The 66,837-nt window shown below is 33.6% G+C and overlaps 1 protein-coding gene and 3 pseudogenes across 1 annotated transcript; 2 read left to right on the forward strand and 2 right to left on the reverse strand.

Moving 5' to 3' along the window:
• Positions 1-7,764: 7,764 nt before the first annotated feature.
• On the forward strand, positions 7,765-12,272 carry LOC142620403 (glutamine synthetase cytosolic isozyme 2). Its single transcript, XM_075793778.1, has 12 exons — positions 7,765-7,991; positions 9,231-9,270; positions 9,373-9,476; positions 9,605-9,653; positions 9,768-9,874; positions 9,973-10,060; positions 10,691-10,819; positions 10,909-10,983; positions 11,085-11,138; positions 11,267-11,304; positions 11,418-11,577; positions 11,847-12,272. Exons 1-12 carry the CDS (start codon positions 7,918-7,920, stop codon positions 11,997-11,999), a joined length of 1,071 nt encoding a protein of 356 aa, XP_075649893.1. The 5' UTR covers positions 7,765-7,917; the 3' UTR covers positions 12,000-12,272.
• A 10,599-nt stretch (positions 12,273-22,871) lies between these two features.
• LOC142621853 (protein BOBBER 1-like) lies at positions 22,872-24,018 on the reverse strand (annotated as a pseudogene).
• Positions 24,019-26,274: 2,256 nt separating this feature from the next.
• Positions 26,275-27,649, forward strand: LOC142629608 (uncharacterized; annotated as a pseudogene).
• An 8,032-nt stretch (positions 27,650-35,681) lies between these two features.
• LOC142634614 (F-box/kelch-repeat protein At3g06240-like) lies at positions 35,682-41,380 on the reverse strand (annotated as a pseudogene).
• Between the last annotated feature and the right edge of the window lie 25,457 nt (positions 41,381-66,837).

Raw genomic sequence — 66,837 nt, forward strand, 5'->3', positions numbered from 1 at the left:
TTTCCGCCACGTGTGCATCTAATTTTTTTTTTTTTAATTGTGATAAGTGAATTATTGGATGCAAAAACCGAATAGTCTAAATCCAATTAAATTATAAATCATATATATAATGAGAAACTATTACATATTTTAGAAATGTATGGTTTACAAAAGTGTAAGCTAATGCTATGTATAACTAGTGTATAACTCATGCATATGCATGGTACAATTAAAAAAAATTACAATTACGCACATATATGGATTCAAATTATACTCTCTCTCTCTCTCTCTCTTTTATTTTATTATTTTAATTTTTTTTGGATATACATTTGAGTTTACTCTTTCTTTTTATTATTTTCTATAGTATTATTTAAGAGGTTTCTTCTGTTTGAATTCCTAATTTTTTAGTTCAAAAATGCTCCTACATCCCTATGTTTAAATAGAGACAAAATTAAAGGACAATTCGGTAAAAAATACAACTCTAACTCTCACTAAAACATTGCCTAAAAAATATGACTACTCTCATATTAATTTTCAAATTAATTTATTCACTTATAAATTAGATTTTCAAAATAAAAATTATATACATATATATAAAATAAAAATATATAGTTTTTTTTTTCTACAAAATAAGACCACTTAAAAAAAAAAAAAGCCTCATCACATGCGCGAAGCGCGTGTGATGAGGCTAGTTTTTTGATGATTTATTTATATTAATTTTTTCGTCTTTTGCACCTCATTAACTCACCTAGAATAAAAAATTTTAAAAAAACTTAAAAAAAAACAAGTGGTGCAAACTTAGACAACAATTAGAATTCAATTTAGAACATAATTGAATTTTCTCTTAGTTTTATCTATTAATTTATATATATATATATATATATATATATGTATTTGAACATCTTCTTAAAAAAATGTATAATTTGAACGGTATAACTGTGATTGTTTTTAATTGCTACACACTAGTTGAGTATGAAAATCAAAGAGTCCAAATCCAGTTAAATTCTAATTTGGATTTCAACTGGAGTCCAATTCTAGGTTACGTGTTCATCTAATTTTTAAATTTTTGTGACAAGTGAATTATTGAATGCAAAAATTGAAAAATCTAAATTCAATTATATAACCATTACATATTTTAGAAATGAATAGTTTAAAAAAAGGTGTGAATTAATACTACGTATAATTTGAACTTCTTCTAAAAAAGAGTGTATAATTTAAACGGTATAATTGTAATTATTTTTAATTATACCTCTCTCTCTCTCTCTCTCTCTCTCTCTCTCTCTCTCTCTATATATATATATATATATATATATATATATATGCAGAGATTATATACTAATAATATTTAAGTTTGACACGTATTTATTGGTACTCTCTCCGGCCATGTCCATCCTTTAAAATGTTTGTCTTTTTCTTTCCCCGTTGAGCTTTGAATGATCGTACTTACTTCTTTATAATACACCTTATTGGTAGTTTATGGGTCTACACAATGATAATGATGTGGCTATTCAATGCCAAATTGCGAACTAAACTAAAAAATGGAGTCATTTTAATACCATAAAACTATATAGTTTTGGACCAATTGAGTCCACGTCAAGAAAAAAATGGTTGCTTAAGATAAATAAATAATTTCCCTACCCCCTTTTCTCCGATGGCTCTTAATCGAAATACTATCATCAATACTGGAAGCTTGTTGCCACCAATCCCCTCTCAATCCACAACCACAGCCACCTTCGTCAATCACGTCTCCAAACTAAAGCCATTACCTCAAACCCATTCTCACTTTTATCAAATTAATCATCACCCCAAACCTTCTTATTACCCAATAATAAAACAAATGGTAATTAAAGTTTTACTTTGTACTAGTAATGCAGATTTTAAATTATTGTACATTAATTTTTTATAAATGTAAACAATATACACACATTTATTTAATTTATAATGTAAATTTTACATTGGTAATACAATGTAGACTAATAATTTTTCTAAAACAAAAGAGATAAAGTACTTGTTGCATATACATTATTTTACACAGTTTTATACACTAGAAAAAATAACTAAAATCGGATTATCCCAGAAAATTTTATATTGATATATTTAACTTTTTACTAAATTTTTTAAACGACTATCCTAGAAAATTTTCCAAAGAGCTGACACTATCACCGCCCCAAGCCATTATTGCAACCATGCCACCGACACGGGCTATTATGACCACTGAAAGCTGCCAAGACTTTGTGTCGATCTAAAAAGTAGGGGATGATTTTTCTCTTTTATAATCTTTTGTTCAAAGATTTTTAATTATAATTTTAAAATGATACGACACATTTTGATTGGATCAGCCGTAGAGAGTACATACAGTTTGAATACACGAATATTCAGAAAAAAAAAAATTAAAAACATTTTAAGGTGAAAATCAAAATAAACCCAAAATTTAAAAGGTGAAATTTACACTTTAATCTAGCAGTTTTAATTCAAATTGTTTTTGAATAATCCTCCAGTCCTCACACTAATCGGAACCGGAATCTCTTACCCACTTATCAATGTAGTTTTTTTTTTTTTTTTTTTTTAGAATCGAACTTCTCAATGTAGTTGATAATATATATTTGGCTACATTGTCAATGTAGTTCATTAAAATTACAGTGATTTTTAATATTTTTATACTCTCCTAATGTGAAAACAGAGGGCTCATGAATATAAAAAATAGGGAAAAATATATAATTATCCAAAAGGATTGGTACAGTTGAGGCAGAGAAGAGATTGAGAAAATTGGGAGATTCAAGGCAGCAAGTGGACCCAAAAACAAACACACCTCTGTGTCATAGTTGGACTAATAATGTTTCCAGACACGTGGCGGTGAATCCAATCCTGCTCTGTGCTCTCTATCTCTCGTCCTTCGCCGTACTACGAAGTCTACAACCCACGTGACTGACTCTTTAACCTGTTCGCCTTGGGCTTCGTACCACTTCGACGTTATTTTACCGGCCAAACAGGTTTCATCCACCAAACTCCAAAGCCATTATAAAAAGAATGGAATCCTTTATTTATTTTTTTTTTAAAGAAAGACAAAAAAAAATTGGAATCTTAGTGGCCATCTTCAAATCTTTAATTTAAAAATAAGGGTTTATAACTTTTGTTTTCTTTTGAGTAACGGATTATATAATAACTTATATTACTTTTATGGAATAACTTACGATTTTTTTAATAGAAATTTACAATATTTTCATAATAATCTGGTAATAAATTTTAAGTAGTAAATTATTATTAGCTATTACTAATAAAAAATTATATATTAATTATAAATTAAAATTAGTAACAACTTATCATTTAAAATTTATTGTAAAATTATAGTAAATATATTGTGATGTAAAATTTTTATTTTATTTTTAATTTTAAGTGAGAATATAAATTAAGACTATCAACAAACAAGTCAGCTGATCATATATATTCAGCTTAATATTTTTTTTTAAAATTTATTTCTTCAACATTACTTTTGTTGTTGATTTTATTTTGATAATCTTATTTTAGTTGTTTTTTTTTTAATTCAAGATATAAATTTTATTCTAGTCTAAATTAAGTTTATATTTGTGTAAAACTCAAAACTCCCCCTGGAAACTTAAATCTTAGCCTTTGTTCCCACACCCTACAAGTATTTATACTTGTATAGTGACTACTGCATCAAATATGCGTAATGGTTATTTTAATTTTTTTTAATACAAGATAAAAATTTTACTCTAATATAATCTAAATGTATATGTGTGTGAAACTCACTCCTAGAGACTTGAACCCCAGCCCTTGCCCCTTATATCTCACAAATATTTATATTTGTGGAGTGACTATCAAACTAAAGGTGTAAGGTGATTTAGTTGTTGATATTATAGAGAAATTAATACAATTATTTTATTGCTACATCTTCCATTCTTTTTTTATTTTTATTTTTAAATACCAACGTTGAAAAGCTGTTAGTTCAACCAACGTGTATCCAACTACCCCCGTTCCTTCTATTGTCATCATCACGGTTGTCTGTCAGTGCCATTTATTGAGATAATCACCCTTTAATCAAACGGGAAATTTGTGATTTACTTCAATAATATTTGACAATCTATTTTTTAAAATTTTTCTTATAAAAAATTCAAAATAAAAAAGAAAGACAATAAGCTTCACTTTGACAATCTATTATTTCAATTTTTTCCCTAAAAAAGAAAGACTCCTTTGATAATTCAATATTGTTTCAATTTTTTTCCCTTATTATTATTATTATTATTTTTGATTTAATAATTGAGGAAGGTGAATGTCAGACACATATCTCAATTAGAAACATAAAAATGTGCCAATTTAACTATAAAGTTCTTACTATCGCTCTGTTTGTTTCAACAATAATGTTTTCTAGAAAATGAGTTATTTTCTAAAAAGTATTTTCTATAAAACTATCTCATTTTTCAATGTTTGGTAGCAACTTTAAATGAGTTGAAAAATAACCTCCTAACTTCCCTTATTTAGCTTAATGTGAGATAGAGTTGTTTTCCAAAAAAAATTAATGGAAAACAATCTCTAAAAATAAGCCATACTTTTTATGTTGACCAAAGATAGTTTTCCTTTGACTCATCTTTTTTTAAGCTACCAAACACTGGAAAATAAGGAAAACTATCTTTACACAAAGTTTTCCATTGAAACAAACGGGGCGTATATATACTTCAAACCTTACCGACCTCTATTATCACTTTTGTTTGATGCTTTATAAATGTGAAATTAAGATTCCTTTCATTTTTATTGATTAGTAACACATTAAATAAATCTTTTGGGACTTTGATTTAATGTCCAAAGAAGAATGAACGCATACATGTCATATATTAACTATAGTAAGTTGTAACTACTCCATAAAAACTTAAAACCAACTAGCTATCATAGCTATTCTCAATAGCATCAACTATTCTCATCAAATGATTTCTTAAAATTTTATAATTATCCTTTTATTTTTCTTCAAAATAATTCAAACAAAAAAGAAAATAAGCTTCACTTTGTCTCCATTAATGGCTTGTTTGGTGGAAGGATTTTTGTTTTTGTTTTCAAAATAAAAAAACAATTTTCAAAAAATTGAAATTGAAACTAGTTTTCAGATAACAATTTTTATATTATAGTGTTTGCCTCCCACTTTTGAGAATAATTTTCAAAATACTAAAAAAAAAATTGTTTGGAAACCATTTATATTTTTGAGATTTTAAATAAAAAAATTACAAAAAGTAAAGTGTAAAATATGTAGATTACTTTTTGTGTGTGGATAATGTTAAGGGAGTAGAGTTTATGTACTTTTTTTTTTTGTGTTAATAATAGTGATAAGTTTTAAATTTGAAGTGCGAGAATTATTTTAAGATAAAAATAAGAAGAGTTTGATCAAATATGTGCGGTCCATCGTTTTCAATTTATTTACAACCATGCCATTAAAAACATTTTATGTATCTTGGAAACATCCTCTCTGCCATTTTCAAAATTTTGTTTTGAACAAGGAAAATATGATACAATTTTTCAAAAAACTGTATTTAGAAAATATCATTTAAACAATAGATTCAAGTGTGGGATCACCATTTTATGGATTGTAAAACAAAAAACTATATTTAAATATTATTACCAAACAGATTAATGTTTCAATTTTTTTTAATGATTTGATAATTGAGGGAGTCGAAGAGGTGTAGTTTAGCTATAAAGTTCTTCCTATTTATACTTCAAAGCTTTGCCAACCTCCTATTATCAATATTGTTTAATGCTCCATTAATGTAAAATTAAGATTCCTTTCATTTTTATTGATTATCATAACACATTAAATGAATCTTTTCAGACTTTGATTTAACTTCCAAGAAGAATGCATGCATATATGTCATATATTAACTATAGTATGTTACCACCGCGCACCCTTGGTGTGGTAGTCACTCCATAAGTATAAATGCTTATGGGATGTGGGGGGCAAGGGTCGGGGTTCAAGTCTCTATGAGGGAGCTTCACACATATATACACTTAAAGTAAGCTAAATTAGAAATTCTATCTTTTATATATATATATATAAACTATAGTATGTTGTAACTACTCCATTAAAACCAACCAACTATCATAGTTATTTTCATTAGCATAACTTATTCTTATCATATGATTATATATGTGTGTAAATATATATATATATATATATATATATATAATTTTATAATTTGATAATTACAATGAGGATGGTAGATTTGAATATTGAATGTATTTGTTAAAAATATAAAAAAGTATCAATTAGTTAAGTTATAAGACTTTTAGTACTTCAATAATAAAAAAGTCATCTTCAAAGATAAAAATATTGTATTTTTTTAATTGTACAATTCAATATGTAGGGAGGAGGAATTTGAACCTAAGATGTGTGTTTAGTATTAGCTTATATAGTTTTTTGTAGAAAATGTACTAAAATATGTTTGTACTTTGAAAAAGTAAGATTTAAAAAAAACGTACATAAGAGCTAAAGACCAACTAAATAAGTTAAACACAAATACACACTCGTGTTCTCGTTAAAAATACAAGGAAGTGATAGTTGAGTTACAATACTCTTAATGATAAAAGTATTATTCCATTTTTGTACATTAATAAAATTAATGAGTTTAAGATTTTTTTTTGAAAAAATTTACTTAAAAAATCTAATAATATAATATTTATTTTTATTTTATAATTTGATAATTATAAAGGAATAAATGAAATTTAAAAATGTTTTTTTTTTTTGGAAATAAAGGGAAATTCCAAAGCTTTTTTATGATTTTATCATCTCTTATGAATCTATAATTAAAGGTAAACAGCAATGATTCCGTAGCCTTCTAGAATCAAATATTCCTTTTTCATATGGAAGATTTTTAACTTAATACCTTTCTTAGCTTACCTAGTTTGCTTAAACCTGCAGATTCTTTTGGATTCAAAAATGGTATAGAGATTTGTGAATCTTTTCAGTATTACTTTCAGGCGTAATAATGAATAATAATGCTGGATTAAGGTTTTGTTGGTTTTAAATTTTTTACTTTTTTTTTGAATAAAAAATTAGAAAAGAGAAATGAAATGAACAGGGAGAACCAGTAGCCGGTAACGTGGAGCCCACTGAGAAGATTCTTTACACAGTTAATTATAATCTAAGTCCCATTTAAGATAAAAAAGACTTTTATTTTTTATTTTACAGACTTTTTATATATATATATATATATATATATACACACACTGGAAAAAGGACTTTTCATTTTCCAGTAGTGGTAAAAAAACAGGAACTTTCTAGATTCTAGTAGATTACAAATTTACAACTAGTATTTTTCAAATTATTAGTTGCAGTAATATCTTTATTACTTGATATTTAAAAAATAAAAAAGGACTTTATATTATAGAAAATTGTTTTATATTTCCCAAATGTTAAGGGCACAATATTTTTAATTTGTTATTTTTTATATAAAAATAGATACAATTTTTTTGAAAAGAAAAATAGATACAATTTCAATGATGTACATATCAATTAAAAAAAAAAATATAAAGCCACAACAACAAGTTACGAAAATTTCGTAAAAATTAAAATTTTAAATTATTATCTACAGTAATATGAATATCTTAGTATTATAATATAATTTAATTAATATTTTTTTAAACAAGAAAAGGAAATTTTTTTTTTGATAAGGGATAAAATTTTTTACTAGTAAAATTTTTCAAAAAAAAAAAAAAATTTTTTTTACTGGTAAAATTTTTCAAAGGCAATATATTATTATTAAAAAAAGTCGTTTATAATACTTATATATCCAACGGAGACTCCACTCTCAATAGTACTACACCACTATAAAAAGTCACCAACCCCCATCTTCTCTGTTCACGACTCTGTTTTGATTCAATCTTAAGAGAAGAAACCAAACCAAAACACTCTCTCTTCTCTGTTCGTGTTTTCTCTTTGCAATGGCTTTGCTCTCAGATCTCATCAACCTTAACCTCTCAGACTGCACTAAGAAAATCATCGCTGAGTACATATGGTGAGACCCTCTTTTGACTTTTTTTTTTCTTCGTTTACTCTGTTCATACCCCTCCTTCTCTTCTTCTCTACACGTATTTGTACTTGTTTATGTGCTTATGTTAATGGGTTTGCTTATTTTGGTGAGCTTGGTAGTGGGTTTTCTTTGTTTTTGTGATATAATACTTGTAGCTTTGAGATCTCTGTTTTGTGCTTTTTTTTCCCCTCTCTGTTTTGGTCTGTATGGTTACTGAGGAAACGGTGGAAGAGGAAAAAAGATATGATCTTTGGTTATTTCTGCTTCTCACAGGTGGATCGTGATTTCTTGATTATTCTTTTGATCAGTTTCTGTTAGATCCTTGTGCTTTAACTTTAAGGCTCTTTTAAAGTTCTCTATTTTTATGTTTTGTGCTTTTAGTTTTCGTATCAACTACTGGTATGTAAGATTTAATTTTGCTTTTGTACTTATGAAAAAGATTTAATTTTTCTTTTCCTTTTTGTTTTGGTTCTCTCCTTTTCTTTTGTAAGACCATATGAGGGAAGCAATAGAAGATGATATGTTGGAGTGTTCACATGTTATATGATGTTTATGAGTTGCAGGATAACGGAAAGCTGACTTTAATTAAGCCATGTAGTTGAAAGGGGAAAGAGAAGATGGCCATATTTTTGTATGAGGCCAATTATTGTTGTTTTTGTTTTTATTTTTTTTTATAACCAATTATTTTTGTATTTTTTGATGTCCTCCTAACTTTATAAGAATCGAAATAGATTATTAATATCTTATTCTCATTTTGTGAAGTTCAATTATTTATTTCGTCCTCTTTGTTGTTTGTATGGAGCTTGTATTTTATTTTAATGGAATTATCAAGGGTTGGCTTTGATGGCTATGCCCTGTTAGTTTTCCCTCTTTGTTATCAATCTAGGATTTTACTCAATCTAGGATTTTAACACACATGAGCTTATGAGTTCCAGTAAGTTTTAATGTCACAACAAATTTCACAGAGGTGGTAGATTGTGATTGTTATACAATAAAAGTGATGTAATGGGTGGTCCATGTTAAAGTGATATTGTACCATTATTGTTGTGTTGTACCATTATGGGGGATTTTTTTGGGGGGGGGGGGGGGGGGAGTTTTATATTTTATTGAACTTTGATGGTTAATTTCCGTACACTTAATTTTGTCATTCTTTGCCTCTGTTTATTCCTGATTGAACAGTGCTTTTGAATAATTTTATTTTATTGTCTATAATTTTTTGTACAGGATTGGTGGATCTGGAATGGACCTCAGAAGCAAAGCAAGGGTAATAATCCTTCTCCTTTTGAATAAATAATAGAAAACCATTGTTGTTTTTGTTATTATTAGGTTTATTAAAATTTTCAACTGTACTTTTGGGTAAACAAAGACCCTGCCGGGACCCGTAAGTGATCCTTCAAAGCTCCCAAAGTGGAATTATGATGGTTCTAGTACAGGTCAAGCTCCTGGTCAAGATAGTGAAGTGATCTTATAGTAAGCTTACTATTTTATACTACATTTCCTTTTCTTTTTGCCACTTGTAAGTTTTATGTTGGTGATAGTCATTTTTATACATGTTTAGACATCCTCATATTTTGTGTATTGTTGATTTATTGAAACAGTCCCCAAGCAATTTTCAAGGATCCATTTAGGAGAGGCGACAATATCCTAGTGAGTTCTTTTTATCTACTAAGCACTTACACATACATATATTTATTTATTTAATGTGGCTTATGGTAAAGTGTTTTACTAATTTACTTGTATTGTCAATGCTAATTGACTTAGGTTATCTGCGATACTTACACTCCTGCCGGAGAGCCAATTCCAACAAACAAAAGATATAGTGCTGAAAAGATATTCAGCAATCCTGCTGTTGTTGCTGAAGAAACCTGGTAACTTCCATCTCATCTCACACTTATTATATTCTTTTGAGTAAGTACCATGTTTAATGTTTTTTGGACTATGCGGGTTTACTTGCAATGATGAACAGGTACGGTATCGAGCAAGAGTACACCTTGTTGCAGAAAGATGTCAAATGGCCTCTTGGGTGGCCTACTGGTGGTTATCCCGGCCCTCAGGTATTGAAATTTTATAAAAAGGGCAGTGTTTATTGCACGCAATGCCTGAAATAACTGAAATTGTGATTTTTAAGTCAAGTTTTCAAGTTTGAGTGACTTTATTTCGGGCAGTGTGTACACACTGTGCAACAAGTATCCTTATAGCAATACCCCTTTCCTTAGTTTCGCACACTCTTGCTCTCTCTTTCACACAAACACACATATTTTTCATTGAGTTCTACATTCCTTTAGAGTCTATTTATCTTCCTATTACTTCTATATCTATATGCATTGCTTGCGTCTTGTAACTTATATAATTAAGCAGCTCTTGGCTTCCTCCTATATTCTGGACTAACTTTTGATGATTTCTTGTTGCAACTCAAGTACACTTCCTGTGAACTTAGGTTGTGCTGGTTTTTAGCACTATATGAATAAAATTTCATTTTTATATAAAAAAAGGAACTTTTACATGGTGTCCCTGGTGGTAGTCCTACTATTTATTTTGATGTTTAATAATTAAAGTTTTAAATATGATTTTGTGGTTTCATTGCAAAAAGATTTGGTCCTTTCTTCCCATTCATTAATAATGAGTTTGCTAATATTTAACCTGTAGCAGCTGTGTGATTTGAAGGTTTTTTTGTTACTGAACAGGGACCATACTATTGTGGTATTGGTGCTGACAAAGCCTGGGGCCGTGATATAGTCGATGCCCATTACAAGGCTTGTTTATATGCAGGCATTAACATCAGTGGCATCAATGGAGAAGTGATGCCTGGCCAGGTACAATAACAAATTCCCCATTATCTTCTTTTAATTTTTCTATATACCTTACTTCATATTTCAATGTTTGAACTGTTAATATTATATAGTGGGAATTCCAAGTTGGCCCTTCTGTTGGTATATCTGCTGGAGATGAGTTGTGGGCTGCTCGCTACATTTTGGAGGTAATTTTATATACTCAAATTAACACAATACTAGTTCAACTACCACTATTACTAAATAGTATGTGTTTCCCTAATATTCAAATTTTATTTTGTATTAACAGAGGATTACAGAGATTGCTGGGGTTGTGGTCTCCTTTGATCCCAAGCCAATTCAGGTCAGAATTTTTCCCCATCAATTTTTGATTAAGCTCCTTCCCTCTAATTCCCTGGCCTTTATTTTTCCGTTCAATCATCGAGCTTGTGACTTTTTAAATGTCTGACTTTAATCCCCCTTGTCCAATAGGGTGATTGGAATGGAGCTGGTGCTCACACAAACTACAGGTACATATTTCATTTACAACATCTGTAATTGTGGTAGAATTGCCTCTTTTAATTGGTCTAGAAGTTGTCATGTTTTCCCCTCTCTCTCATGTCTATTTTTGGTATTTTTCCAGTACCAAGTCCATGAGAAATGACGGAGGCTATGAGGTCATCAAGAAGGCAATTGAAAAGCTTGGGAAGAGGCACAAAGAGCACATTGCTGCATATGGTGAAGGGAACGAGCGCCGTCTCACTGGCCGACATGAAACAGCTGACATTAACACTTTCTTATGGGTAAAGATATTATAATTGATGAGGATGAATTGTTCCCATATTGCTGCATAGGTTTTTGCATATTTATTAAATATTACCTGTTGTTTGGAATGGTTCTAGGAGTGATAATTGAGCAGGACGAGTAGTTTGTTCCACGCTGCACATGCCTGCACCCAGTAGCTTCAGTTTGATGAAATGATTAGAGTGCATTTTCGGGTCACGATATTGTAACTTGCTCTCATAATATGAAAGATACTGGTTCAGTTTGCTTACATTTGACTTTTGGACAGGGTGTTGCAAACCGTGGAGCATCAATCCGAGTTGGTCGAGACACAGAAAAAGCTGGAAAAGGCTACTTTGAGGACAGGAGGCCTGCTTCTAACATGGATCCATATGTGGTCACTTCCATGATTGCAGAAACCACCCTCCTGTGGAAGCCATGAGTTCCCAGCTACACCCACCTGCATTTAGGAAAACATTGTCATTGGCTTTCCCTGTGAGAGGAAAGAAATTGTGTTTCAGTATTTGATCCTTCCGTTTGCTTTACGTTAAGAGTAGATTTGCCCTTTTGTATTGTGTCATTTGCTATATTGTATATTAGATTGCAGGGGAGCTTAATTCCTCCTCGCTTCTTGATTCTGCCTCATTTTAAATAATGGGTTTTTATATGAACTCCAAATATGAAAGTGCTGATTTTCTTCGTTGAAATGGTTAAATTGGTCTTTATTGTGCATGGTTTTATATGTTTTTCCAATGATAATTTGATTAGAATTGTTTATTTTCTTATGCAAAAACATAAAATTGTCTACTTGTGTGATCTCTGATCTGGAGCTTTACTAGCAAAGCTAACCCCGACCTATCAATTGGAGGTTATTGTAATTTGCAAGAGCCAAAGGAGAAAACCATTTAATAATAAATAAGTGGAGGAAAAAGGACTAAAGAAAATTATAAGTCTTATCATTTTATCTTTCAATTATGTGGATAATGACCCGCACATGTGTTAATCACTAACACCACTATAAATGATTCTCCATATTTCACAATATCAGCTCTACAAATTGGGGAAAAAAAATGGTGTTTCAGAACTTACTCTTTGTTTTAGTGGCATAAAAGAACTATACGCCTCTTAGTAAAAAAAAAAATAATGGTAGAGTTTAGCTACAAAATTAGTTGTATTTTTAGACTATAATTTGACTTAATAAAATAAATATTACTGTATGTTTTGAAAATCTAACTATTAAATTGCGTATTTTTTTCGCTCTTAATACATACGTCAAATTTTGTGTTAATCATATATTACTTATTATATGATCTATAACTATAAACTTATATTTTATTCTTAATTTTATACTATATAAAAAAACATACAATTTAAATAATTTATTAATGATACAGCTATTGATTTTTAATTTTCTGGAAATTTTGCAAGCACGGAGGATATAAGAAGAAGATGTAATCCAATAGTAGGTTTGTCAAAATTCATCTTTAATAAAAAGATATTGAATAAAGTTGTAACTTTATACTACAATCTAGTTTGTAACTAAACTTTATTTAAAAAACAATTAATTAAAGAGCAAACAGCTGGACTTCACACACTTAAAACACCCTTATTTAAGCATTGTCTAAACACCTAGACTAAATATGTTTTGATATACGTTTGCCAACAAAAATAATAATGATTCTAAATATTTAATTCTTAAATCTTTAGAACCTATCAATTTTACAAGTAGTCCTGTAGCATTACATTATTTTTTAAGTTGCACTAGGCCTCTCTGTATGATGTTGAATGAGGATGGCTTTGCTTTGCACTAGGTGAAGCATTATTGGTTTCTTTGATTTCAGGGACATCCTGCATACTTTGAAAGATGTACAGGATAAGAAAACTTGTTTACAATTTTTTTTTCAAATCCTACAATGTCGATAAGATTTTAATTTTAATTTTTACAAATGCTAAAAAGATATAGGGTCTGTTTGGATAGGTTGTTTAAAAGGTGCGTTTTGAGAAACAATGTTTTGAAAATACAATTTTAAAAACCACAAATAAGCATTTGGTAAAAATGTGAAAAAGTGCATTTTCTAATTTTAAAGCCATTGTAAGTGTTTGGATAAGCTATTTTAAAAATTGTTGTTTTAGTGTAAATTCTAAAAAAAGGACTTAATTATATTGTTAAAGTTACCTTGTCAATTATTTTATTATTTTTTTTTCTAGTAATCATCATTTTTGTTAAGGAAAATTTCTAATTAACATAAACAATTGATGATAATGATGACAACAATGATAAAGATGATGATTAGGGTCGTCCATGCAAATCGAAGACTTGACAAAACCGACCAACTCGATCGGAACCGACCCATCATAGTTGGATCTGAAACCTGCGGTGATTGGTGATGGGTCTCAACCTTTGAAAACCGACTCTGGCAGGTCAAGTGGTGGGTTTCGTCCTTAAAAACCTAAGCCACTTGACCCACCCAACAAACACTCAAAGAAGGCAGAAAATTACCTAGATCCAGTGACGATCTGGCGCTTCTTAGCTCCGATTTGGCCATGTTTGGCCTTCCTTTACTTAGATATGCTCAAATCCGGCCAAGATTTACGCTCTTCCTCGCTCAGATTTGCTTAAATTTGGTGATATTTGGTTGGATCTAGCCCAGATCTACTCAAATTCGGCCACCTTCCCTCCTCATCGGACCCGCCTGAACTGACTAATGGCTTTCCTGAGCCCAATCCAACTCGACTTGTGGTGCTCGGTAGTCGATTGCGGGTCGTTTCTCCTTCCACTCGACCTAAGTGGGTTGAGGCCAAAACCGACCTAGACCGACCGCGGACAAGTTTCTCAAAAAAAATCATCAAGAGAAAGACATGAAAATGATTAGAAAAATAGAAATATTAAAATTTTCACATTAGTGAACTGCTATAGTTATTAGGAAGTACACAGGTTGGAGTAGGACAACCAGAAGAGGCAACTTCTATGAAGCCAACTTCTTCATCGTCATTCTAGTCTTCTTCCTTAAACGGTGCTCCGTTTTGTACATTATTTCTATGGCAAAAAGTTCCTAAATTTTAGATTTCAAACTTTTATCAATTCTTATGTTATCCAAAATAAAAGAAAAATAAAAAAGAGCCTAATTGCACGCGCAAAACACGTGTGATGAATTGAGCCAAAATAAAAAAAGATCCTATATTGATAATTGAGGGGCCAATAAATAAATAAATATATATAAAACCAAACAAACAAGTTCAGGGGAGAAAAGCAAACAACCGCTTTAATTAGAATATCCAACTAAAATTCTGAAACTTTTGGTGTTTTCGTAAGAAAGCAGAGATTAGATAATTTTAAAGAGCATCTGCAAATCTAAATAAAAGTACTACTACCGGAAGATAATACAATAGTATCAAGAATAATTGAGCAACATCAGCCTTGGCAGAGGTTTAATCTAAAGATAAATTATGGTCTTTATGGCTAAGGTTCAATATTTTTCCTTCAATTTCAGCATCCTCTATATATATGCTCTGTTCAGTCCTGCCGTAAAAGAGCTCCTAGTCTGAATTTAGAGAGTAGAGACACCATCATCCATCCAGTCCTGTTATGGGAAAAACTCCTGTAGCATAAAAGCATAGGATAAGAACTCATCTATAGGCTGAGACCATGCTACAATACAGAACAAAGTTTTTTGGATTTATCATGCATTGATGAAAGTTCTTTAACCCAAACAAAAGAGCAGGAATTAAAAACATCTAACGAAACTACTTTTCTTTTGTCTAATAGGTATGACATTGGAATTCATCTGATATAGAGTTCTGTGCTTTTTTGTAGTCCTTTATGTGTCCTTTGGGGATCAATGATTTTCCCATGACAAATGCCAGTCATATAAAGGTTTGTTTCCTGCTATTTAGCCCAAAAGTTCATGTTAATAATCTACCTATCTTGCAAATCGCTCTCTGCTACATGACATTCTAATTTCTTACTATAACATCTTAATTTTCTTACTCTACCCCAACAGCAATTCTCGAGATCAGATTCCCTCTAAACAACCACAACAATTTCCACCATATATCAAACCAATCCATCTAATACCTTAACATGAATCTTGTCCCTTCTGCTCATATAGCCTCCATTTATACTTACATTTTGACAATTACTGTCAGGTTTTACTGGACACATGTATTTGAGTAACCTCAATCCTTAGGACAACATTCATGATGCAATGTCAAGCTCTCCCTGATTTTTTGAGTGATTGCCTAATTGTACACAAATCCCTTTAGTTCTCAAATTTTAAATTATTAGTTCACTTTTATGACTAAAGATTCACTCACGGTTAAACTTGCTGACTTTTGCCGTCAGAAGAATCAAAACTAAAACCCCAGTGGACATGGACATTACATGAACTTGGGTAACGTTAACAAAAAGTCAAAAATTTAAATAGTGAGTGAATGAACTTGGTAATGTAGTGAATCAAAACTAAAAGAACCAATATGTACCTATATATTTATTCATGTACTGATATACATGTTCATTTAAATTTTTTGACTTTTTTGTTACTAAGATATGCAGAGAGTTTTCCTAGCATGATGGAGCTTTTATTTTTATGGCCTTTGTCACTTAACAGTTATAGTTCCTAATTCAGGACAGGTAGGTATTATCAACATTACTCAAATTCTTTGTCTTGTTGAGGAATTCTAGATATGATAGGGGACTGCAAATTTGTTAATAGTCTGGAGCGAATCAAAACTATTCTATTTGGAATGGTAATATAATTTTAGTATCAACAAATTCCCTACAAACTCAAATTAAAGCATATATATATTTCAAGTTTTGAGCATATTGCCCACCTAGTTAGTTCATGGGCAGCCTTATTCATCTCTCTAGGAACCCAATTGAAGGAGGATGCTTTGCACTTGATCACCGTGTTCCTAATACCATCAATAGTTGCCTTAACCACCAACTAGGATATGGATTTCGTATCATACTTAGCTCCGCATACGTTTTTGCATCTCCTTGAATCAACATAAGCCATGCTTTATTGGGAAATTTCACAAACAAACTATGGTGAAATTTTTAAAAGGGAATTCATCTAGCGTGCCATGTTTAAAGTAAACTTACTAGTTCTAAAATTATTGTGTGTTATAGGCTTATAGCATGTACATCCCTTTTTATAATCCCTTCCAATTGGAAAAATTTGGAGAATGAGTAGAGGGGAGATGTTCCACTTATATTAAAAACATTTTATCATAAAATCTGGATCTGGGTATTATAATGTGAGGGTTATCCATGTGTATGCATGTGTAAAAATCTACATGTATTTAGTGTGTGCATGTCTTTAAATATGTGCACTAAACTATTTGAGGAATTCTCCATTTGCAATTTGGATACGTCATCAGTTCTCTTAAATGGTATGCTCATTTATCTGTTACCTTAATATCTGCATGGTGGGGTGACATTGGTCTGAATATGGTTGAATCTTCCAGTCTTTACATGAGATCGAATTTTTGGTTGTTGTTGTATAGATTGACAGGTGGGACTAAAAACACAGTCAGCAAATTGCAATAGGCTATGACATCCATTTGCTATTCTAAGTTTCCTTTTTATCATTCAGATTAATTTTGAACATTTGAATTGGGTTTTATTTTTATTTTTTTGGTAAAAAGGGAATTCATTCAACAACGGCCAAAATGGCCCATTAGCATTAATTTTTAAACATTATAATTAGTAGGTATTGTTTTTAAACTATATTTTTTACTAACATCTCGAGTCTAAGAGAGTCGATTTTAGGTTATAAATCGAGTCTCAAAGACTCGATTTTCATGGTCAGATCAAGTCTGATGTGGCATTTTTTTCACGTAGACTCTACCTGAAAATCGAGTATCTGACACTCGATTTACAACTTTCACTTGTTTTATCTTATTTTCCTTCTCTTTTTTTCTGAGTTTCATTCCCTCATTGCATCTGTCTTCCGGCACAAGGTCAGCCACCACCATTGCCGCCGACCAGCAGCGCGACCCAGGCAGCGCTACCCAGGCGGTGCCACCCCTTGCGCGCTTGGGCGCGACCCAGGCCGCGACCCAGGTCGCGACCTGCGCACTTGGGTCGTGACCCAGGTCGCGCAGGGGTCACGACCCAGGCCGAGCGACCCAGGTCGCGACCCAGGTCGCGCAAGGGTTGCGACCTAGGCCGAGCGACCCAGGTCGCGACCTGTGCGCCTGGGTCGTGACCCAGATCGCGACCTAGGCGGCGCGACCCAGATTGCGACCTAGGCGGCGCGATCCAGAGATTTCTGGGATTTTTTTTTGGGTGGTTTGTAAATCGAGTCTCTAAGACTCGATTTCCAGGTGGTCACCACGTGGATAAAATGCCACGATAGACCTTGAAAATCGAGTCTTTGAGACTCGATTTTGACCCCCAAAATCGACTCTCTTACACTCGAGATGTTAGAATTATATTTACTTTCGCACCAATGCCTACTAACTATATTCTTCAGCAACTGTGGCTAATTGCCCATTTTGGCCTTCAACAACTAAACAAAAGTAGCAACTACATCCAAGTCAGGACATATCATGGTATGACCAAGGCCAAAGAGGTTTGATAGAAAAGAGTTCAAAAGCACAGGGGGAGGGGAGTTGCAATACAAAATATTCGAGTCCTGGAAAGTTCCTATTAATTAATAATTGAACATTAAGATATAAATTCCCAATTAGTTCAATATAATCCATAATTATGGTAATAAAGAACCCTAGTTTATAGCAAATAATTAAACATTTAATTATGCAAAAACTATCAATATGACAAGTTTAGTTCTTAACAGGATGAATCATGGTAGTAGGGTACACCAAGAACAAGATAGTTTTGAGTGACATTAATTGTGAACCTCAAGATTTGTATCTGTAGCCAGCCCGCCCACAACAGCAGCAAGTCCCATTAGTCCTCCCTGATACAAGGAACTAACTTTAATAAATAAACATAAAACGTAGATAGATACAAAGATAAATGATGAATTCATCATCACCTTTATATGGTTTTCCTCTGTCGAGGCAACGAATTTTGTCACCAACAAGTTGATTATATCTTTAATAACTTTCTCTTTCTCAAAAATCTTCTTCTATACCTTTTCCACGATATTTTTTATCTGCAAAAATATTTCATGCATATAATTATCATGATAAATAGCTAATATTATATACCCAGATTGGGAAAAAGAAAAAAGAAAGTTTCTTTTTTCTTGAAGGGCGTAAAACACCACATCCAAATAGAAATGCGGAACACCCCTCAGAAACTGAGAAATAATAGCTAACAAGAAAAGAAGCGAAAAAGAACATGCATGCTCTATTTGCGTTTGGTGTTTGAGAAAATAGTATTACACAAACAAAACGAAAAGAAACGAAAAAAAAGATACTGCTTGAGTTGAGTGAGTCACATTAATAATACCCACGCATGCACATTGGCACACACATATATACTTATTCCTTTCTTTTTCTTTCTTAATTGTCATATATGTTTTTCTTTTCTATTATTTCTGTATATTATTTTCTCAGTAACCAAACAGAGATAGAAGAAATAGTGAAAAAGGCGGCAAAAAGATCAAAAACAGAAGAATGAATGAATTTAGGTTGTGGCCGGAAGGAAAAACCTCATTAGCAGCAAACACTCTGATCTCGGAATTCCTTTTGCAGAGATTTCGATGTATATGTTGTGGAATCAGCGCCATTATGAACCGTATAAAGTAAAAACCTTTGGCCAAAATGGGAATTTAACATTAATTTTTAAACATTATAATTAGTATGTACTGTTGATAAACTATATTTTTTACTAACATCTCGAGTCTAAGAGACTCGATTTTGGGCCTATAAATCGAGTCTCAAAGACTTGATTTTCATGGTCGGATCAAGTCTGATGTGACATTTTTTCCACGTGGACTCCACCTGGAAATCGAGTATCTGACACTCGATTTATATCTTTCACTTTGTTTTTTCTTATTTTTCTTCTCCTTCTTTTTTCTGAGTTTCATTTCCTCTGTGCATTTGTTCATCTGCTTCCTGCACAAGCTCATCCACCACAGGCCCATCGCCGTTGACCCAGCAGCGTGACCCAGGCCGCGAGACCCAGGCGCGCAACCCAGGTCGTGAGACCCAGGTCACGACCTAGGTCGCGACCCAGGTGTGAGAACCAAGTTTCTGGGATTTCTTAATTTTTTTTTTTGGGAGAGACTTGAAATTTTTTTGGTTTGTAAATCGAGTCTCTAAGACTCGATTTTCAAGTAGACACCACGTGGATTTAAAATGCCACGTCAGACGTGATAGACCATGGAAATCGAGTCTTTGAGACTCGATTTTGGCCTCCAAAATTGACTCTCTTAGACTCGAGATGTTGGTATTATATTAACTTTCGAAACAGTACCTACTAACTATATTCTTGAGCAATTATGGCTAATGGCCCATTTTCCCCAAAACGTTTTCTTTCTCTTTGAAAAGCTTGCTTTTTTTCTTTCTCTTTCTCTTTCTGAATTCTATAGCGCTTCCATTCCACAAGACGATGACTCCTATTTATACGATTCTGTACTACAGTTTAATCATGTTATTTATAGATTTGCCACTGATAGTTAGTTAGTTAGATAGTTAAGATCACAACAAAAATTTTGATTTCTTTCCGTTTTGGTCGTAGTTAAGTAAATTACTAACTTAATTAATTCATAAATATATATATATATATATATATATATATATATATATATATATATATATTTAGAGAAATGATATGTCTACAATATTTTTACAACAAATCCTAAGTGGCAGGATGTTACTGGTTGTTATTGTTGGGGCAAACAAGTAATCTTAGTGTTAGGTTCAAATTTGAACCAATAACAACTAACCACCTATGATTTGTTGTAAAAATGTTGAAAAAATGTTGTGGACGTAGCACCTCTTTTTGTTTTTAACATGTGGAATATTTTTTCTCGAAATTAATAAAGTCTTTCCCATGATTTTGTCATGGCCCCCATGGTCATTGACTCATTGCAAAACATTAATAGATCATAATATTATTAGTTATTTATAAAGGAAACATTTGTTTCACACATTTTGTGTGCAAACACACTACCCATTAAAACTAAAAAAGGACTTTTTTTTTTTAGTTTGAAACAGTGACTTGGAAGTCACGTTTTAAGTTATAATGGGTAGTGTGAATAATGTGTGCAACTAGTATTAGTCTATGTATCTATATATTCTAACATGAGATATTTTTGAAAAATTGGCACATCATGATTGCTTTAGACTTGTAAGGGACCAAGAGATCACCAAAACGATCACTTTAAACTTTATGAACTAATTAAAACTGGCCATGGGCTAAATTTAGGGACTCTATATATTAATTTGATTGTGTCAATTTAAACATTACATTTTGATTACCATAACAATTAAAACCCCCATCATGGATCCACTGAGTTTTGCACAAGAAATATAACAATGGTACACACGAAAAAGACATTGTCTTGTTCAACCAATAGAACACATCATTTTAATCCTCACATTAGAGAGAGACAAAAACTTTATTAAATAGACAAAATCTCCTGTGGAAATTGATGATGATGTACTAAGTTCTAATTATCAAGAGTTTAGTAATTTAATTAATAGTCTTGGTGTTTTTAAAAGAGATGCGGATTTCATGTTGTACTTATATATATATATATATATATATATATATATATATATATATATATATATATATATATATATATAAAGGGTAAAGTTTATGTACTGCTCCTTGAGTTTATCTCTTAAGATTCAGCCATATGGTTGTACTTAACTAAAAATACACTTCTATCTTATGAGAAAAAAGCTACATGACTGAATTTTAAGAAGAGAACCTAAAAAACAATATCTAAGCTTTACCATATTTATATACTTCAACAAAAATTAATAATATCAATCTTTGCGTGGAGCCTTAAATGTTTTTTCTTTTACATTAGGGCATGATATTTACTATTTTTTATAAATATTACTAATTATTATTGTATACGTTGAGTTATTCATTTTCATACACAATTTTACAATTACAAATAATTTCTAATTATCACCCCTCTATAAATTTATGCAAGCTCTGTTTATATAATTACACTCTATAGTCTATTCCCTCAAAATTCAATGTACGCACACAGTACATAAAGAATTAAATCAGTATACAATGCAAACTGGATGGTCAGTGCATATAACCAGGCTTAAATTTAGCCAAAAAATTACAATGTTACTAATAGCTAATATAAAACTTGTTCTCATATATATCAGATTAGAGCATCCACACCAGTTGATGTAAAAGTTTCTAAAATAAACATAACTACCAATTTTACACATTTTGAGCAAAAAAAACACCCACATCAGTGAGTTTAAAAATGTCTAAAATTTTGTAAATCCATCCCCGAGCTACAGTAACCGTGTATATTAACACAGTTATTGTGGCTCGTTTATCCCATTATTTTATTATTTCCATTCGCTCCTTTTTTCTCTCTCTTTTCCGTGCTTAACAAACCTAGCTAAAACTCAACTCCTCATCCTCTTCTTTTTCCTCAATTGCACACAAACACACCCACATACAAACACATCCACACAGAAAATCAACACAGATACACTTGCTCAAAAAAAAAAAAAACATAGATACACAAACACAGATCGGCACTTGACTGGATTGGAGCTCGGAGCTAGTGGATCGGAGCTAGGGAGAGTAGATCGGAGCGTGGATTGGAGCGTATCGGAGTGGATCGGAGCGTGGGAGAGTAAATCGGAGCTCGAAGCTCGTGGATCGGGGCGGATCGGAGAGTTGATCGAGAGGGAGAGTTGATCTGAGAGAGAGAGAGAGAGAGAGAGCGAAAGAGAAATGAATCAAAAATGAAGAGAAGGAGAGAGCGCGCTCGTATATAGTCTGGCAGTTGAGAGAAATAATAAAAAAGTGAGGAAATTGATTATTTAATTAATAGAGGTGGTAGGATAGATGAATTGATGTGGGTGTTTTGTAAAAGTGAATGTGTAAAATCTTAAAAATAGGTTTTTTGTGTAAAATAAACTGAATCTTTTATACGAGCTGATGTGGTTGCTCTTACCGATTATAAATCCAACCACTAAGTTGGCCATCCAGCATTGCTGCTGAACCTGATGTATTTGCCTTTTGTTCTATGTTTAATGGTAGTACCCAAAAAAGAAAAAAATCCAACCAAAAATTGAACTTTCATAAATTTGGAAAAACCCCCCAATTGATACTGTATAGCATATGATCTGAAGCTTAAATCTGTAAACAAATCCTTAATCTACGAGCTAAAAAGATTACAGATTATAATAAATCCAACCAAAAATTGAAGTTTGATAAATCTGAAAAGCCCACAATTGATATTGAATAGCACACGATCACAATGGTTAAACTTGTAAACAAATCCTTAATCCTAAACGAAAGCAACAAAAATTAGAACTACATATAGCCATAAACATCTACTACGAACTAAAAAGATCAAATCTTTTCGTTGTCTTCCTAATCTCACATGAACTGAGCTCCTGGGGGGAATTTCATGTTGGGATTCTGAGCCATGAGTTGTTTCATCAGCTGTCCTTGTTTAATCTCATCGCTTGTTGGAAGTCCCTTCTGTTTCTGCGTCTGATCAAACATCGTCTTCTCCACTGCAGAACGGGTCTCGGAATCCCAAGTCAGGCAACTTGCTTGGCTCTGGTTCAGTTTTTTGTGTGCCAATCTCTGGATAACCCTTCAACAAAGATTTTCACCACTCGCTCTGATCTCTCTTGCAAATAAGAATAGTGATCATCTTCTTATCCTCCAAACTCCAAATACAATCGTCAACTTTCACAGGCTTGAATAGCTGTCCATCGATGATTGGAGGCTGACCCTTGAGCCCAACCTTCAAAGAGTTCGTCTTTATGTCACACAAAAGAAAGCTGATTTTAGTGCCTTGTGGAACTGGCACATTTACAGTGACTTCTTCAAGGGATTGATCCCATGAATAATTCTCCATATCTAGGCCGTTGTCTTTGTTAGAAACAGTTTTGTTCTCTTTTTGCTGCTTCTCCTCCTCCTCTGACTTTTTGGCCTCGGCTTCTTTCTCAGCAAAGAATGATCTCTTTCTTAGAAGAAGAAGGTTGTTGATTCGTCTGATCTTCTTCATAAACAGAGAGGATGGCCATGACTGACAAAGTTGTTGGATTCACTGGGTTTGTTGGATATCCATGGAGGGTTTTGTGAATTTTTGTGTGTATTAGGTTCTGACAGGATTCTGGTAATCTATGGATGTATTTGGGATAAGTTTATATTGTGCCGATATTTTCTTATTTAGGTTATTTGTTTATGAGTTTGACAGTATGTTCTGGTGATATTTACACTTTTAGAGCATTCGTATCAGGAATGTTAAATGTGCCAAATGTCAAATATTTGGCATTTGGCACACTAAAACACCAAAAACAGAAAACAGAGTATCATGAGGTGTGCTGAATGTGCCAAATTTTTGAGATATGCTACAGTGCGCTTCTATGTTTGAGACAGTACATGGACATATATGCTAAATTTTTATATTATTATTTAACTTCATCTCTCTTTCTCTCTTCTCTGTCTTCTTTATCTCTCTCGCCTGTGTTCTTTTTGTCTCTCTCAACGCACCTCCATAGCAACAACAATCAAAGACCCACCTTCAACAACAGCTCCGCCAATCACCACCGATTACAACAAATAAAATCACCGGCTAAATCCACCAAGCACCATCTTTAACCACAAAATCTACCAAACCCAATCACAGGCGAAACCCACTAATCACAACATACCCAATCACCAGCCAAACCCATCGATCCCAGCAAACCCAATCACCGGAAAACCTCACCAATCACATTAAACAAAATCAGCAGCCAAACCCACAAAGCTGAACCCATCACCAGCCAAATCCATAAAGCCAAACCCATTGCCTCTTTCTTTTCTTACTGAGATCAACCCTTGCCTCTTTCTTCAGACGTGTTTTAAGTTTTTTTTTTTCCTCCCATGGTGGTCATCGGAGAGTTTTATACATATTGTGATTTGTGATTGGTTGTTGGTGGAAGTGGGTAGTGGGTTTAAGGTGATGGTGGTGATCAGGTTTTGATTATTTGGTGGTGGTGACTGGTGAGTTTCAAAGAGAGAGATTAGTGAATCTCGCCGCCTGAAGCGTCAATTGTGTATTGACCGTGGGTCCAGGATCCATATTTGGCAGTTGCTGCATATCTAACACGCATGCAATCATGTTAATAAACCATTGATCACAGGCAGGCATTAACAAATAACAATACAGCCAGGACTTGCAATTATAAACATTCATAATTTCCAATACAGCCAAGGCTTGCAAAAAACATAGGACTTGCATATTAACTGTGAAAGTATCATAACGACTAACATGCAGCTTTAGACAGAAAACAACTTTTGAAAAGGTAAAGATATTTAAAAAAATACAAAATGGTGGGAACGTAAAGCTTTTTTTAATTAAAATTTTTTTTAATAAAGTTTTGGTCCCAAGGGAAGGGGAAAAGGGGAAAAGGAGGGACTCATACTAATGACTTTGTGGTCCCCAACCAACTGTGCTACCCCTGGGTTAACGAAGCTCTCTTGATGCATACATAAATGTGCATAATGTGATGAAACATACATGGAATAGATAACTTTACAAAAAAACCACATCTTGTGAAAGCATGTTAAGCGAAATGAAAGAATAAGAGAACTACAGATATCATCAAGCAAAGTTCACATTTATTGTAGTGCCAATCCATTTATAATTTCCCCAAGGAAAGAAGTGCTGAGCGCATCGACACTGAATAGTCCAAAGACTGAGTGGATTACAAAAGAAAAGTTCACATGTATATGGTTAAAATGATATGGGTGGTAAGTTTTCTCAAAATTAATCTTCTTTACTCAACTCTCCTTTAAATCAAACAATTATATTTGTAATTACAGTAATCTCTTCATTTCTCTGTTCTATTTCTCCTAAAATTCTTTGTTGTACTTCTTATTTTGTCAATTAAATGTATTGCCTTGATGCATAGACACTACTTTGGGACAAATTGTCCCTGGATGAACAATTACTTCACTTTATGGAGTTTAATAAAAGTTGGTTAAAGTTGGTATTTTTTTTTTATTTTTTATGCCAACCATTCTATGTACTACGGATACAACCATTCCCACATTTAATTTCACAACTTACTGACTCAATCAATTATGAATGGTTAACAAAAAGTGATAGATCCATATGAGCAGAAAGTGTCCATCATTTACAATCACACAAGACTGCAAGTTGTGAAATTGAGTGTCTTTAGAATTATTCTTCTACATAATTATTTCAATAATATTCTTTTGACTCTTAAATATTCTTTTTATAATTCTTTTTTCTTTTTAGTTTAAGCTTTAAGGTAGAGTAAGAAAGGCACCAAAGGCCATATTTTGAAATCAGCATTATTCTGATCTGCTTTAGTTGTCATTGGCCCTATCAATGACTTGTGCATATTTCTTATAATGAATTTGGCCATTTTTCTTATCAAAATGTCAACCCTTTGTTAATACTCTTTTGGTATAAATAGTTCAATCTTCATGCCCTTCTTTACCATCATAGAGCTTGTGCTAACACTCAAACACTTCAAAAAAAGACTTTTTTTTCTAATAAGCTTCCTCACAGAAAATATGGAGCATTTGGGAGCCATTTCTGAAGGACAATGGAGCTCTCTCAGTGGAATGTATACTCCTGAGGAGGCTCATTTTATGGCTCAAGTGCTCAATAACCTGCCATTTGCATTTTGGCCTTGCCATGATTCATCTATGAACATGGCAGGGACTTACGGAATTTTCATACTATTATTCAGATATGGCTAATTGTATTTCTTCAAACTTTGGTGGCGGTATTTTGAGCCAAAAAGACCTACATGAGTGATTCTCATCCAATTTTAGCATCCAAGAATAGCTCCATGCCCATTGATATTTGTATGGCTGACATGAAAAACAACAGCTCATTTCTCATTGAAGGAAATGACTGCTTAAACCAAGAAATGAGTGACGAAATTCCGAAAGAGTCTGCTGGATACTCAGCCGAACCTTTTGTTGCTGTCAAAGAATCAAAGCTTAGAAGGGGATCTGAGATATCAATGCCTGATTCAATCCCAGAAGACAAATGCAACAACCCATCTGAGAACTCTAAGAAAAGAGCTCGAAGTTTAGAAGATGTGAGTATGCTATTGTTACAAACTCCTTAGCGAAGTGTTACTATTATGCAAGATAAAACAAGTTTTCTCCTATTCCTAATGAAATCCTAATTTAATAATGCAGGTCCAAAAGAGCATACAAATTCAAGAATCAAAGAAGAATCATAAGCTTGCTATAATTGACAACAACGAAGAAGACGGTAATGCTGGCCTTATTGGGCGAAGTTCAAGTACAGAGGAGAGTCCAATTCTTCTTGGGAGCTGAATGTAGGAGTGACCTCAAGTTTGACCACAAAAGGGGATGTAACTCTAAAATTGAATGGCAAAACAAGAGCCTGGAAGGGTTCAGCCATTGATCCCCAGAGTGTCTATGCAAGGGTAAGTCCCCTCAAATGCTTGCACATTGACCAATTTTATTGAAATTTTCCTGCTCATGAATGTGACATGAATAATTGATCCTACCTTTGTATCTTGCAGAAAAGAAGAGAGAAAATAAATGAAAGGTTGAGAGTCCTGCAGAACCTTGTCCCTAATGGAACAAAGGTGAGCACTTTTCTCTATCTAGAAATTGTTCTGAAAGTCTGAGGGGTAATTGAAATTCTGACATATAGTTCTTTGGTATTACAGGTTGATATTAGCACAATACTTGAGGAAGCTGGCCAATATGTGAAGTTTTTACAGCAGCAGATTAAGGTAAAGGGAATCCTTGCTAGTATACATTAGGAAAGATGAGATGAAAACAGTAGTGCTACTTTGGTATTAATATGTTACTAATCTTTCTTTGGTTATCTTGTTTGGAATGTTGTAGCTTTTAAGCTCTATAATCTATGGATGTATGCTCCCATCGCTTACAATGAATTGGACATTGGACTTCATCTGAAAAACACCTCGCTGAGAAAATCATAGAAGATAAAGGACGACATAGCAGTCCATATAGTATGATGCAAATACATCAAGATGCCATGGCAACTTCAAATGGGCTTATTTGTATAGGAAAATTTCAAGTCCTATTATCACAGTTCCTATAGGGAACTTGTTATGACTAATCCCTCAATTTCTTTCACTTACACACAAATTCTTCTTATGAGCACAATTTTTAGCTCCATTGCGAAAACTCTTCCTACTAGCTAGTGTGACAAGTTGCGGGCCCTTTATGTAAACATCCCAGTACATAACAACAAGGCAACAATAAATTGCAAGAATTAGTTATGTCAGTCAGGAAATGTCCTGCTTGATATGCTTTAAGAGTGGACAGAATTTTTCGATAATCATTCTCCATTGAAAGTTGAATACAAACAGTTGAAAATCAGGGAGAACTATGTTTCCAGAAAGTAACCTACAGGAGTGTCAAGTGATTTTGTTCTGACAATAAAGAATTGTGTGACCAATCATAAGAATCGAAATCAATAGGAATGAATTCAGGGGCCCCAATGAGAGATTGATATGTTGAGCACTACTTTTGACTATCGCTTAGATATTAAACCTTCATTGATTGGTTATGTTGAATACACTACTTCTTTAAGTAGTAAACCACTAGAACTTATCTGATGACAATAAGGTCAAATTTGCTATAAATGGAATTTTTAACAGTAGAGCTAAACTTTCATGAGATAGAACTGAAATCCTAACCAATTTGCTATAACCAATTGGATAGAAATGAGGGAAAAGGTCAACGAAAGTACCTACCCGAATCTTATCAGGGTGATCTTCTTGATCAATTGAATAATCATAGACAAGGGAATAGGTATGCTTTTTAAGAAAAAAAAGGTTCTAACTATTTATCACAATTTGATGAATACATGATGAGATGCAATATAATCTGAGGATGAGAAGATGAGGTTACCAACCATACACCCCAGATCAAAAACATGAACTAATCACTTAACCTCAATCTAAAAAGCACCTCAAAGTAAAACACCTTATGTAATTTCCACCAGTCAATTAATAAACCATCAGAAGTTTCACCTCAGACCAAAATCAACCACAATAGTACGTCACTTGGCAAAGATGACTGAGGAAAGGGAGTGACTAAAATGAACCTCATAAACAAAATTCTCTGGGCCTTAAGGGACAAGAAAAAGAGGATGACAACGAAGGTTTGGAAGAACAAGTCTATGAACCTAACATCGATGAAATCTAGGGCACAAATGAAGAGTGCAAGGGAGACCCTAACTTCCTTGGTTGCATTCTAGCTATATCACACTAAAGGTGATTGAAGTTGTGTGTACATTAACACAACCTAGGAAGCCTTTAGATCTTCTCGTACTATCACTACATGTTAAAGTATCTGAATCAGTAAAAATATATGTAATCCATGTCACAAAACAATCACAAAGCAAGTGATAGTCCAAAAAATTTAAGCTCATTCACTAAGAACAACTTAAGGCAATTGTAGCCAATGGCCGAAGGTATCACCCCTTTACTTATTGTGGCAAACAACATAATCGAAAACAACTGTATTCTCTGTTCTTATTTATTTTCTTTTTTGTGTGTGAATAATTTGACTTTATTTCTTGAGAAAATTACCCAAAACTCACTTAATAAAATATAAAAGACACCTTTTTTTTTTTTTTTTGCCTTTGTGTATAATTTGACTTTATTTCTTGAAAAAATTACCTAAAAAAAAATCAGTTAGTAAATTATTAAATACACCTTGATGCCCTCAAGACATTGTTGGCACCGAAATAATTGCATAAGGTAACCCTTAAGACACTTGTAAGAATCCAAAATAAAAGATTAACTGTCAACGAGTGCCTAAAACTAAAAGGCACAAGTTCACACACATTTAACTATATTGTTATGTGATTTTCCATATTTTTTCAAAACAAAGTCATATTTTATGCCACCATCAAAATAGCACACGTAGACCCACAATCCATATTAAAGCCCAAATACAATCCATATTCTTCGATCTTCTACCAGGCACTAACAAAATACCTTGCACGCATTCAGTACAGACTTGATCTATCTCCCACCCACCCCCCAAAAAAAAAGGTTTCAACACAGAAGCCTGTTGCTTACCAAAGATTTCAGTACACACATACACTCACATAAATAAAGGGAATTTTTTATTTGGAATTGAATTTCACATTTTATTTCAATCTTCTAACCTTTTCCCTCCTTCCCAACTAATAAACTCTATTCCAATTTCAAAGTAAGACACAACTCTCCATTGTACATTTTCATAATATTGTATCAATAGATTTGATCTGGCAATTTAGGACAAATGTATATTCTACCTATATTTTATTCTAAAATGTGTATAAACTATAATGATAAATTAGTGAGAACAAAAAGCTTTACATATGAGGCAAGTAATAGTAACAGGGGGATTGCAGGAATACCAAATCCATTGAAGGTCAGAATATTAGTGGTAGTAGAAAGAAGATGATATCTAATATTAACTACTAAGGAAAATTTACTAGTATCAATGGTCTTTGGCTGATATTCAATTGACCTATCACGAGCACCCAAATTACCCCATGAGCATAACCAACTGCAAACAAATTATTCTGTCATTTCACAAATACATAAAATTAATTGCATGTTCACAATGTTGCATCAACTAAAGTTCAAGATAATTTTCACAAAACTAAGTTCAAATTTGCAACACTAGTGCTCAACACAGTTCCAAGGAAAGATAACAAAACTAGAATAGCAACAAACAACTTAGTGCCAATACAAGAAAATAAATATCACCAAGGTGAAAGAATAACTTGCAATGAAAATACCTAATCCTTAATCAGTAGTCAATATGTTGATATGATTACATACAGTACAAAGTAAAACAATAAGTTTACTCCAATATAGCTTTATCTAATGGGGGAGGGAGGGAGGCATGAAGCAACCAAAAGGGTCAAACTAATTATACTATTTGTTTCACTGTTGTCCCTGTGTTATATAAAAAATAACTAAATTTGTCCCTAGGGGTGGGTCCAAAGGGCCTTGCCTTGGTGAGATTCCTCATCATGAAAAAATAAAAAATAAAAAAACAAAAAACAAAATTTACTAATAATGGCACTCTTACTTTAGAACAACTATCCTACATACCCTCAAATGAATAAAGGTTCAAGAATCTCTAGTAACACTAAAATCGTAGTAAGCGCAAACAAAACATCAGAATTATGAAGGTTGGACACAAAATAGATCCTGCCTTTTGGCAAAAGATAACTAAAAGGTATGAAAGTGAAAGAGACAGTAAGTTAAACTATGTGATATTTAAGAAGTCTGACAGCTCAATCTATTGTGGTTTTAAAACGTTAGTTTAACTTACAAGCACCCATAACCTGCTTTAAAACTAAATTTGATAAGCAAATTATAACTAGACTACTTTTGTAAAACTGAAACTGATTCAAGAACTAATTTGGTGCAGACCTAATTACTAAGGATTTAAGAAATTTGGGGCTGGTTTAGGGAGTGCATACCTATACAAGGGATATGACATTTCGCATTAACATTACATTAGAAAAAAATTTGAAACACCTATCCATGAGAAAGGGTTTAATGCAACAAAATGAGTGCATAACAACATCGCAACAAAAGATCGAACAGTAAAAGGAACAAGCAATCTAGTGCACAGAATTGGCAAGAAATACCATCTCATAAAAAGTATTAAATTTTACTGGAAGCAAATATAAATCACTCACATAATGACTAGTGATGGGTTAAAACATAAAAGTTGTTCTTGATCTTGAGAAACTAAATAACCTTCACTCAAATAAGGCAGTAGTTGTTGCGTTTGCTGAAAATCTCTTGTCAACCATCATTTTGAGATATTTCATTACCTTTGATTTGATACACTTTCAACCTATATGAATTAAAAAGCAATTTTCCCTAATAATGAACGTCATTGTCATGCCAACTGTATTTTACATGAATTTGTGCCCTAGTTATGCATCAAAACCCAGTTCAAAACCAAACCCAACAAAGCTAAAACAACAACAATAATAATGAATAGAGAACAATCTAACAGAGAAAAACTTTAGAAGCCACACACAAATCAGAGTACATGCACAAGCCACACTTAACTTAGATTAAATACAAAGGGAAAAAAAATTGAACTCAACATTTACAAATTACCTTAATACGTTTCTAATCCTTTAACTCTGAAGATGGATTGGGTTGACCTTCAACTATGGTGAGGGTCATGGTGAGATTTTGGGTGTGGGTTTGTGTTGAGCTTTGGCCTATGAGTAGAAATAATAGAACTTGAAGATGCGAACTTGGAAATGGTCTACTCTGAACAGACTGAGGGAGGGAGATAGAACAACGGATTGAGGGTGGCTACTGATCAAACTGAGGGAGGGAGACAAATTGTTTTGGAGACGTTACATTCAAAATTCCAATTTATTCTGCATGTAACTCGGTTTCTACATTGCTGAGTTGTAAACAGTAATGCGGGAATATTTTATTCCCCAAAAGCCACGCTAAATTGCCACCATGGCAAGAACCTGCCCATAACTCGGCTTTATAATAGTCGAGCTACTTAAGTAACTCGATTATTAAGAGGTCAAGTATTGAAACAGGGGCACGCCCTTATATTGTTTGGAAACAGGGGTATATTGCAAAATATTTTGCCCAATAGGGGCAAAAGGCTAGAATCTCCTTGTATTTTGATTATGTGAGATGTTTGAGTTTCTAAGAGAGAAGCAAAGAAACTAAAACAAAGAGATCAGAGGAGAGAGAAATAATTGTTTTTTATTGAGTTGTTTGATTTTTTTTAAAGGAGAAAAATTCATTTGGAGTAGCTACCGTGCTCTCCAAGTCAAGAGAACTGTTGTAGCAACTCCAAAAAAAATTTGGAAAAGTTTTCCTTTTAGAGAGTCTGTTGGAGCTGGTTTTTTTTTTTTTTTTGGTTTGCTCTCCAAAATGTGACTTTGGCTAGTTTATTGGAGATCTCTTATGAAATTGCAAAACCGTCAGTTCGTCACATTTCATCGATTTGCTCAAATTGAGAAAATTAGGCGTGTCCATGGACTCTTTGGACCCGACCTACCCGAGCAATCCGATTGGACCTGATAACGTGCTTAAACAAGAATACACAAACTACCATATCAGATATAGTTTGAAAATCAAAAGTTCAAAACTAAAAACAATTAGCAACGTTGGTTCCAATTTGAGAGGATGACCTGAGTCTAAATAATTGGAAAAGAAGACAATATGATTGTACACAAGGCATTGTAGTATTGCACAATTAATTGGTACCAAAACTTTGTTTTTTTTTTTTTGGATAAACAGGAGATTAAATTAAAAAACTACCCAAAGGATACAACTGTTTGAGGATGAACCATCTCATAGTACATGCCAATATTATCATAAAACAAAAGCATAACAATGTTCGCAAGTGGACTATCAAAAATCACAAAGTCCTGTTGGATGAGTGGACCTCTCCGAGCTAGCACATTGGCACATTTATTGGCTTCGTGAAAGCAGTGCTTCATCTTCACCTGTGGGACTTGGTTGATGAGAGCCCTACAATTCATAATAAGAGGTGAGTGGTTTAGATTACAACTATGCTCATTCAAACCCAGTCCAGAGTAACTTTTGCATCTATATCTATCTCTAAAGCCACAATATTAAGAGAAATGCATAAGGATAGACCATCCCTAAGAGCCCATAACTCCGCTTCCACACTCGAAGAGATTCCATGCTACGAGTAGACCCTTTAATCCACACTCCATTAGAGTCACGGATCAATCAACCGCCACTAGCTTTCCCCGGATTTCCCAATGACGAACCATCCAAATTGAGTTTATACCACCCAGCACTGGGCCTATTCCGTCTGACCTGAACCACCTTATTGATCAACCTCCCCTTGCTAGCGCAGAACATGTACTCACAGTCAGCTTGAATAATGCCTTTACACAAATTCTGGTTAAGCAGATTCTCCTTGAAGGCCACATCATTCCTGTGCAGCCACAATTTCTAGATTGCAAACGGAAAGAGGATATTCCAAAGAACTAGTTCTACCTTATAAGAAGTTAGCTTCGCATTCTTTGCTAACCAATCGCACAGACCCCCACTATAGAAGTCCTAGACATGACAATGTATGCGAAGCTTTTCCCAAATCAATTTGGCAAACCTACAGTCCCTGAGAACATGTAGGATTGACTCCCTACCATTGTTGCAGATTTGGCACTGGGCATCTTGGATAATTCCTCTCTCTTGAAGGACTTCTCCCACTGGAATACTATGAAGGAAGCATTTCCAGATAAATGTTTTGATTTTAGGCATTGAGTCAATCTTCCAAATCCACTTTTCATCAAAACTATTAGAGGAATCGCAATCGCCTCTAGCAATGGCATAAGCACTATTTTGCTCAAAGTCTCCTGAGGGGGAGGAAGCCCAAACAATTTTGTCTTCACCCCAATGATTGGTTGGGAAAGGAACAACTTTCAGAAGAAGGGTGAGCTTGTCAGAGAAATCAAAAGAGCATCTAGAAAAATCCCAATTTCCTTCATTTCTCATTTCTCTCACCAAGCAGTACCCCTCATCTCTCCATAAAGGGCCTTCAATCATGCTTCTAACATTCCCGGTTGACAGCCACTTATCATGCCAAAAATTCAGATTACTATTTGCGCCAACCTTCCACTTTATTCCATGTGCAAATATACTGCCACCACGCTTCATTCCTACCCACACATTGGAACCACTCCGCTTCGGATTCTTGAATTTAATACTTAGCACTCTCACCCAGTCTTTATCCTTTTCCTCTTTATAACTCCAATTCAATTTAGCAAGGTCAAATTCTTCGGCTTAGCAGCTTGCAACCCGAGCCCTCCTTTCTCTCTAGGTTTGGTTATTTTGCTCCAACTAATCATATGAATCTTCCGTTTGTCCGGGGTGGATCCCCAAACAAAATTTCTAGTCACTCTATCCAGCGACTCAAGAATACGACTAGGCAGGAGAGTGTTTTGCATTACATAAGTAGGAATTGTGGTGAGCACAGATTGGCTTGCACTCTCTCCACTATAAAATCAAAGTCCCTGCTACTGGAACCAGGTTGTTTCAGAGGAAAGCTGAGATATTTACACAACTTGGGCATTGATCAAATTCCCAACACTTCACACAGTTCTTCCCGTTCACTGACAATCACATTGGGGGAAAAATAGACCCTAGATTTTTCCTTATTAATCTTTTGCCTAGAAACACCACAGAATCCCTCAAGGGCATCCATCATACTAAGACAATTCTTCGTATCAGCTTTACCAAATAATACTAGATCATTCGTGAAGAAAAGATGGGAAACAGCCAGCAAATTGGTATGATGGAATTCTATATCCCCTTTTATACATTATGAAAAGTCTTTTTTAGTCATTGGAGCCTTTGGAGGTAGCATTTTTCTTGTCTATTTCTGTATTTCATGAAATTTCATTTTTGAATATTCTTGAGGTCTTGAGCTTAGCAATTGATAGGTGTAAAATTCTAGAAGTCTCTCTCTAAATAAACTGAGATTCTTATTGATGAAAGCAATTGAATAGAGAGTACAAAATAATGCAATTATGCATAGCCACTACTCCTATATATACATGAGGCAAGCAAGCTATATCTGTGTAACTAACTCCCTAATTTTATGGAAGAAACTGTTATGAAACTAATCCTATTCTAATATTACACGTGCGCTTGTATTATAACCAACTTCCAGCTGTCAAACAAAACTGCCTTCATTGCTCCAATTCAACGTATGAAGTCTTCATGAAATGGCACTACTTCTATTGTTTCTAACACCTCTGCACTTGCCAATACTGACTCTCTAGTATTCACTTGATCATCATACTTCTTTGTTCTAGCTGATACATTAGGCTCTTGAATTCTATTCCTAATTCCAATTGTATCACCCTATTGCACCTCGTTTAATTGAGCTCTTTGCTTCTCATTAATAATAAGTCATTTCAATCCTATTAACTTTTTCTTTGCTCTATCAAAAAAAAACTTTGTCTTTGCTTTAATCTTGTTTGCTGCTGGAATGTCTTCTTAACCACCTTCTACACTTGGCCTGAGTTATCCTCACGAGATCACAATTCCAAGCTACTTAAACTAGTATTATAAAACTAGAACTTCTATTACTCTGGAATTTGCAAATTTTTTTGCTTGCATACTTCCAATATACACAAATGCACCTCACTTAAAAAAAAATCTAAAACATCAAAGATTATGTCTGGCATGAACACATACTTAGAAAATATTCTCTCTTTCAAGGGTATTAAAAATCTATTAAAGCTTGTATAAGGCATTGTCTAAAAATCACAGTCATTAGTATATTAGAAATAGAATTCGGCAATTGGAGAATTCCAACTTTGAGTTTTCAGTTTGAGAAAATTATATTATCCCGATAATTGACAGAATAGAAGAAGACAATCAATGCGCTTCTTCTTGGCTTTCATCTCTGGTTTGCTTGCCGTGATTTTTTTCCCCCTACCTTTTTGTGTGGAGCATGGCAACATTTCATAGGCTCAACTCACAGCCTAATTGGTTTTTTTTTTTTTTTTTAAATTGCACCCTCTAAACTTTTAAAAAATTTAATTTGGTCTTTCTATAGCTTTAATTTTTTGTAATAACTTATTTAGTTTTTTGCTCAAAACTTTTTGTTGAAACTATGTTGAAGTATACTTGTATTTTGAAAGTGTGAGATTTTAAGAAGTTATACATAAAAACTAAAAAAATAAAGACTGACTTATAATCTATTCCCAAACACAAACTTGGACTTGCGCTCTTAATTTGTGCCAAAAAACCAACTTAATTTTGATTCTTTTAAAAAAAAAAAATCATAAATTAAAAAAATTTAGAAAAAGAAAGAGCATAGTTTATTATTAACAAACATTAATGGGATGTCTGAACTGCATAAAGATCAAAGCTAGAGAATTGAATAAAATGAAATTAAAATAACAAGACTAAATCAAATTTTAGGTAAAGTTAAAATCTGCAATTTATAATTTAACCTGTTATAGGTCATAATTTGTTACTACTTTTAAAACTTCAGGATTTTCTTTATTTATTATTTTTAAAATCTGAAATTTGTTAATTATTATGCAACAGGCCGATTAACACAACAGCAGCACAGGAAACTCACTATATCGGACACCGCGGCAGCAAAACACACAATATCAAACACAAACACAGCGTCCAGTAGGCATCAGTTGGTTTACAACTTACAAAGCAGTAGGCATTACGTACTTGATTGTGCATTGATCGCACAACACACAAAACAGAAACACAGTGTGCAGTAGGCATCGCTCATTCCTATTGTCTTAAATGTGCATATACGAAAATTAAAAGACAGGTTTATAGGTTTTTTCCATAGATACCTTTACATGGAAAATTCTTAGGTACTCCCTCCTTTTACATTCATAGTAAACTCTATTATGAATTTAATGAGTAGAATCCACTACAAACGTGAGAGGAGGAAACACCATTCTCCGCACTCTAGAAGTACCTAAGAATTACTCCTTTTACACACCCATTCAATAGATGTAACTGCTATCTAACTCATTGAAAAAAGAGAAATATAACACACACATAATGCAAGCATGGCAGACAATACGGCTCTTAATTATTTTTGAAAACACACTGAAACCAAACTTCAAATCATCCAGAAGTACTAACATAAGAGCGGTGCAGCCCAAATTAGTTTAACAAAATAAACCCCTTTAATGTATAACTAAAATCCAATTTGACATAATAAACTAATGTCAATACTAAGAAACTAAAGTTTGTTACTTATGTACAGCTCATCCGCATTCATGATTGCACAATGTCCTGCCAGAATTAAAAACATATAAGTGCATTCCTTTTTGTGATGTAATACAATAAGAAGATAAAAATATACTAATCAGTTTAGAAACAACGTAGAAAAAACCTACACCGAGATTTGTGGGTTTTCGGAATGTACAAATTAAGAAATACAGCAAGCCTTTAGCAAATGAACATGTGCACCAAGGTAAATGGGGGGACAGAGGTAAATGTTCTAAGCAGGTTACGAAGTCAGTAATTAAGATATTTTGCTACTTAACACATGACAATTGTAAAGAGAAGACAGCGCTCTCCCAAAAAAAATCAGAGAATAGGAATATTGCACAACCAAAACAAACATTTCAAAGTAAAGCCAAGCCAACTAGACCACAAAACAAATGTTTAAGTCAAGGTTTGTATCATCCCTCAACATGCTCTCATAAATACATCCATGCTCATTACCAACCATGATTGTCTGTGATTTTATAGCAGAAGTAGATTTATTTTTTTAACAAGTAATCAGACTATTTATTGAGTTATGCTAAAAGCAAAAGGAGATAAAATAACACAAATCAGTGTAGTATCATATGGAAAAAATCTACACCGATACTTGAAGGTTTTCTGGATACATATTAAGAAACACTCCAAGCCTTGACCACAAAAACAATTCTACCAGGGGACCAGGGTAAATGATCTAAGCGGTCCAAAGCCAGCAATTACTTAATAATAAGAAATCTGGCAAAATAACAAAGGGTGATCATAAAGAGAAGACGTGTTCTAGAAGAAACTAAGAGGGTAGAAATATACAAAATTCTTAGTAAAAGAAACAACACAAATACAATCTATGTCATCAATGGTATAAGATGAAATAATTTTCAGCCTTTTAAATCATTGAGAAAAAGTTTCCAACTTAGGTTCTTGGCAGAAATTTTTTTTCTTTTTGGAAGTTGTGTTACGAATATGGATTGAGATTCACCTTCAACAGGTTGGTATGGGGTGAGACGAATGACTACAAGGAAAGGGTTCTGCCTCCAAATCAGCAAAAGTTACATAGCAGAGAAACAACCACCCTAACAGGCAAAACAAGAAACCTTATGTAGTAGGGAAACAACCACCTAAATTTTGGGGGTTGTAAAAAAAACCAGATGCAAAAGTTAGCATCCTCCATAACAAGAGATATATATTCAAAAACCAAAATCTGTACAACAATATCTGGCCAAGCAAAAATCACAAATTATCATAAATCTCATTGCTTTCTTTTGATTATTGACACCAACCCATTGCTACATTAATAAATCACTCTTATGAATCAAGGATTGATTTGTCCACCAACAAGTTTTCAATTACATAAAATTAAAAGGCTAAAAAGATGCTAACTATCTATGAACCTCTAGAATTTTCCATTCAAAATAAGTGAATATATTCATTAGTGAGCTACAACAGGGCAAAACCAATTACCAAACACATGAGTGCTTATACACATTTACGAAAACAGCAGCAACCAAATCTTGTAATTTTGAGACAATATTCTCAGAAAGAAAACACATCCCATTAAAACTACCATACTTGCAAAGACATTGAACTACATCCCATTAAAGCCAATGTGAAACCCCAATTCTTGCATAAGGGTCTATACTTTTGATAAGAACTTCTACTCTGTACAATTGTGTAAAAAAATATACCAACTCATTCACAAACTATTAAAAGAGGGAAAAAGATGAACAATGGAATAAAATGGAGTCAACAAAAAAATACATCTAAGCATAAATACTTTATTGGGATAAAAATATTCAAACTATGCTAAGGAAAAAATGATAACAAAACTAGTTCAAAAAAAGGTTTATAAACAAGTCATTTTCAATTCTTAACCACCCAAAGCAAGAAATAATTATTGATGAGCTACTTTGCCAGTGAATATGGAGCTATGGGAATCTTTTCAGAAAGAAGAAAGGCACATGAGGCAATTAAAGATTTAAAATGTACAAGCAATATCTTTAGCATACTATGATCACAATTGATAGATTAAGAAAAATGTATAAATAATCCAAGGATACATTTAATGCAATTGTGAAAACATGAAGTTAAAAGAGGTCACCAGAACATTATCAAGAAAGAAAAAGTTGAGTACATCCATCAATAGAATGTAAATTATAAGTGGCAAGAAACATGAAATTCACAGTCCCATTTACTTTCAACCACTTAATTAAAAAATGTGCTAAAAGTTGATAACCAACATAAACCACTTTGTTTTTTGATGGTTGAGTATACATGCTATTGACAGCAAGCAAAACTTTGATAAGCTATCTATCCTACATATAATTCCACTCAATTAAGGTAATCAATCAGCAATATGAATTTATAGCATTTAAATTCATATCTAATTCATAATGAATGCCAAGTATATATGAAGAACAAAACTGATAACCATAAAATAAAAAAAAAAAGTAGGAAAATAAATGTACCTTGTCTATTGTTGTTCCTCTCATTTGCGAGGTCAGGTTTGTCCAGCAAAACTAGACTCTCAACATAAGAATCAACAAAACTATACTTAGATCCAGTAATCCCAAGGTCTTTAACCTCTTTGGTCTCAAGGTGTTTCGAGACGAGCCGTTTTTTATGTGTTTGCAATATAGCCTCACCAGTCTTCCTAAAAGCTTTTAGGCTAGGCGTTTTAACTCTGAAAAAACGTGAAGGTGGTGGGGGCGGTTGAGCATCTAAACTTAAAATAATTTTGGTCCATGATGATGCATCTGAATAGTTTTTCAACACCCATATATCGGGAGTGTTAACAGAATACCCCGGTTTGAACACAGCAATGGAATTCCCAAATGCCATAACAGACACCCACTTCCAAAAGAACATATCTGAATGCTTATTAGGCAGTGGTATCTCGCGGAAGACCTCATCCTCCAAGTCAAACACCAAAACAAAGTAGAGAAATCTGATTTCTGGAGTAGTCTTGTAACAAACCAAATGCAAAGCCCCATTGACAAAAGCCTGTAGGCGTAGGTCGACAATGACGGTATTGCGAACAGCACATTTGGGACATTCAGCCGTAGCCTCTCTCCATTTGCCAGTGGCAAGTGAGTAAACCCCAACTTCAACTTCAACTTCAACTTCGGGTGGAGATTCTGATTCAACCTGGTCCTCGTGGTCACGACTATAGGCACGAGTGACAAACAGCACCACCTTATAGTCATTGGTTTTGGAATCAAATCCAAACCCAACAGCAACGGTGTGGAAACCGGCAGTCAATATATAGGGGAAAGGAAGTCTCACGTATTTTTTAACGCAAGGGTTCCAGAGATAATAATTGGGACAGTGAAAGTCTAAATCATCGGCGAGGCAAATCAAGCCATTACAAGTACCAACCACACGGAATATTCAGCTTTTGCGATGGAAAGGGAAGTCGTCAAACCTGGTGTATTGATCGAAATTGGTAATCATGTCGTCCCGATATAAAGCATACACTTCTTTTTCGTCTCCGATTGGGTCCAAGTCATCGAAAGCTTCGACGAGAGGCTTAGGGCAGAGTCTGAAGAGGAGGAGGTTGTTGTTGTTGTTGTTGTTGGAAGAGTGGTGAAGATGGGTGGAAATAAAGGTGGGGTTTAGGATGAGGGATTTCCATGTTTTGGAGACACAGGTGCAAGTGATTATAGATTTTATGGGTAAGCGTACCAAAATGTGGGTTAGGATTTCAGGAGGAAGATAGTCCCTCAAAATTGCTTCTTCTTCTTTGGGCAAGACTTCAGGTGGTGAGTTAGACATCGCTGCTTGCTGCTTGCTGCTTGCTGCTACCTCTTAAGATAACAAAACGGATTCCTGTAAAAGTGAACGATTTATAAGTCTTTGTTTTGTGAACAGACTATACATCCTATAGATCAACAACTATGTCTATGGTATCTTTTATATACGAAATACGAGGAATTGGATTGCTACTAGTTCTACGTGACTTCCCAAATTTTAGGAATAATGTCGGTGACAAAATATTAGCACTATGCTAGTCCGAGGGTTTAATAAAAATTAATTTAAAGAACAAAAAAAAAAAACTATAATACTAATAAAATAAAGTAAAAAACACGTCCGAGTTTTTATTTTATTTTTGAGATTAAAGTTATTTCAAATAAATCATGATAATTCTTGAAAAAAAAAACACCAAAATTGCAGTATTGAAATCATATGTTTGTGTTTGAAATAAGTGAAAAATGTGTAATTTTTGTGGAAAAAAAAAGTTTAACCTCAAATTGAAATAAGTGAAAAAGTGAAAAATATGTGTAGTATAAGTTCCCTCACCTTCCCTTTCTCTCTCTTGTGTGTTTGTTTCTAAAAAAACAAGAAAATTATGATACTAAAAAATACTTCACGAGTGGGATGAGACTTGTATATTAAAATTTTTTTTATAAAAATTTTGTACAAAGGAAAGACATTCATTAAAAGAAAAAAATAATACAGCGTAGAGAGAAGCGAGAAGAAAAAAAATATTTTAAACACCAAAATAACACAATAAATAAAAATATTAGAAGGAAATACGATACACCGATTCTATCATCTATGAGTTTAGACTTCTTAATTATAGAATGTGTTCTCAATTACAACCGAAACCTGATAATTATTAATTTTTTAATAAACCCAACAATTCATAAATTTGTAGTGGTTAGTGAATTTAGCAATCGTAAACAAATTCTCCCAAAAAATAAAAACCATACCTTGAAGAAAACTTACATACCTTTTTAATGAATTAAAGCAATGTTTGTAGACAAATTTTTTACACTTCAACTATCTATAAATATAGTACTTAAAGAAACTTCCTTGTGTATTTTCAAAAAATTTTATAGTTTCTGTTGTTTTTCTCTTCTATTCCATTAAACCACAGGCACACCACTTTTATACAGGAAAAAAGGGCTGCCGGACAGAAATTGTATTCCAATTAGGAATAAAAATAGGAATTGTAATCTTTGTAAATATAAAAAACCATTGAAAAGAGTTTTTGTTTGTGAGCGGAAGTAGCTATGGACCAAAATTCTACTTCAATTAGGAATAGGAATAAGAATAACAGTTCTTTATTCATCTATCGTGAAGCTTTTGTTTGTAGTGGGTGGAAACTGGGATTGTACTTCAACGTGTGGAGAGTATTTATTAAAAATAACTTCCGTGTATTTCGACATTGAAGTTGTGTTTCAACGTGGAAGTAGGTGCCACGTCATTTAAAAGCACCAACAGAAACTTAACAGGACAACGAGACTCAAAACTAACGTTAGTTCCAACGTTTCTCACTTTCTCTAATCTAATCTGACTCTCTTTAGTTTCTTTGGTTTCTCTATCTCTCTCGTCAAAGATCTGTGGCAGACCACCGTTGTGATGCCCCAATTTGATTGATCGTGTGATGTGTGTGAGTATGTGATGAGTCCCACATCGAGTATTTACTGGGTAGATCTAAGCTTTATTAACAACTACAAAGAGCCTCAATTGTGACTAGTCCTTTTGAGGTATAGCGCAGATGTGGCTAGCGCTTTTCCTTGGGTCGTTATAATATTGTGATGCCTCAATTTGATTGATCGTGTAATGTGTGTGAGTGTGTGATGAGTCCCACATCGAGTATTTACTTGGTAGATTTGGGCTTTATTAACAACTACAAGGAGCCTCAATTGTGACTAGTTCTTTTGAGGTATAGCGCAGATGTGACTAGTGCCTTTCCTTGGGTCGTTACATATGGTATTAGAGCCGGTCCAGTAACACTGTGTGGGCTCAGAGACACTACCCCACAAAGTGGGCTCAGAGACACTACCCCACAAAGTGGGCCCTAACGAGGACGTTAGGGATTTAAGTGGGGGAGCTTGTGATGCCCCAATTTGATTGATTGTGTAATGTGTGTGAGTGTGTGATGAGTCCCACATCGAGTATTTACTGGGTAGATCTGAGCTTTATTAACAACTACAAAGAGCCTCAATTGTGACTAGTCCTTTTGAGGTATAGCGCAGATGTGGCTAGCGCTTTTCCTTAGGTCATTACACCTTCAACTCTTCAAAGAAAAGTCTTTTCCTCGAAATTATACTTGCCACCCTACTAGAGGATTTTCTACTCAAGGCATCAGCCACCACATTTGCTTTACTAAGGTGATAATGTATTGTACAATCATAGTCTTTCAACAACTCCATCCATCTCCTTTGCCGCATATTCAATTCTTTTTGAGAGAACAAATATTTCAAACTTTTATGGTCAGTGTAAATCTCACACGTCTCCCCATATAAGTAGTGCCTCCATATCTTTAATGCAAAGACCACTGCTGCTAACTCCAAGTCATGAGTAGGGTAATTCTGTTCATACCTTTTTAGTTGCCTAGAAGCATATGCTATCACCTTTCCATGCTGCATAAGCACACAACCAAGACCTTTCTGTGAAGCATCACTGTAAATTACAAACCCTCCTGAACTAGTTGGCAATGTCAAAACTAGAGCGGAAACCAACCAGTCTTTCAATTCTTGGAAGCTCTTTTCACAATCATCTTTCCACAAGAATTTAGCATTCTTTTGGGTCAACCTAGTCAAGGGACCTGCTATACTTGAAAAACCTTCAACAAATCTCCTATAGTAACCTGCAAGACCCAAGAAACTACGAACTTCAGATACATTTGTTGGTCTAGGCCAATTTACCACAGCTTCCACCTTTTTAGGATCCACAAAAATGTCATCCTTAGATATTACATGCCCCAAAAACTTTACCTCATCTAATCAAAACTCACACTTCTTAAACTTGGCATATAATTTTTGCTCCCTCAAGACCTGCAACACCATCCTTAAGTGTTCTACATGCTCTTCCTGAGTTTTAGAATAAACTAAAATATCATCAATAAAAACAATAACAAACCGATCCAAATAAGGCTTGAACACACGGTTCATTAAATCCATGAAGGCAGCAGGGGCATTGGTCAATCCAAATGGCATCACTAGAAACTCGTAGTGTCCATAGCGAGTACGGAAGGCAGTCTTAGGTATATCTTCTTGCTTAACCTTGAGTTGATGATAACCTGATCTAAGGTCAATCTTCGAAAAGACTTTAGCACCTTGCAACTGATCAAACAAATCATCAATCCTAGGTAAAGGATATTTATTCCTCACAGTGACCTTATTCAACTGCCTATAATCAATGCATAATCTCATAGACCCATCCTTTTTCTTTACAAAAAGAACAGGAGCACCCCAAGGAGATACACTAGGTCTAATAAATCCATTTTCTAAAAGCTCTTGCAATTGCAATTTAAGCTCCTTCAACTCTGCAGGTGCCATACGATATGGTGCTATAGAAATAGGTGCAATTTCTGGCACTAAATCAATGGCAAATTCTATCTCTCTATCAAACGGTAACCTAGGGAGATTCTCAGGAAATACATCAACAAAGTCCCTCACAATAGGAATGTCGTCAATCTTAATCCCTTCCTTCTCATTATCCACCACATATGCAAGATAACCTTTACAACCTTTTCTAAGTAACTTATTAGCATGAATGGCAGAAATAACATTAGACACGAGGCTCTCTCTAGACCCATGAAATATAAATTTAGGTCGACTCGGAATACAAAACACCACTTCCTTCTTGTAACAGTCAACATTAGCATGATAAGCTGCTAACCAATCCATGCCTAAGATTACATCAAATTCTTGAATTTCTAAGAGAATTAAATCAGCCAACAACTCATTTTCTCCAATCTTAATCACACAAGACTTACATATAAACTCAGCAACCATGGTTTCACCCAAAGGAGTAGAAACAGAAAGTTCAAAGTCCAACAATTTAGGCACACAATCAGCATATTTCATATAAGCACAAGATACAAATGAATGAGTAGAACCAGGATCAATAAGAACTCGTGCAGTATGAGAAAATATGGGAATGGTACCTGTTACTACTGACTTGGATGCCTTAGCATCTTGCTCAATAATAGCAAACACGCGTCCTTGGACTTTTGGCCTTTGCTTCACATCAACGGGCTTAGCCACCAACTCACTCTTCATGGCTGGGCAATCTTTGCTATGATGACCCATTTGACCACACTTAAAACAAGCCCCACTTTCACAATAGCAAACACCCTTATGCTTTTTACCACACTTCTGACAAACCTCTACTACCTGTTGCACCATTTTAGTCTCTAGTTCTGCTGTAGTCTTCTTCTTAAATGGCTTATTGTGTTCATTCCCTTTATGAAACCCTTCAGTCTTAGGCCTTTTGTTATTCTGACTCCTAATCCTCTGATAGTCTTCACACTCCTTCTCAACAACCTTTGCAGTCTCCACAACCTCAGAATAAGACTTCAATCGTAAGGCTGCCATCCTAGTTCTGATACTTGGTCGTAGTCCCCTCTAAAATTTCTTAGCCTTCCTAACATCATCAGCCACAATGTGAGGGGCAAATCGAGACAACTCAGTAAATTTAGCTTCATACTGTAACACCGTCTTAGTCCTTTGAATGAGCTCCATAAACTCCACTTCTTTCTCATCCCGTATACTTTCTGGAAAATACTTTTCATAAAAGGCCTCAAGGAAAATACTCCAAGTCAGTATCTCATCTTCCTCAAGTGGCAAGGTCTTTTTGGTAGATCTCCATCAATGCTCTGCTTCCCCTTTCAGCATAAAGGAAGCAAAGGAGACTTTTTGCACTTTAGTACAACCAATCACATCAAAAAATTTCTCCATTTGCATTATCCAAGATTCTGCTTCTGTAGGATCAGGGTTGCCCAAAAATGAAGGAGCACCCAATTTCCTGAATTGCTCAATGGTACATCCTTCAGCCTCCGTATCTTTGGGCTTAACTGTTCCACTAGTACTAACATGCTTCTCCACCACTTCAGCAAGACTTTTAATAGCACTTAAAACACCCTCAAGGCTCTCAGATTTTGGTTCAAGACCAAAAGGGGTAGAATTGCGGGGTGGCATTTTCCTATAACCAAATAAACAACACCTTAGAGTCAAATAAATCACAAGCAAAGTCATGATATACAAGATATACTAAACCCTTTACTATTATAATATTCTAAGCATATAAGCATATAGCGTCTAACAATTATCAAACTCCCAAAACCACTTTTTGCCTATGAATAATAATTCAAGCCTATTCCTCCACATCTTATAAAAATATCGTAAGTCCTAATTGTCTACAGAATCATAACCTAGAGCTCTGATACCAACACTGTCACGACCCAAATCCATGAAACATGAATTTAGATACATGACTAACTTGCTAACCATACCTAGCTCAATAAACATAATTTATTTAAACATTGTTCCATAAAACTTCAAATAAACAATGCTTCTGATAAACCTCTTATAATAACTAAAATCCACAATTTATAATAATCTCCAAAATATTGTGAAGTCTAAGTGGAATAAAAAAAATGATAAAAACCAATAATCTTTTCAAAACTCCACAAATTGAAAATAAACTCCATTATATAAAATGTGAACTACAAAACAAAGGTAACTAAAATTTTATGAGTCTTCAAGTAACACTGAAGCCGCTTACAACTTCCACGCTCTACCTTGCACCTCACAAGCGGTCCAAAGGTTCTAATTCCCAACTATACTTTAATCTGAAAATATTAATTGATGGGGTGAACCACACATCTAGTAAGTAATTATACAAATACACAACGGAATAGAGTCAAACAAAGCATGAGTTTGATTTCACAATTTCACTCAAAATATCCAATATAGTTTTCAAAACATGTAAAGAATCACTTAATACACATATAATAATATCTTAAAGTCTTTTGGAAACACATATAAATAATTGATCAGAGTACAGTGTCACATATACACATCACATATTCTCACATACAATCCTGTGAGCGGATACCAACATCTAACCCCTGCTGGTGAGGAATCAACACATATTCTCACATACAATCTTGTGAGCGGATTTACACATATATCTGATCAATTCTAAAAACACTCATTTTGAGTCACATATCACAAACAATAAAGTTTATACAACATATAATAATTTTCTCAATATTAACAATTGTTCCAACAATAAAGATATATCGAATATCACAATATCAAATTGAAATATAAATCAAAAGATGCTTGACTCTCTTAGGGAGCAAATAGGAACTGAAGAGTTTATATAAATGTTTTTACAATTCTTGAATAAGTTTGAAAATCCAGTTTGCTAAAAGGAACGTCTTAAATACCATTTGAAAAACAAGAATATGATTTCGAAATCGTTGGTTTGAAACAATTTAAAAAAAACAAAAATCTTTTTAGAAAACTTACTTTGAAACTCAATTATTTTCAGAAAATAGTTTAGTTAAAAATCATCTTTTAAATGGGTTTTGGACATTCAAAACGTTATTTAAAATTCAAAATTTCTTTTAAAACATTATGTAAAAGCCAATTAAAATTTCTCTTTCAATAGTGTAAAAATGCTTTTTGATAAACTTTTTAAAAAAATGTAAGCTTAAAAATATAACTTTGAAAATCTTTAACTTCTAAGAATCTAAAGAACAAAACTTGTGCATATTATGCATAATTACTTACCACACTTGAATCACTCTGAAAGTCCAGCCAAAATAATATCCAAAGAGCCTCAAGACACTCTTAAATAGGACCTATAACCAATTATGGAAATTACTTAATATCCTCTAGAAAATATAAATTTTACTAAACTACCAAAAACTGACTCACTAGTAAAATACTTTGCTAAACTAAATGATATCACTAATGCAAAGTATCTCTACCAAAAAAAAAAAGTGTTTTCCTTGAATTTGTCAGAACGCAGAGGCAGCAGCTAATACCTTAGAGTTTAAGTTGATATACATAACCCTAAACACGCCCTATTATATATATATTCACCATAGAAAACTTTACAGTTATCCTAATATCCTAATATATATATAACACCACACTGGCATAGCATAAGTCCCAGAGGCAATGAAACCAGCCGCATTATTTGACTTATAGCATAATCTCAAGGCAAGGTTTCAGAGGCAAAACACAGCCACCTTCTTTGACTTCTTCTATAACCATTATATATATATATATATATATATATATATATATATATATATATATATATATGTACCAATTCAATGGAAGAAGAAGGGCCGAATTGTTTGACTTCAATTTAGGATTATATGTACAAATCCAATGGAAGACTTAAACCAAATATTGATTCGTGAAATCCCATGGCTCAAATCTAACATCTAATCCAGAGGCAAATCTAAACGTTAGAATATAAATTTTAGGATCAAAATCAAATTTCTAAATAACCTTATAAAATTCTAATTTTTTTGTTTATAATTGTGAGAAATCTCACCTTGAACAATCTGATTGTCTCTTCAATTGTATGTGCTCTAACTCCAAGGAAAACACCTCTTAGCCTCTTAGATAAAACCCTGACTATCTCTTCCTCTACCCTGTAGTTTGTATTATAAGATGTGGGCTTAGTGGGTAGTGGGCTGCAATAATAATTAAAAGAAAGCTTATAGCCCAACAATTAAATTTTAAAGAAAACTCTTAAATAAAAATTATGTGGGGTATTACACTCTTCCCCTCTTAAAAATAAGTTTAGTCCCCTAAACTTGACGTACCTCAATTAGAAAATAGATAGGGGTATTTTTCTTTCATGTCTTTCTCTTTTTCCCATGTCGCTTCTTGAACTGTATGATTTCTCCACAATACCTTCACTAAGGATATATTCCTTGAACGTAGCACTTGCTCCTTCCTATCAAGAATCTGCACCGGTTGCTCTTCATAAGACAAGTCCTCTCTAACATTGATCGGCTCATACTCCAAAACATATGATGGATCAGGCATGTACTTTCGTAACACTGATACATGGAATACGTTATGAATATGTGACAAAGTTGGTGGCAATGCCAACCTGTAAGATACGTTGCCCACTTTATCCAAGATCTCAAAAGGACCAATATACCTCTGACTTAACTTGCCTTTCTTACCAAACCTCATCACACCCTTCGATGGAGACACCTTTAAGAATACATGATCCCCAACTTGAAATTCTAAGTCTCGCCTTCTATTATCTGCATAACTCTTTTGCCTACTTTGAGTAGCTAGAAGTCTTTCACGAATCAACTGAATCTTTTCCGTAGTTACTTGAACTAGTTCTGGACCAAGCAACTTCCTTTCACCTACTTCATTCCAACAAATAGGTGACCTACACTTCCGGCCATACAATGCCTCAAAAGGAGCCATCTCTATGCTGGAATGGTAACTGTTATTATAAGCAAATTCAATTAAAGGCAAGTGAGTCTCCCAACTACCTTTCAAGTCTAACACACAGGCTCTTAGCATGTCTTCAAGTGTCTGTATAGTTCTTTCTGATTGCCCATCCGTTTGAGGATGAAAAGCTGTACTAAAATCTAACTTGGTTCCCATAGCCTTGTGTAAACTGTTCTAAAACTTAGAGGTGAAACGAGGGTCTCTATCAAAAACTATAGAGACAGGAACTCCATGCAATCTCACTATTTCCATAACATATAATTGAGCCAATCTATCCAATGAAAACGTAGTTTTGATTGGTAGAAAATGGGAAGACTTGGTCAGTCTATCCACTATTACCCATATAGCATCATGACCCTTAATTGACTTAGGCAATCCAGTCACAAAGTCCATAGAAATATGTTCCCACTTCCACTCCGGAATACTAAGAGGTTGAAGTAACCCAGCAGGCCTTTGATGCTCAACTTTAACTTGCTGACAAATTAAACACCGAGATACAAAATCTGCAATCTCTCTTTTCATATTATTCCGCCAATACACTTCTCTAAGATCTCGATACATTTTGGTGCTACTTGGGTGAACAATGTATGGGAAATTATGAGCCTACTCCATAATTTCCCTTTTTAATTCAGCATTATTGGGAACACATAATCGATTTCTAAATCGTAAAACACCATCTCCTTGAAGTTCAAACTCAGCTCGATTACCCTCCTTTACCTCTTCCATAATCTTTACCAAATTAGGATCAGATCCTTGAGCAATCTTCACCTTTCCAACTAAGGTAGGTTGCACTCGAAAATGAGCAACAAGTACCCTTGACTCATTAAATTGGAGCTTCACATTAATCTATTATGTAACGACCTAAGGAAAAGCGCTAGCCACATCTGCGCTATACCTCAAAAGGACTAGTCACAATTGAGGCTCCTTGTAGTTGTTAATAAAGCCCAGATCTACTCAGTAAATACTCGATATGGGACTCATCACACATTCACACACATCACACGATCAATCAAATTGGGGCATCACAATCTCCCCCACTTAAATCCCTAACGTCCTCGTTAGGGCCCACTTTGTGGGGTAGTGTCTCTGAGCCCACACAGGGTTACCGGGTTGGCTCTGATACCATATGTAACGACCTAAGGAAAAGCGCTAGCCACATCTGCGCTATACCTCAAAAGGACAAGTCACAATTGAAGCTTCTTGTAGTTGTTTATAAAGCCCATATCTACCTAGTAAATACTCGATGTGAGACTCATCACACACTCACACACATCAAACGATCAATCAAATTGGGGCATCATAATATGTAACGATCCAAGGAAAAACGCTAGCCACATTTACGCTATACCTCAAAAGGACTAGTCACAATTGAGGCTCCTTGTAGTTGTTAATAAAGCCCAAATCTACCCAGTAAATACTCAATGTGGGACTCATCACACATTCACACACATCACACAATCAATCAAATTGGGGCATCACAATCTCCCCTACTTAAATCCCTAACGTCCTCGTTAGGGCCCACTTTATGGGTAGTGTCTCCGAGCCCACACGGGGTTACCGGACCGACTTTGATACCATTGTGATGCCCCAATTTGATTGATCGTGTGATGTGTGTGAGTGTGTGATGAGTCCCATATCGAGTATTTATTGGGTAGATTTGGGCTTTATTAACAACTATAAGGAGCCTCAATTGTGACTAGTCCTTTTGAGGTATAGCGCAGATGTGGCTAGCGCTTTTCCTTAGGTCGTTACATATGGTATCAGAGCCGGCCCGGTAACCCTGTGTGGGCTCAGAGACACTACCTCACAAAGTGGGCCCTAACAAGGACGTTAGGGATTTAAGTGGGGGAGATTGTGATGCCCTAATTTGATTGATCGTGTGATGTGTGTGAGTGTGTGATAAGTCCCACATCGAGTATTTACTACGTAGATCTGGGCTTTATTAATAACTACAAGGAGCCTCAATTATGACTAGTCCTTTTGAGGTTTAGCGCAGATGTGGCTAGCGCTTTTCCTTGGGTCGTTACAACCGTAGTCGTGAATCAATGTTGTTTCAGTCATCCACCACTGTTTCTTCTTAAAGCTTAACTGAAATAAATAAATAAATAAAGTAAGGAAATTTTAATATTAGATTTATGGTTTTTTTTTCTTTGCTTGTTTTCTTTGCCAAGATGATCCCCTTTCTTTAATTGATTTTTTATCCTTCCCTTGCTATAGATCTCTAGTAACTGTAGTTGGTGTATGGGCTCTCTCTCTAATGCCTTTTTTTTTTTTTGGCTGAAACCCTTTAGGTCTTATTTTGTTTCAGTTTTGATCCATTTGATGACTGGGTTTTTTAGATTTTTCATTTTCATGATTTTAAAATGGCTCTACATTCCCCTATATATATATATATATATATTTTTTTTTTTTTTTTTTGCTCATACATCCCTATGTTTAAGTAAAAACAGAACTAAAGAACAATCTGGTAAGATTACTAACTCCAAATTGCTCCATCCCTACATCCCTATGTTTGCTATAAAATAGTACCACTCTCTTTAGGTTTTCAAATTCAAACTAAACTTCAATTTTTTTTTTCTGTTTTACAATTTCAAAAAAGAAAAAATCCTAAAGTTTAAGATTTTAGAATCCTATGCTATGATAGACTCCTAACTAGCATGGTTTTTCAAATTTTATTTTTTTAAAAACACACGTTTAGCTGTCCCCCCCGCCCCCCCGGGCGCGGTCCCCCTAAGAAGCTAGCCTTTTTTTTTTTTTTTTTGGAACTGCCTATTACTACTTTACTAGTATTTAGAAGCAATTATCTCGATGATTTATAATTTTATTTTTAAAGGAAAGAAGAAGAAGAAAATCCCACGTTTTGGGTTTTTCTCCTACAAGTTAGCCTATAATTTAGAATCAATTTTCTCTATGACTTTATGATTTTATCTTTAAACATAACTTCCTCCAAGTATCATTTTTCTTTCCCAAAATTGGCATATAATTGCTTACGGAATCCTCATGAACGGTTGGCATTTTTTTTCCTTGGCATTTTATTTTGTATTTTGCAACTATATTCTAACACAATTGATTTTTTATTTTATATATAGTGATGAGATGGTGAAGTTCAAGTAAATGCAAAGGAATTTAAGAACCAGACAATTCATTGAGGGAATTTTCATATGAATGGTTGGTATTTTTTTTCCTTCTCATTTTACATTGTTGAATTATGTTTCGCATTTTGATTTGATATTTACTAACACATAAAATTATTATCCTCTAAAGTCTGAAACTTAGAGGCTACTATTCTAAAGAAAAATTTTCACCCTGGGAGAATAGAATCACCATTTTCTTCTAGGTCCAACGACAAGCAGCTCCAAAGAAACCGATATATACCAATTTGTTGAGCCTCCATTTGTGAGTCTTATAATTTCCCACATTTTCTTTGGCTCCTAGCACAAATTTTAGCGCCAATGTTCTAATTTGTTATTGGTGAGGAAATTGTAGAAAAGAACCTTTATGTGATTTTTTTTTAATTAATTTTCTTTTGAATCTCTTTATAGCTAGATTCTCTGCAACCAAATAGAGCCAAAAAAAAATTGGTGCAAAACTTTTGATCCAATCGATTTTTGTCTTTTTTTTTTTGGATTGAGGGGGGGGGGGGGGGGGCATATCCATTTATTTATTGAAAGTCTCAAAAATGGATCGGTTTTGTTGAGTCATATGCTCTAAAAACTATTCCTTAATTTTGGCTAATTCTTTGCATCCATTATAAATTAGGATTACTACATTCAATAAAAAAAAATTAATAAGATTTTGTGCTTTTATTATAGTGAAAAACCTGTAAAAAAAAAAAGACCCAGGTTGCCCACTTTACATTACAAAAAGTGCTTATAGGCTTATAGCTTCATTTACCTTTTTCTTTTAATTAAAAAAAAAAAACCACTTTAATGGTTTTAACACATGATAGATGAGAAGGGATTAGATCTCTTCAATTTCTTTCAACTTCTATTTAGATGTTAAATATGTGGTACTTGAAAATCATATCCATTAAAATTTGAGATTAGTGTATTTTTTAAGCTAAAAAAAAAAAAAAAAAACCAAGAGGTGTGTTGAAAAAAAATTTCACCCACAAACACATAATGCATCAACGTGACTCTCTACTCATTTTCTTCAGTACAATTTGATGGGGATCAATTCAAGGTCAACTTGTCCATAGTGGCCATCCATAACTAGACCACGTCCAAAAAGCTTTATGGAGAAAAAGGAACTTAGGGTGAGCATCATGGGTGGAAATACAACTCATAGATAATAAAGTCATCCAATTTCAAGAAGGTCATCCATGACCCAAGAGCATGGATGACTAGAGGACACTTAGCGAATTTAACGAGAAAGATCTCAAAAGGGCTCCATACGATCAGACCATGATACACTACTCTTAAAATGTGGAGGGGATTTTCTGTAATTTGCTTCATGTACCCCATTATCTCCGTTAACCACGCACATCACCAATGATGGTGGCGAATCCAAACAAGTAGACCAACTTCTAACTCTCTATGAAAGGAGCAAGCCCCATTCACCCAAGCAAGTCTCAAAAAAATCACTTCTTTCTTTTCAAGATCAACAACCATTATTCTAGCTCGAAACATTCTAACCTACTGATTTTCGTATATCATCACTATTCATTATAAAAATAAATAAATAAAAACACATAGCAAAAAAACAAAAGGTGCTACCACGCATACAAAAAAAACAATGGTGCTCCCACTAAAATAAAGATGATTTTCCAATGTTTGGCTCCAAAATCCTAATGAGTTTTGGTAAGTTTTTTAAAAAAAAAAAAAAAAACCTTTTTCTTTTCACTTCTTTAACAGCTTTATTAGTTTCATGCAGTATTAGTAATTTAGGGTCTGTTTGGATAGAACTTATTGCTGAAAACTGAAAACTGAAAACACTGTAGCAAAATAATTTTTAAATGTGTAAAAAATTACTGTTTACTCTTTTTTACTGTTCATATGCCTTAGTGCACTGTTCATGTCCCATGAACAGTGCACTAAGCGCTGGTCTATTAAAAAAAAAACGCAGAAAGGGTTTGGACGCAGACGCAGACGTGTATCCAAACCCTCTCTTAGTATTCACCAAATTTGATGATTTTAGTTTATAATTAGCAAATGAGTTTGTTGAAAGATGGCTCTTTAGCTTGCATCATCAACAAGAATGAAAAAGAAAGTGGAAAGATACTCAGCAATATTTGGAAATGAAGATTGAGAAATGTAGCAGCAGTGTGTAAATGAGAAACAAGTTTTGGATCATGGCGCATTGATAATGTGAACTTTTAAATGTAACTTTAGTAAATTTTACTACTTTTGAGTTTTGGGTCCTCTGTTACAAAAGGTTTGGCTTCAAAATACGCTTCCTATTGTATGTATTGAAAGTTTAAAATATTATGACAAAATTTATGATATTCTATTTTGAAAAAAAAAAAAAAAAATTTATTGTTTTTAAATTTTCCTCATAAATCTTTTACAATTTTTGCAATGGTTCTTTTCAAGGGTTTGAAAATCCCAAAAATAATGGGATGAATGGATTGATTGGCTACCCTGAAAGTATGGTGCAATTTGAACCCAACTAGCATATGCAATGCTCATGATTTTTATTTTTTTGGTGATATTCACGATTGTGCAAATCAGGAACAAGGTCAAAGGTTTGAATTAATCGCAACTTAATTTTATTTTTTATTTTGTTTTTAAGTTATTTTAATTTTTTCAATAATATCATTCATATTTATACTAGCCTTTGAGCATGCGCTTACGCTCGTGCTCAGGGGCTTTTCTATTTTTTGGTAAAAGTTAACAATTTGCATTCATTATAAATTGGGATTACTACATTTTTCAATCACAAAAATACCTAGGAGTGTGATGAGTGTTATGCATGGAGATATGTTAATAATTTTAATATTTGGTACAAAGACATAACACTCATTACACTCTTAGGTAATTTATAATAAATGTAAACTATTAACTTTTACTAAAAAATAAAAAAGCATTTGAACATGCGCATGAATGTGTGCTCAAAGACTAGTTTAGATTATCTCTTTGTTAAAATCAGATTTATCTCTTTTAGTAAAATTTTATCATCAATTTTTTTTATAATATTTTCAAATTGTAATCAAGTTAGGATTTTTAATCAACCTAGGACTAGGAGAAGGAGATAAGAATAATATATATATATATATATATATATATATATATATGTATGTATATGTAACCGTATATGTTAAAAACTGTTAATAAAATAGGTTTTTTTTTTTTTTTTTTTGTGTGTGTGTGGAATAAAATAGGTTCTAATAGAAAAGCAATTAAGCCCTATTACTAAGCTAATAGTGGTGTAATAGACAAAACGTATTAACGTAGAGATAAAAAATAAAAATAAAAAATAAAAAGAAGAAAGAAAACGTAAGTACTATTGTGTCTTTTAAAATATCATCAACAAAACCTAAAATTAAATAAGATAGAATTTTCTTCTACAAAAAGGATAGAATTAAAAACAAGAGAGAGATTCTATCAAAAAGAGAGAGATATATGAAAAAAGAAAAGAAAATAAAAGAAAAGAAAGAAAATGTAAATACAGTTGTATTTATATCTATCTAAAATTATCAACAAAACGAATAATAAATAGGATTGAATTTTCCTATAAAAAAAAAGGATAGAGTTTTGAAAAGAAGGAAGAGATGAAAAAAAAAAAAAAAAGACTCAAATACTACTGTGTAAATACTACTGTGTATAAAACAAAACATAAAACCAAATAAGATGAAAAAAAAAATGAAAAAAAAAGAGGATAATTACACTTTGCAGGATAATTACACTTTGCTCACCTGTAGTTTGCCTCTAATTTGATGTGCCTACCCGTGATTTAAACTTTGAGACTTTACTCACCTGTGGTTCCCACTGTTACTCTGTCGTTACCCACCTCTCCCTTAGCCGTTACTCTAACACTAAATATGTAAAAAACCAAATTCCAAACAGATCAGAATACACTCACTCTCAAATGTTGTGTGAAGTTTGATGGTGCAAACACAATAATAATGGAAATAACACGAAGAGAAACTGAATAATACTTCTGAATTTTTATTAGTTTAAAGAAAGAGATTACACAACACTATTTGGACTGAGGCACGACACTCGCTCTCTTTAAAGAGATTCAAGCCCTTGGTTGGCTAAATTTTGTAATCGGTGCAGACCGTCTCTGACTTGTCTTCCCCAACATACAACAGCCCAACAAGTGTCATATGGTTAGAACAACCTCTGCACAAAGTGTTCAAGCCCAAAACTCCACCAAAAAGAACACTCTTCCTTGCCAAGAATTTCTCTATTTTTTTTAGTGTATATTGCAGTAACTTAGATTGTGTCTGAATGGGTCTATTTTTAGGGTCATGGGCCTCACGAAATTACTACCCAAATTAATCTGATTAATTAGGTCCATTATTCTGATATAGTGGGTGTTACAAGATTAATTGTTGGATATGCCATTTACTCACCAACGGATATGGTAATTACTCTAAATGGGCTATCAAGTAGGAGGATCCAAGGTGCTGATTCATTTCCAAATTTGATACATCCACCCTTCACCTCCCCCTTACACATGTATCTGGCCCAATATTTGAGACAATTCATATTAGCCCATTAATCACCACAATTAAAAAGAACAAAATAGTCTTTCTCCTTTTCAATGTGGGATTAAACATTTTCACTAACTCCTCATCTTCCACATATCTTTATATTTATGTTATAACATCTATTCATTTTAATTATTTAATATTAAAATGCTCCAACAATCCCCCACTCATTTTAATATTAAATTTTAGTTAAAGAGAGACTACCAAGCAAAGATGGGTCACTATACATCATGAAGGTGTGCTCTGCATTGAACCTTCACTTAGTAAAACAACGATCTCAACTCCAGAGTCGTAGTGGTCTCCAATTTGAACTATGACTGCTTTAGAGAAATTAAGTGTCACTGCTTACACATAACAACCCAGGTGTTGACATGAGCTTTTATAGCTAGCACTTTACGGCCATGTGCTGATCCCGGTTTCATGAGTATATTTGAGATTAAGTTCAAATCTCATAGGAAGCGGCCCCACCCCCACACTCACATAGGTGAAATTTTGTCAAGGGTGCTCCTGTAATTCTGACACTCCACTCATACGATATACAAATTTCATTAAGAGTTTTTTACTCAACCTCTCCACATTACATGATAAATGCACTTACATCATAGGGATGAACAATTAAAAAATTATTTACAAAATAAATAAATTGTGCATTTCTTACGACCATCGTATGATTCGTTTTTCCCATTGAACTCAATTCTCAGGACCTCTGGTCTTTGGGTTGAGTATCCTCATACATGGCTCATGATTCTATGGACTTTAGTTCCATCCCCTTGATGTATTCCAGACTCTATCTTTTGCCAATGCCTTGGTAAATGGATCTGCAAGATTATCATTAGATTTAATATAATCCACAGTTATGATGCCACTACTCAAATAAGATCGCACGGTACTGTATTTTCTTCTTATAGGTCTGGATTTACCATTGTAATAACGGTTTTTAACTCTACCAATTGCAGCAGTGCTATCACAATGAATTAATATAGGTGGAATTGGCTTTTCCCAAAGTGACATTTCATATAACAAATCTCTAAGCCAATTTGCCTCTTCACTAGCTGAAGCTAATGCTATTAATTCAGCTTCCATTGTTAGATTAGCAATTATTGTTTGTTTTTTAGATTTCCAACAAATGGCACCATTACCTAAAGTAAAAATATAACCAGTGGTAGAGAGAGATTCACCTGACAAAGTATTCTAATCGGCATCACTAAAATCTTCAATCACAGCAGGGTATTTTTTATAAAATAAGCCATAACTTTTGGTACCAATTAAATATCTCATGACTCGCTCCACAGCTAGCCAGTTATCTTTACTAGGCTTGCTAGTAAATCTACTTAGCACTCCTACTGCATATGCAATGTCAGGTCTAGTACAATCAGTAGCATAACGCAAACTACCAATGATGCTAGCATAATCCTTTTGATTAAAAATCTCATCATCATTATTCACAGGAAATAAATGAACACTAGAATCAAAAGGAGTAGCTACACTTTTATGATCATGAAAATTATATTTTCTCAATATTTTATCAACATAATGTGATTGATTAAGATATATTCCATTACATGTTTTTGTAATTTTCATGTCCAAAATAAAATTAGCCTCACCAAGATCTTTTATATCAAAATGGATTTTAAGTATATTTTTTGTTTCATTTATAACATGCATATTTGAGCCAAAAATCAACATATCATCCATATAGAGGCTAATAATAATATGTAAATTACTCCATGATTTAGAATAAATACATTTATCACATTCATTTGATTTATAACCATTCTCAATCATGCAAGAATCAAACTTTTCATGTCACTGTTTAGGTGCTTGTTTTAAGCCATATAGGGATTTAGTTAGCTTATATACCTTGCTTTCTTGTCCAAGCTCTACAAAGCCTTCGGGTTGATCCATATAAATTTCTTCCTCTAGGTCCCCATTTAGAAAAACAGTTTTTACATCCATTTGATGAATTTTTAAATAAAAAATTGCAGCAATAACAATTAATAATTTAATAGATGTAATTCTCGTTACCGGAGAAAAAGTATCAAAGAAATCAAAATCAGCTTTTTGTTTAAAGCCTTTTGCAACAAGTCTAGCTTTAAACTTATCTGTTGATCCATCCGGTTTCAACTTTTTTCTAAGGACCCATTTACAACCCGGTGGAAGATCTACTAATTTTCAAGTTTTATTAGAAATTAGAGATTCTATCTCATCATTTACAGCCCCATTCCAAAATATAGCATCAGGTGATGTTAAGGCCTCTTTTAAATTTTGGGGATTTTCCTCAATGTTAAAAACATAATAATCAGGACAAAAATCCTTTTCAACTCTAGCTCTTTTACTCCTTCTAGGTTCCATTTCAAAATTTTCATGATTTTGTAAATGTGAAGTAGAAGAACTAGGTTGTGACAAAATATTCTCTTCACCCCCACTATTTTTCAATTCAAAAAGAAATTTTTCTTCATGAAAAATTGCATCACCGGATTCAAAAATTATTTTGTTTTCAAGATCAAAAAATCTATAGGCTGCACTATTAAATGCATAACCAAGAAAAGCACAGGTAGTAGCTCTTATACCTAATTTAGGTATTTTAGGGTCAATAAACCTTCCATAAGTAAGACAACCCCATACTCTCAAATATCCCAAATTTGGCTTATGTCTTTTCCACATCTCAAAAGGTGTGGTGTGTGACTTTTTATGTGGCACCCTATTTAAAACATGACATGCAGTTAAAATAGCTTCACCCAAAAAATGTAAAGGTGCACCAGATTCAATTAACATGTCATTTGTTAACTCAATTAAAGTTCTATTTTTTCTTTCAGCCACACCATTAGAAACAGGTGAATATGGTGCAATAGTTTCATGGATAATTCCTAAAGACTGAATAAATGAGTTGAATGCACTTGATTCATACTCACGGCCTCTATCACTTCTTATTCTTTTTATTTTTCTACCGAATTGATTTTCAACTTCTTTTAAAAAATCTTGACATTTTTCAAAAGCATCACTTTTATTTTTCAACAAATAAATAGTTGTATATTTTGAGAAATCATCAATAAAAGTGATAATATATCTATTTCTTCCAAGAGTTAAAATTCCCTCAAATTCATATAAATCGGAGTGAATTAACTCAAGCAATTCGGTATTTCTTACAACACTTTTATGAGGTATTTTTGTAATCTTAACTTGACTACAAGTTTTACATTTTTCAAAATCTTTTGACAGTCTTGGAATTAATTCTAAACTACTCATAATTCCCACATATCTACTATTTATATGACACAAACGAGCATGCCAAAAATTAACAGAAGAAAGCATATAAACTGAACTGGTAGATGTTTTATTATTCTCAACATTCAATTTAAACATTCCATCACAAGCATAACCCTTGTCCACAAATAATCCCTTTTTAGTGATTACATAATTATCAGATTCCATAGTTTGCTTAAAGCTAGCCTTGTTAAGCAAAAAACTTGACATCAAATTCTTCCTCATGGATAGAGTGTAAAGTACATCTTTCAATGTTAGCACACGTCCAGAAGTGAATTTCAATTCAACCTCACCACTCCTAAGAACCTTGGTTTGCTAGAGTCACCAAGGATAACAGTTTTTTCTTCTTCAAAAGGAGTGTACAATTTGAACCAATTTTTGTCATAGCAGACGTGCCTATTAGCACCAGAATCTGCCTACCACCCTTCAACATATTGCACCATATTGATGTCTGTAATCATACTCACTAAAGGCTCTTCGGTTACGTTAGTTAGTGGGACAGATTCAAGTTTCCGAAATTTGCAAAATCGAGCAATATGCCTACTCTTGCCATAGACAAAACAGGATCTATTAAATTGATCTTGTGAAGGGAGTCCTTGATTCTTATTGTAATTTTTATTTGGGTTTCCCCTTCCTTGAGGTGATCTATTATTATTTTTAAAGGCTTTCTTTTTTTGTTTCAATTGACCATTTCTAGGAAAATGATTTTTGGGCATATTATTATTAGATGAAATAAGGTTTACCTCTGTGGTGGAATTACCATTGCTCTCTTATGTCATGAGTGCATCTAGTCCTCTAGCCTCCTCTTCCATACGGATGCGTGTGATCAAAGTCTCCAAAGATGTCTCTTTTTGTTTGCGTTGCAAAGTCTTTTGGAACTCCCTCCAAAATTGTGGTAGTTTGTCAATTCTGCCAGCTACCACCAAATTGTCTCCGATCTTTATGCCTTTGAATCTCAACTCTACTACAATCATTTGGAAATCTTGTGCTTGATCCACCACCGATTTTCCATCCACCATTTGGTAACGGAAAAATCTACTAGCAGCATACTTCTTTGCACCTGCCTCCTCGGTATCATACTTGCTTTGCAAAGCTTCCAAATTTTTTTAGCAGACTTGTAAGTTGTATCATAATAATCATAGAAGTGATCGGCAAGACAATTCAATAGATAAGAGCGACAATTATATTCATCTTTTGTATACTCATCTATTTTTTCTTGATGAAGAATATATTCTTCGTCACTCATCTCATCGGTAGGAACCTTTGACGGATTCTTCTCAGTAAGGATGTAGGCAACTTTGAGAAGGCTCAAGTAGAAGAGGACCTTTCCTTTATACCTCTTGAAGTAGGCTCCTTTAAAGCGAAAGGGCTTGTTGAGATCTCCAACAGGCTCATTTGGTTTCTCTTATGTAGGCTCCATGTGTTGAATCTCCTTAAAATTGTTGGTGCAAACACAATGATAATGAAAATAACATGAAGAGAAACTGAATAATACTTCTGAATTTTTATTAGTTTAAAGAAAGAGATTACACAACACTATTTGGACTGAGGCGCGACACTCGCTCTCTTTAAAGAGATTCAAGCCCTTGGTTGGCTAAACTTTGTAACCGGTGCAGACCGTCTCTGACTTGTCTCCCTTAGGATACAACAGTCCAACAAGTGTCGTATGACTAGAACAACCTCTGCACAAAGTGTTCAAACTCAAAACTCCACCAGAAAGAACACTCTTCCTTGCTAAGAATCTCTCTATTTTTTTTAGTGTATATTGCAGTAACTTAGATTGTGTCTGAATGGGTCTATTTATAGGGTCAATGGGTCTCACGAAATTACTACCCAAATTAATCTGATTAATTAGGTCTGACCCAATATTTGAGACAATTCATATTGGCTCATTAATCACCACAATTAAAAAGAACAAAATAGTCTCTCTCCTTTTCAATGTGGGACTAAACATTTTCACTAACTCCTCATCTTCCACATTCACTCCCACATCTTTACATTTATGTTATAACATTTATTCATTTTAATTATTTAATATTAAAATGCTCCAACAAAGTTTGATTTGATTGATTCACTCAATGAATATGCCTTTTCCTTTTTCAATTGATGTCTGCGTGTTTAAACACACAAACCTAGTAGATCCACCACAACATACCCAACGTCGGCAACAATGAGATCTAAACCCAGCCAAAAACTCAAATCCAAACACACGAACCACTGTGAAAAATGGGATTTGAGGGAGCAATTCCAGATAGTTCCTACATTAACACACACCACCAACTTTCTAATACAGCATCAACAAGAATTTTTTTTTAAGAAACAAGATCAAAATAGGCATCTCGTAGAACATGACTCAAATAAAAAAAATTTCAAACCCAGAACACATGATCAAAAATTTTTCAAACCCAGAACACATGATGGAGTCAACGGAGACATCGGCGATAATTTTCCTCAGACAATTCTACAGCTTCGCAGGCGCGTCCAGCGCGAGATCCACGCTCAACGACCGCGCTATCCGCTTCTCCAGTATGCAGAACGGACACTCTCCGCCGCGCTTCCTATCCTCCTCGCCTACACAAAAAACCAAAAACCAATTAGCTAAAAGCAAAACACAAAAAAATTGAATTGCAAAAAATTCGAGAGGCGATTGGAATATTATGTACAGAGAGAGGAGTGTTGGAATTTGAGGCAGAAATTGGCGAGAGGAGTGTAAGTGAGGCATTGAAGAACATTGTTGAGGTAGCAAGAATTGCCGAGGTTTCTAAGCCCTAACGGAGGACCGGTCTGCCGCTTCGGATTGAGCAAATTCGACTGCCAATTCATCTGCAATTGCAAGGCCATCAAAGACCTCGTCTCGTTGTTGATTCCGATTCCGCTTCTAGCGAAGAAGCATCGGAGGGTGGCGGCGTCGTTTTGGCAACACAACTCTCCCGCTGCTAAAACCACCAACGCAATCGCATTGCTCTGCTCTCTATCTATCTTTATCTCTATGATGATGATGATGATATGATATTTGGTTTTTGTTGTGAAAGGAAGAGAAACGGGGGGAAGGAGTATTAGAAGGACTTTTCTACAGAAAAACCCCCAAATCTCTTTTTTTTTTTTTTTTGTGGTGGTGGTGTTGTTGAGAGTTTTAAAAGGACTATTCTTCTACAGATTTGTGAGGGTTCATAATTGTTTCTGGGTATATGTTCTTTGTGTTCAAGTGGTATTGATAGATCTGTGGTTTGTACTTTGATGGTATTGCTTGATTTAATTTGTATTAGTTTTTTGGGTTTATGTTCTTCATGTTTGTGTATGTTCTTCATGTTTGTGAATTGTGAGAAACTAATACCATATTTTGATCTTCTTTTGTTTTTTGTTTTTTGTTTTTGTTTCGGGAGAAGAGAGACATAACATGAGTGTAAAAAGACTTATTTACCCTTTTTTTAACAGAGGTGGGTAACAGAGACTACATGGTGGGAACTACAGGTGGGTAAAGTGCCCGTTTGTTTCAACGTTTTGAGCCCAAAAAGCTACTTTTTCAAAAATTCAACCCTTTATGTGCGTTTGGTTCAGCACAAAATGGAACTTTTTGAAAAAAGTTGCGTTTTATATTTGTGAAGAAACGCGCATATCCTGAAAGGAGCTTAGAGCTCCATTTTGGAAAAAGCCAGGGCGCATTTGAATCTATCCGTTGGACTCACAGGGCAATTACCAAATTACCCTTTAACACCATTCCTCATTCCTCTCATCTCTCTGCTCTGCCCTCTGTCCTCTCAATAACAAATTTCCAAATCCAAACACAAAAAAATCTATAACAAATTCCCAAATCAGCTAAGGAAAATAAAAAATCAATCCCTTGCAAAAGAAAAGAATCATCCCCTTTGCTGATCTGATTTGATCCCATTTGCTCTGCTCTAATCCAATCTTCCTGATCTGATCTGATCCCCTCTGTAAGTGGTTGAATTTAGAGAAAAAGAAAAGAATCAAGAAGATCAGGGTGAAGAAGTGCATGGGTGTTACAGACGAAGTGGAGAAAAGGGAGAAAGGAAAAAAAAAATAGAGGAAGAAGGAGAGCTGGAACATTCTGGACTCTGGAGGTTTTGGAGGAATGACAGAGATAATAAAAAGGAGGAAAGAAGGATAAATAAAAGATAAGATTATGGGTACATGTGTGGAGGAGAATAAAGGAGGAAAAAAAAGAGAGAGAAAGAAACGCCATGGGTGGAGGATAAAAAAAGAGGGGAAAAAAAAAGAAAAAAGAAAGAAAGAAAAAGATGTTATTACAATATTTTCACATTAAATCTTAAGTGGTAGGTTATTATTAACTAATATTGGTGGGAAAAAAATAATTTTTTTAGAAAGAGAAAAAAATAATTTAAATAGTTCGTTCAAATTAAAATCAGTATCAATTTTTATCACAATATTTTCACAATAAACTTTAAGTGGTAGGTTATTTTTAGCTAATATTGGTGAGAAAAAAATAATTTTTTTAGAAAGAGAAAAAAAAATTTAATAGTACGTTCAAATTAAAATCAGTATCAATTTTTATCACAATATTTTCACAATACTTTCACAATAAATCTTAAGTGGTAGGTTATTATTAGCTAATATTGGTGAGAAAAAAAAATTTTAGAAAGAGAAAAAAACAATTTTAATAATACGTTCAAATTAAAATCAGTATCAATTTTTATCACAATATTTTCACAATACTTTCACAATAAATCTTAAGTGGTAGGTTATTATTAGCTAATATTGGTGAGAAAAAAATAATTTTTTTAGAAAGAGAAATTTTTTTTTTAATAATACGTTCAAATTAAAATCAGTATCAATTTTTATCACAATATTTTCACAATACTTTCACAATAAATCTTAAGTGGTAGGTTATTATTGGCTAATATTGGTGAGAAAAAAAAATTTTTAGAAAGAGAAAAAAACAATTTTAATAATACGTTCAAATTAAAATCAGCATCAATTTTTATCACAATATTTTCACAATAAATCTTAAGTGGTAGGTTATTATTAGCTAATATTGGTGAGAAAAAAAAATAATCTTTTTAGAAAGAGAAAACAATAATTGTAATAGTACGTTCAAATTAAAATCAGTATCAATTATCACAATAATTTCACAATAAATCTTAAGTGGTAGGTTATTATTAGCTAATATTGATGAGAAAAAAATAATTTTTTTAGAAAGAGAAAAATTGATTTAAGTATATGAAGTAGTTGATTTAAGTATGAAATAAACTCTCTTATATATACATTATCCTTTTTGGTTTATCCCTCAAACTGCAACTTTTATAAGTGTTAGCCAAACACTCAATTTTTTCAAAAAGCACTTTTTAACAGTTTTTACCAAACACTCAGCTTTTTGAAAAAACACTTTTTCATATGCACTTTTTGAAAACTCCACCTTTTCATTATGCATTTTTTCAAAAAGTCCAACCAAACTCACCTAAAATGTCAAAGTTTAAACCACGGGTAGGCACATCAAATTAGAAGTAAACCACAGGTGAGCAAAGTGTAATTATCCGAAAAAGAAATCAACAAACTGTAGAAATCAAAAAATGGAGGAAAAAAAATTGATCTTGAATAAATGGTCATGTGACCTTTTCAATCCATCATTTTTGATACAATACCAAACGGTAATAGACCAAATTGACACATTTGAAAAGTTATCAACCAAATTGACAGGTTAGAGCATTCACATCAAAGCTCTTAAAAAATTTAGCATTTAATATCTCAAAATTTCACTTTATCTATTTTAATATCTCACTTTACATTACACCCGGCATAAAAAATTCTACTTTTACATTCATCTTATCAAAATGATATAAACAACTCATTAAAATAAAATAAAACATTCCCACAAAAATTTATAGCAATAGCAACCGGCCACCAATCTTGTTCACCACCAGCACCACTGTGGTAGCCACAACCCACCAAAAAAAAAAACACTCAAAACCAAATTACGCCACAAACACAACAACCACCGTCATCAACAACCCAAAACAATCCGTCAAGACCACCACCACCTGAAAAATAAACCCCATAAAACTTCAACTGCCACCACAGTACCATCATTACCATTGTGACCCAAAATCAACCACAACCACTAGTCATAGCCATTAACCATTGCACAATCTAGAAAAACCCATCAAACGGATACCCACCATAAACCGTACCCACCCACCATCAACAATGGCAAAACATTGTCGTCATTCCCTCACTCG

The sequence above is a fragment of the Castanea sativa genome, chromosome 1 (genome assembly GCF_040712315.1).
Source record: "Castanea sativa cultivar Marrone di Chiusa Pesio chromosome 1, ASM4071231v1".
In the NCBI taxonomy this organism is placed as follows: domain Eukaryota; kingdom Viridiplantae; phylum Streptophyta; class Magnoliopsida; order Fagales; family Fagaceae; genus Castanea; species Castanea sativa.

Coding starts and splice junctions, on each gene's coding strand:
- LOC142620403 (XM_075793778.1), top strand. CDS start 7,918: ATGGCTTTGCTCTCAGATCTCATCAACCTTAACCTCTCAGACTGCACT. Junction 9,654..9,767: donor GGAGAGGCGACAATATCCTA/GTGAGTTCTTTT, acceptor TAATTGACTTAG/GTTATCTGCGATACTTACAC. Junction 11,305..11,417: donor GGTGCTCACACAAACTACAG/GTACATATTTCA, acceptor GTATTTTTCCAG/TACCAAGTCCATGAGAAATG.